This window comes from Rattus rattus, chromosome 5 (assembly GCF_011064425.1).
Source record: "Rattus rattus isolate New Zealand chromosome 5, Rrattus_CSIRO_v1, whole genome shotgun sequence".
NCBI classification, from domain to species: Eukaryota; Metazoa; Chordata; class Mammalia; order Rodentia; family Muridae; genus Rattus; species Rattus rattus.
The window spans coordinates 42,795,465-42,867,553 of record NC_046158.1 but is presented as its reverse complement, the minus strand read 5'-3'; the positions used below and the strand labels follow the sequence as shown (position 1 = coordinate 42,867,553).

Genomic DNA, 72,089 nt, shown 5'->3' with positions numbered 1-72,089 from the left:
TCTGTATTTTGGTTACCGTGTCTAAAAGACACCTTATAAGAGTAAACATAGGCTGTCCCTATCCTAACTCTCCAGCAAAATCAAAGATTAAACCGAACTTCCACATCACTGTATATTGTTTAGATTTTCTGATATTTTACATCTGTCAACAACAACTGATGCTAGAAAGACATAGAGTAGATAGGACCCTTTTTCTGATGCCAATGAGTTGGAAAAATGGTGTCGTGCTTTATAGAGTTAATCATGCATCAACCCTGTCACTCAGTAACACTCACTGTAGATGTTCACCAGGAGAAAACAATTGTCTGTGTAAGTGCTTGAACATAAATGTTTACAGAAGCTTTTACATAGTATTGAAAACTGGAAGTAACTCAAACATTTGAGTAAGTTAATAAGTAATTAAGACATATTAACTATGGTATATTATTCAACAACAAAAATAAATAATAAAAACTCTCAGTCACATGGGTTTATCATAAAATAATTAATGATTCAAACCATGGATAATCACTTACTGTGTGAGTTCATCTGTATGAAGATTTGTAACAGGGGAACCTGATCTACAATGACAGATGGTTGATAAGTCGCAACTTGTGTCAGAGGTGGAGACTGGCAAGTGGGAGCAGTAGAAAACTCTGTACTCTGGTGAGCAAGAGGATGACAAGCAGGTGTGTACCATTTCCAAAAGCAATAGAAGTACAGTTGACATGGGGGCTACCATATCTCCACGCTGTTCTAAGAGATTGACCAACCCTGGGAAAATGACTGAACTTTGGGTTTCATTCTAAGGGCCTTGTCTGTACTTCCTTCTGTAAATATGGTTGTGACAGAGGCAAAAAAATGTTAACATTTTAAGTAGTGTCAAGAGTGTAATGTGTCAGGAAAAGAGATGGATAAATTGGTGTCTTTTAACAATGTCAGAATTCATTTAATAACAACCAACCCATAAGTTATGTTTTATTTTTTTTTCTGACTGAGCTTCCCAAGTCATCCTGACATCTTTTGATCATCAAACACAAGCTCTTTCATTCAGCTCTTAACCACTAACAATTACTTTTGTATCGCACAGAAAAACTCTATGCTTAGGCTTATGTGGGCTACAAAATAGCTACAAAGGGCTAAAGAGGCTATAGCAGAGCTCAAGAAGTCCCAAAGAGACCTGACTAATAATGATGTAAAGGGGATATCGTGGGAGTTAGGTAGTGTACCCCATTAGGGTCTTCTTGAGACACAGTGCCAGAGTCCCATTGCAGATTCAGAATTAAGCCTAGCCTCAGAGTGTGTCATCTGCAGAAAACCAGTGTTCCCCTGTCATAAATCTTCACACAGATGAACTCTGGGACAAGGCTACAGAAGTGTAACATAAAGGCCATGGAGACAGAGGGCAGCACTGGGTCCAGCTGGGAAAATGGGCAAATAGATTGACATATAAATGGACAGATCCTAGGTCCAGATGGATGAACAGGTACAGATATAGCAGTCTGGGTAGGTCACACCAACAATAGGGACCAAGCTAAACTAAAGTTTCTAGGGCAACAGATATTTCTCTGCCTATGGGTACCTTCGTGCATACTCTCGGTGATCAGATATCAGGTTTTGGGGAACTACTGGCAACTCGGTGTTTGGTATCTGTGCCTCCTTATGGGGTCCAAATGAGATTACTACATGCTTTCTACTGTCAGGATTGGTCAATACATTCTTGGGCCTAGTTTTCTTGAATATGATTTTATATGGTTTTAATATGCCAATTTATTCATATGGTCTAGTTCCAATTTACTTGGGTAAATTTATAGGGTGGCACAAATTCTACTTTTAGGATTAAGTCGTCAGTCTGTGCATCCTGGGTTGTACTGGACAGATGGTGCTATTTGTGTGCCCAACAAGGTGCAGAGTCCTCCTGTCTCTGTGTGTGCACTCGAAATGGGGTCAAATGCAGCTTATGAAATAGCTCTTGGGTCAAGAACAACATGGAAAAATGTAACTGTTTTACATAATATTGTGTAGCTTAGAGCAGGGCGCAGCTTGAGCGAAGTCTTAAGAAGGACAGTTCGTGTGTGTGTGTGTGTGTGTGTGTGTGTGTGTGTGTGTGTGTGTGTGTGTGTGTAATGCCTTAAGGAGCAGTTAATATGTAAAATGGGCTGAATGTGGTGACACTCAGTAGGGAGAGGAAGGTGGTTCTCTATGGGTCCTAGGCCAGCCTGGTCAACATAGTTCTACAGGGCTACAAAGCAAAACCCTGTCTCACCCCAAAACAAACAAAAACAAACAAACAAAAAGTCAGTTTTTTCTTCATATAACAGTGAGAATTCTCCAGAGAAGAAAGGGATTAGCCACTATCCCACCCAAAGTGGACTTGAGGCCTCTGGGAAGAAAAAGGAATGGAGACTAGGTTAAGAAAATTAGTGGGGGGAGGGTATAAAGGGAGAATAAACCAAGAAATGGAGTCCCTAGGTTCCTGTTTAAGATAAACAGTATTTGGACTGGCTGAGAATAATTAAAAAAAAAAAAAAAAAAGAACAAAACAGACACCCAATTCACCACTGCCCAGGGATACTGTGTGGTCAATGGCCCAGGCATGTGGTCTAAAGCCACTGCAAGACTGGTCCCAGGGCCTTGAATGTCTTCCCATTGTTTGAATGACGAGGAGGACTACAGATAGCCCAAAATGTGTTGGGGACTTCACAGTTAATTAAGACCAGATTCCTGATTGGGTGCAATTGTACTACCATGAACTCGCTGAGGGAGAGATAAGCTGCTTTGCCTCAGTGTTGTCAGTGACGTGTTAGACAAAGAAGAGTCTGTCTTAATTCATAAGAGAAGTAAGCTCAGACAAAGGGAGAGATACGAGTGCCTGCCGTGAATGGATGCCGGGAAAAATAATCTCAGAACTTGTTGTGAAATAGAAAATCATTTCAAAAGAAATGTCTGAGAGGGAAAGATGGTTCCTCTAAAGAGGGTACATCAAAAAGGGTAAATGAGAAAAACATATAATTGTTTGTCCCTCGGACTGAATCAATGAGGAGTTAAATGCGGGAGAGCCACTGGCTACCCAAGTTAAAAGGGGAATAGAGACCTCATTTGTTTTCGCTGTCTACCAAAATAGAACACGCTCTGTGAGAGCAGAGGCATAACTAGGCATTGAATTTATCAGATAGCTCTTATGTTACTCCCAAAGCTATCTAAAGATAAAACACATAGACTCTTAGTATAACACCCTTGATGCCCCCGAATTGACAGAGTTTCATAATCAGACTTTAAAGCGCCTGTCCTCTTGGGTTATGTTTCATTTCTTCTCAGTATTCCATATGTCCAATCTTGAAGTTCATAACCTCTCTGAAAACTGACATTTTATTTCAATAGGCTTTACATATTTCACGATAAGAAGAATTAGCATTTTCTTCCCTTGTAGTGGGGACATGGAAAGCCAGGCCAGGATGTAGCATGAAGAGATTTTTCCACCCTGTCCTTCCCACCACATCTGGACAGGCCCCTGGGAAGAGAGGTCGTGGGAATGTGGCTGAAATCGGGGACATTCCTTCTCAAGCCTGTAGGGAGTCTTATAAAGGGGCAAGGGCTGCTTATGAAACAGGGTGGGAAATAAAGAAGGTAGCAGGGCTTACTACAAATCCAAGCAGGGTCCCACTCTGTTTAGGGTTCTAGTGTTGCTTCTTCAAGTCAGGCTTAGGTCCTGGCCGCCTACGTGGCAAGTGGTCCCTGCGATACTGTCTTAGAAACATCTTGGAATCTTTGGCCAGAAGGAAATAGTTTGTAGCAGCCGTGAGACAGAAACTCAGATAAGAAAAAAATTAAGATTAAAATAGAAAATCGAGGCCCCCTGAAAAACAGTATCACAGAAAAAAGAATGCTTAGCTTTACTTTTTTCTTCTTCCTTTATTTACATTTATGTGTGTGCGTGTGTGCGTGCGTGTGCACGTGCACAATGTTGCGTAATATGTGGGCAGAGGTCAGAGGACAACTTCCCGGAAAAAGGTTCTCTCCTTCCACCATGTGGGGATTGAACTCAGATCATTAATTAGGCTTAGCAGCAAACACCTTTACTCTCTGAACCATCTCACTGGCTCTTTTCCTATATGGTTTTCAGTGTGAAGAAATTAGTCACAAATAACAATGAAGACGCTTAATACAGCATATTAAGTTCGACTCACCAGTCAGTGTTTCACATTTTTCAAAGGTTCTATTTTTGTAAATTGGGAACCCATACTACTTTTGTGTCTTGTCACATGCCCGTTGGACCTTGTCAGTTAGTAAAAATATTAAGGCGAAAAGCGGTGCTACAAAGTGAGAATAATAACAATAATTAAAACTGACCAGGATTCACATTAAATGGTTGTAGCCGCCTCGTCCTGTTCATTGCTTTTCTTGCTGCAACAACCCATGGATCTGCCTTGTCCTCCGCATGTACTCCCTGAGCTTGCTCTTAGTCACTGCATGTCGATTCTAATCCTAGCCTAGAAATGAGGAGTTATGAGGTACGGAGGAAATTTAACACTGTCCAGAATATCAGTTTACTGCTCGTGCTATAGCACTGACAACAGCCACCTCTAGCTTAGCCAGTCCTCCACTTCCTCTGCCCCCTGATTAGAGAACAAGTTTGGTACCTTCATCAGCCCAATGGGTCAGCCATCCCTGATGGCTAATCTCAAGCAATGCTCACCCTTTGATGACTTTATTAACCACTCTTCTTTTCTTCTAGGTATCCAATGTTGCTGTAAAATTATTTAAAAAATGCTGTCTATTACCCTGCACTACTAGGACCAGCACCGTGATGCCCTAAGATACCTGGTAGATATCTTCAGTAGATATCTTCACCTCAGTCAGCAAAGCCTCTTACCTGCTTTGCTCTATCCCATATCACACTGCTGATGTCCTCTCTCTGAGCCTGGCAGCAATCTCCACCCATCTAGTCCCCAAGGCAGGTTGCCACCATGCCAGACATACACATCCCAATTCCATGCCGGTCCAGTGTCTCCAGCTGCCACACACTCTCTTGAACTTAAATCATCACATGAAAGAACACACAACACAATAACCTCTGATCCAATTGATAATATGTAATTGCCCACCTAGACAGACAAAGCCCTGTACACATCCATCCCTTAAGAATATTCATAACAACCTGTAAAGGTGAAGAAAGGAATCTGAACATCAGCTTCCATGTTCTCCCCTGGCCACTGCTTCTCCTTTGCTCCAGTATCCTCCTTTCTCTAAAACTTCTCTCCTGCCCATCCTTCCTTCCCAACCAATGACAGGCATCGTTCTATCTTGTACCTGCCTTCACCTGCATGACATCATCCTACAATCCAATATATCAAAAAGAATGAGGGGAAGGAGGGAGAGAGAAGGTCACTGCTGCCACTGAAATCCCAGTAGAGCAGGAGGCCAACAAGTTAGTAACTACCTTGCTTTAAAAAAAAGCCTAAAGGCTTTTGGTACTTCCGAGATTTCTGGTTCCTAAAGGACCATATCTGCTTTAGATTCCACTGCATCCAGTAATCCATGGGAAGGGTCTGGCTGCCACAGCACTGAACGTTCCTCCTGTAGCTGCCTAGTTCACCAGACCTTGAATCAGCAGCTACCAACTGACTGAAGATAGCCCACAGCTATGGGTCAAGGAGGATACCAGCAAAAGCAAGACTTGGCTACTGGGAACTGCCCAGGGGTGAATTCCCTGCAGCTGGCTGGTTTCTTTCCTTCCCCATGTCTTCTGGGGTCCCGACAGCATTATTAAAGAAAAGGTAGGCTCTGCCCCTAGAGGCATTGCAAGTGTGGCTGCTGTGTTACATGTGCGTCAGTAGGTGGCAGAGAGGAGAGAGGCTGAGTCTATTCTCAGTGTTCTGACCTGTTCATAACATAGCAGTATTCATAAACATCTGAATAATTAGTAGCCTAACATCCCCTTTTAAAAAAAAAAAAAAAGCAAAGCTGGGATGACCATCAACCAGTTTAGCACTGTACAGACGTGTGTGTGGGTGAGGGGGTGGCAAGCCATGTTGAAGATGACCCCTGCCTGGCACCATAATGTCTGAGCAGGACATAACATGCCTGAAACCTCTCCTGACATGATCCACTCTTGACATGATCCTGAACAATTAGAGACACCAGCTGCCACTAAAGGGGACAAATAAGTGGTGGAAAAATGGAAGAAAAAGAGAATGTGAAGGATGTGGGCACAATGAAGGGAGACAGAACTGTAACCTTCAGAGTAGCAAGAAGCAGCCTGATGTGAGTAGTGGGTGATGCCACCTGGGACCATAGTGGGGTCTTGGCATGGGCTGCCCTTGAGGGCCACAACTGGTCCCTTGGCCCTGAAGCAACATGGGTCTGTTACCATCAAAGGCCAGGTGGACATCCCTGGTCTGGGGTGCTTTCTGGTAACATGTTGATGTCTGAGGGCTGTAAAGAACTGGCCTCATCCCTCACCTGGACATTGAGGGTTGTGGGGAGAAAACTGACACAGAGGGTATAGAAACAGTAGAGCTGACCCTGGTCCACTCCAGCTGCCGTAACTCAGAGGAGCGCACTCTACCTTCCACCCTCCCCTCTACCCCCTGACCTCCACCCCTCCCTGCACACTATGGGAGTTGAGGGTCAGTGGCCCTGAGGATACAAATGTGGGCGTCATGGCTCTACCCTTGTCTCCTATGCATGGAGACACATGTGTACATGCAGGTTCTTAGAAAAGTCAGTTTACATCTTATACCTATGTATAGGAATCAAATGCTACATCCACCGTCAGGATATTATATTTGTTATCTTTTCTGAGCTAGAGGAATAGATAACCTCTTCCCCTTCACTCCTTACCACCAGCTCAGACAGGAGACCTGACCTTAGAGCAGGAGAGCTGTCCCTGCCCCTCACCCACTGCAGTCCTCCAGAGAGCAAGCCCTGTACCTCTCCTGCCCAGCAGAGAAGAGCTAGCTCTGGTTGTAGGACGGTGTGAGAGCAGGGGAGCAGGGGAGCAGGGGAGTAGGTGGGTCGACAAACAGATACCTCTCTCTCTCTCTCTCTCTCTCTCTCTCTCTCATATTTTAGACTTACATTTTTCAAAATATACTTTTAATTAGAGTTTGCAAATGCTTTGACCCCCCCCACCACCTTATAGCCCACTGTCCAAACGTAGGGGAGAAAAGACGGATAGGACAAGGGGATGTGGACCTGTTGTTCTTTGGGGTAATTCCCATCTCTGTCTGTCAGGATACCAGTTGTCCAGTTGAGTAATGCCAGGATACCAAACATAAAGCAGCAGCAGTGGCACAATCCAGCAGAAACAGCCAGGCCTCTGGAGAATCAGCGAGAGTTAGTGGGAGTGACCAAGACCAGCAGGGAATGACAGAAGAAGTTGTCTGCCATGCTTCTCTCAAAGAAGCCAAAAATCAGTGAAGATAAGCAACAATCAGCAAAGACTCGAGACCAAAAGAAGTGTGCCATCACTGTCTGTTGAGTCCTAGTCATACTTTCTCTAAACATCATATGTCCTCCCACAGGTCTTGCCTTTAAGCAAAATACCACATGAGTCTGCATTGCCTGACAGATCTAGAAACTTCCATTTCACCTCCCAGGCCCAGATCCAGGACTTTGCATTGTCTCACAACAACATCTGTCTCACCAATGAAGTACTGGAGCACACAAGAGAACTGGTACTACTGATCCAAATTACAGAACCTCCATGACACAGGGCAACGATAGGATTTCTGAGAGGAGTCCAGTAAGGTTCCAGTATTGATTGAGTAGAAGAAGCTAGGAGACTTGCACCAGATCTTGTACCATTACAAATGAACATCTGCAAGCAAAGAAATGTAGACAAAAAAGATATACTGTGGGACACCACACTATGACACAGCTCCACATTGAGATTTTTTTCTCTGTTGGGGAGGATGTTACAAGTGTGGAGGGTATGTTTGAGGGAGGGGGAGATGAGTGGGATTGGGGTGCATGATGTGAGATTCACAAAGAACCAATAAAAAGTAAACAAAAAAGATTCTAAGGGAAAACAGAGAGAGAGAGAGAAAGAGAGAGAGAGAGAGAAAGAGAGAGAGAGAGAGAGAGAGAGAGAGAGAGAGAGAGAGAGAGAGGTGATGTTTAGTTTAAAGGAAGACATGCATCGCCATTGTTCATATACACTTAATTCAGAGAAGAAGGAAGCTCCAGGACCAGCCGTAGTGACAGATGATGAGACTGCCATTGATGTACAGGCAACATCTCAGGGGTGAAAATCTGTGGCCTGCTGGAAAAGCTACAATGCCAAACTAGAAAAGAATCCATCACTAAACTGGGTTCCATGTACACTGAGTTCTTTTCTATAATGATTTATTTTTATGTATTTATGTCTCTTTTTGTGTGTATATGTGTGCACGAATGCGCACATAGGCCTGTTTCCATCTTATACCTCTGTATAAGAATTGGATTTTATATCCAATAGGATGTTATATTTGCCTATTAATTTTTATCATGGATGAGCTTGATCTTATACTTTCAGTCTTCAGTATCCCTGAGCACCTACCCCAGGCTCTTTTGATCACATGTTCCTCTAAAGTGCTCTATTTCAGTTACTTGTTATATTACTATCTGTACTTAATACTTGTTAGCCTACCATCTCTTTATGAAGGTTGAGTCCAAAGGATAGAATAGCATACCTCACATTTAGAGCCTATAGCATGCTGCATTAGACAATCTTACACTGGACATGGTAGCACATACCTGTAATACCAGTACATAGCTTAAGGCAGAAAAGTCATGAGTTTGAGGCCATCCTCAGCTACATAATGAGACCCTGTCTTGGAAAACACTTGTTATGGTCAAACTTGATTGTCAACTTAATAGGTTCTAAAATGAACTGGGAGTCTTGCACCTGGGTAGGTCTACAAGGGTATTTCTTAAAAGGATTAACTGAAAGGAGAGGATATTTCCCCATGTGGGCAACAGATTCCATGACTGCCCAAATATAAAAAGGTCTGAGTGAAAAGCAGAATTCGTTTGCCTGCCTGCCCTCCCCTTCCTCCTGATGAGTGCTTCTGCTCTGCTGCTGCTTTCCTTCACTGACATCAGAACTCGGGTTCTTCAGCCTTCCGGTGTGGACAGAAGATGACAATCAGGTCTTCAGAAATCTCCTGGTCCTTCAGCACCATATCAGAATTACTGAGATACCTAGCATGGTGAGTTGCAAGCAGCTCTTGCATTTCAGCCTTTGCAACATACAGACCGCCATTGTTCTTCTACCCAGTCCACATCTAACCCATTGCCTGGTAATATATATCCATTCTCTTCGTTATGTTCTGCTGAATTTCAACTAATGCAACTATTAACTAACAATTATTTTTAAGAACATAAGTTTTAAATGTATTCAGGGGATCTTATAGTGTTTTCTTGTCAACAGTTGATTTTTCTAGACCTATGAGTACAGTGGGTTGGTCAACAGGAACTACTATATTTTTCCAACTCCTTACACAGAAAACAAGTAGATAAGACCGTAGACTTGTGAGTGAGTATATGACTTATTATTTCAGGTCTAAATTATTGTGGACATCATTAGTTCTTTTTTTTTTTTTCGGAGCTGGGGATTGAACCCAGGGCCTTGTGCTTGCTAGGCAAGCGCTCTACCACTGAGCCAAATCCCTAACCCCCATTAGTTCTTTTAAAGTATGCTTCTACTAAGTAGAATTCTTAGATAGGTGGCCTGAACAGAAGTTTGAAAAGAGCCATTGACTTCAGCCCTCAATGCTTGAAGAGTTCGTATGAATAGCTACACAGGTTTAATTTAAAATATGTACTCATAGGCATGTCTAAATGCATGTCCCACTTTTACCTACTTCATTTTCATGCATTTTGAGTGCAGGAGACGTTTGACCACATTCTGTAGGGAACTGATGAAGTTCTGAGTGAATGTGTATTGTTTGACAGGGGTATGGCCTTATCAAAGAGCAATGCCTCAGCCCTGTGGGAGTAGCAAAGCCTTCCCCAAGTGAGGCTCAGAGGGATGGCAAAGACTTCCTTATTCCAACTGTGAATGTTGATGGTGTATGCAGAAATACTGTTCCTCCCAAGATTAGTTAACCCTGCCACTGTATACAGCTGTATATAGTAACCCCACATCCATGCTAGACTGTATATAACAAACACAGGGAGCTTCTGGCATGCTATAGCTTCTCCATCAGTCTACCCAGCGCAGCTTTTCTTTGTCTGTGTATTCAAATATGTTGTTCTTTCATCATTCCCTGGACATTCCAGTTAGGTCCATCTCCAGAGACATGGGAATGCAGAAATATCTTCTCATTTCTGCCACACTAACATGACATTCTATTATGTTTAAGTATATAACATTACTCAATATTAACCTCTTAATTGGACATATTTAAATTATGTAATGATTTCATATTATTCTGCCCCCCTTTTAAAATATTTTGAGACAAAGTCTCTTGTCATAGCTGTGGTGGTTTGAATAAGAATGCTTTCCCAGCCTCATTTATTTGAATGCTTAGTCACCAGGAATTGGAACTGTTTGAAAGGATTAGAAGGATTAGGAGGTATGGTTTTGTTGGAGAGGTGTGGCCTTTTTGGAAGAAATGTGTCACTAGGGGTCAGCTTTAAGGTTTCAAAGTCCAAGCCAGGCCCACCCAATCTCAGTCTCTCTCTCTCTCTCTCTCTCTCTCTCTCTCTCTCTCTCTCTCTCCCTCCTCTCCCCTCTCCTCCCTCCCTCCCCCTTTTGACCTCTGAACCCCACACACACACCTGAAGACTAGGGTGTAAAGCTCTCAAATTCATCTCCAATGCCATGTGTGCAACCATGTTCCCCACTGTGGTAATGGATTAACCACTGAATTATAAGCAGGTCCTTAATTGAATATTCTTCTTCTTGTTATTTTAATAAGAGCTGCCTTGGCTAAGGGTCTCTTCACAACAATAGAACAGTGATTAAGACAGTAGCCTAGGCTAGCCTCAAATTCGCAACAATCCTCCTACCTCAATCTTCCAAGTGCTGGGATTAAAGATGTGCTATACTGTATATGGCTCTGGTACCTTTTTAAAATGTATCTTTTTGCCAGCTATGGTGACACATATCTTTAATCGCAGTACTTGTGAGGCATAGACAAGAAGATCTCGTGAATTCTAGATAATTTCAAGCAAGACAGGGTTGTATGGTTAGTCCCTGCTCATCCCTTCCCTGAGAGAGAGAGAAAGAACACACAAACACAGAAATAACAGTTATCTTTTAATACTTTGTGTGCGTGTGTCAAAAAACATAAATAAAATAGGCACTTCTCAGCCTCTCAAGAGACCCTAGAGGCATGTGAGTTCACAAATCTACAGTTTAAGTGTTCTCCTGGTGCTCCTTATTACTGTCTAAACTAAACTTACTGCCACTTAATGTCCACAGTTTTTCCTAAATAGTTCCTTTGAGAACATTTCTTCTATCTGATATATTTTTTAAATTCGTTTGTTTGTTTATTTATTTTTATTTATTTACTTATTTATTATTTATAAAGGGGAATTCACAAACTCAACACAGACTCAGTAAGAAACAAACAAAGTTGCCTTACTTTTGGGTGGTTCATAGTGGCATATGCCCTTTTTAAAAATAATTTTTATTTTTTGAGATTATAATATAATTATGTCATTTCTCCCTTTCCTTTCTTACTGTGTTCCCTCCTTTTCTCTTTCAAATTCATGTCTCTTTTTAAAATTGTATATATATATATTATATATATATATATAAAATAAATTTAGGATATATAAGTTTATACACACATATCATATATCTGAATATGCCTAACTCAATTACAGATCTCTTGGTCATCACAAAGATGTATATGCCACTACCTCATTCTTAGGGATATATTATATCCCAGATAGTGCTCCCTGTATATATGTTTTCAGGGATGAGCATTTGGTATTGAATCACCAATTGTTGTCCTCTTCCTTGTAGATATTTTGCTGATGCCCAGCATTTCTTAATTTCATTTCTTGTACTTATTTCTGTAAGTGTGCGGCCTCATGGTCTTTTCCAGTTCACTTTGGCATGTCTACTTTTGTCCTTGTTTGGATTATGTTTAAGCAGTCATATTGATGAGACTTCAAGAGTATTCCTTCTCTGATTTCAAGGAAACACAATCTCACACTTTCTGTTCCTCTGACTCTTACAGTCTTTCTGCCCTCTCTTCTACAAAGATCTCTGCTCCTAGTATGCAGGGATTATGTTGTAGATGTGTCAGTCGAGACTGAGCTCCACAACTCTACATTGTAATCTGTTCTAGTTTTGTGTAATGCTCTCCATCTGTTGCAAAGAAAAGTTTTCTTAATTAGGGGTGAAAACTACACTTGTCTGTATCCTCAAGTGGTTTAATAAGGTAGTAGTTAAAGGTTCTCTGCCAGTCTGTGGCCATACCACCCTGAATGTACCCATTCTAGTCTGATCTTGGAAGCTAAGCAGGGTGGGGCCTAGTTAGTACTTGGATGGGAGACCGCCTGGGAATAATGGGTGCTGTCAGCTAAGAAACAAAAAGGTTCTCTTCCAAGATCCGTGGCCACATTAGCCCTGGGTTGGCTAGGTTTCTAGTACCAGGCATGGTTTTAATCTTTTTTTTTCCATCTTTATTAACTTGAGTATTTCTTATTTACATTTCGATTGTTATTCCCCCTCCCGGTTTCCAGACCAACATCCCCCTAACCCCTCCCCTCCCCTTCTATATGGGTGTTCCCCTACCCATCCTGCCCCCCATTACCACCCTCCCCCCAACAATCACGTTCACTGGGGGTTCAGTCTTAGCAGGACCCAGGGCTTCCCCTTCCACTGGTGCTCTTACTAGTCTATCCATTCCTACCTATGAGGTCAGAGTCCAGGGTCAGTCCATGTATAGTCTTTGGGTAGTGGCTTAGTCCCTGGAAGCTCTGGTTCGTTGGCAATGTTGTTCATATGGGGTCTCGAGCCCCTTCAAGCTCTTCCAGTTCTTTCTCTGATTCCTTCAACGGGGGTCCTATTCTCAGTTCAGTGGTTTGCTGCTGGCATTCGCCTCTGTATTTGCTGTGTTCTGGCTGTGTCTCTCAGGAGAGATCTACATCCGGCTCCTGTCAGCCTGCACTTCTTTGCTTCATCCATCTTATCTAGTTTGTTGGCTGTATATGTATGGGCCACATGTGGGGCAGGCTCTGAATGGGTGTTCCTTCAGCCTCTGTTCTAAACTTTGCCTCCCTATTCCCTGCCAAGGGTATTCTTCTTCCCCTTTTAAAGAAGGAGTGAAGCATTCACATTTTGGTCATCCTTCTTGAGTTTCATGTGTTCTAGGCATCTAGGGTAATTCAAGCATTTGGGCTAATAGCCACTTATCAATGAATGCATACCATGTGTGTTTTTCTGTGATTGGGTTACCTCACTCAGGATGATATTTTCCAGTTCCATCCATTTGTCTATGAATGGTTTTAATCTTATTGAATTTAATTCCAGTTGCACATCTCTTGTTTATCACCAAGGTATGCATCCCACTACTGCATTCTTAGGGTTACCACGCCGTGCTCCTGCTTGTGGTTCATAGGCATCATGGCTGGATAGGACTCCAGGTTGCTTCCCTCCTTTGGAAGCATAAATGGCACCTTTTGGTGCCAGGGAATCTAGTCCTCAGTGAGGAATGAAGTGGGAACTTCTGCTTTCATTGGGAAGTCAGTTATATCAAATGGTGATTTTGTTGGGGAACACAGGGGAAAGTATGTTTTGCTGAAGCAGACACGTGAAAGGATGTGTAATAGATAGAAATAATATAAATATGACCCTACAGACAGTGAGAGCTGGAGCATTGGTTGCCTTGCTCCACTTTGCTAGGCTTCACTGACGACAGGCATGTATTGGGTCACCTTACATTGCATTGCAGAGTTTCCCTTGTGGCGACGTCATAGAGAGAAACTCAGCAAAGAACTTCTTGTGAGGTTCCTGCAGCTTCTTGCTGCTTCCGAGGAGGACTCGGGCTGATTGGCTAGCCTCACAGTTTCTTCTGGATTGAACTACCCTTGTTGTGTGGTGTCTGCCAAGTGGACTGGACTACAGCGACTGATTTGTGTTCGGTGTTTGCTAGTGGACTGGACTGAGAACAACACATGTTGGAATTGTCCCAGAGAACTATTTCTAAGCAGGCTGTTTGTAAACAGGTACACTTCTCCCTGTATTCTAAAACAATTCTTTCCACTACTTCTGCTGGGTGGTGGGCTAGAGGGGAGGTTGAACCCTTATTAAAGTAGGTTGAGAAAGATAAATACCCACCGAGGAGGCTTTCAGTTCAGCTCCAACCTGAGTCTTCTGAGCCCTGTGTCTGAAGTATGTGACATCTTCAACAATAGGAGGCAACCTGACAACAGCAATTGTCCATGATGTTTCAGGAGCCTTTTGGGCATCCCTGATCAACACTTCAAAAGAGGTCTTCTCATCCCTGATGTTAGTTCTGTTAGATAGCCTATGGCTCTTGGGGTAGCACTGTCAGCCCAGATAGGAAATTTTCATCTAAATACTTCCCCCCTCTGTGTGTGTGTGTGTGTGTGTGTGTGTGTGTGTGTGTACATGTATATTCACTTACATATATTATGGGTATTTTTAGATAGATACGTAATAATATGCTTCCTTATGACTTTCCCAGATATCCTTACTATTAATCTCTCCTTGCTCCATTATTTTTAATTGCATTATTTTATTTACATTTTAAATGTTATCCCATTTCCTGGTTTTTTGTCCAGAAACCAACTATCTCACCCCCACCCCTGCATCTATGAGGGTGCTTCCTCACCCACCCACCCATTTGCTCCCACCTCCCTACCCTGACATTCCCCTACACTAGGACATTGAGCCTTGACAGGACCAAGGGTCTCTCCTCCCATTGATGCCTGACAAGGCCATCCTCTGACTAATAGAAGAGGAAGTGGGCAAGAGCCTCAATCACATGGGCACAGGAGAAAAATTTCCTGAACAAAACACCAATGGCTTATGCTCTCAGATCAGGAATTCACAAATGGGACCTCATAAAATTGCAAAGCTTCTGTAAGGCAGAGGACACTGTCAATAGGACAAAATGGCAACCAACAGATTGGGAAAAGATCTTTACCAATCCCACATCCCATAGATGGCTAATATCCAGTATATACAAAAAACTCAAGAAGTTAGACTCCAGATAAACCTTTTAAAAAATAAACCTTTTAAAAAATGGGCTCCATAGCTAAACAAAGAATTCTCAACTGAGGAATATCAAATGGCCAACAAGCACTAAAGAAATGTTCAACATCCTTAGTCATCAGGGAAATGCAAATCAAAACAACTCTGAGATTCCACCTCACACCAGTTCCAATGGCTAAGATCAAAAACTCAGGTGACAGCAGATGCTGGTGAGGATATGGAGAAAGAGAAACACTCCTCCATTGTTGGTGAGATTGCAAGCTGGTACAACACTCTGGAAATCAATTTGGAGGTTCCTCAGAAAATTGGATATAGTACTACCTGAGGACCCAGCTATATAACTCCTGGGCATATACCCAAAACTTGCTCCAACATATAACAAGGATACATGTTCCACTATGTTCATAGCAGCCTTATTTATAATAGCCAGAAGCTGGAAAGAACCCAGATGTCCTTCAACAGAGGAATGGATACAGAAAGTGTGGTACCTCTACACAATGGAATACTACTCAGCTATTAAAAACAATGACTTCATGAAATTCTTAGGATGGAACTTGAAAATATCATCCTGAATAAGGTAAGCCAATCACAAAAGAACACACATGGTATGCACTCACTGATAAGCAAATATTAGCCAAAAAGCTTGAATACCCAAGATATAATTCACAAACCACATGAAGCTCAAGAAGAAGAAAGACCAAAATGTCGATGCTTCAGACCTTCTTAAAAGGGGAAACAAAAACACTCACTGGAGGAAATATGGAGACAAAGTATGGAGCAGAGACTGAAATACCATCCCGAAACTGCTCCTTGCTCCATTATTAATCTTCCTCTCCCCTCCGTAATTAGAGCCCTTTTGTTTCACCCAGTCTCTACTTCAGATCATTAGCACACTGCTGTTTTCTCTCTTTGCTCTCTCCAACACATCATCCTGCAGTGGACATTAGTCGTTTTTATTTTCCTGTTTCTTCTTCTTCAGTTACTCTACATTATATATTTATATCTGAAGATTTGGAGCTAAGAACCTCAGATGAGAGCACAAAACATTTGTCATTCTGGGTCTAGGTTGCCTCACTTAATATTATCTCCTCTGGTTATATTCCATTTACCTTAAAATCTCATTATTTCATTTTTCATCACAGCTGAAAAGTATTCCATAGTGTAATGTACATTTGGTGCATTTTTAATGAGCAACAGAAATGATATGAATCACCACTACATGGATTGATGAAAACAATTATCTACACTATAAATCCTTCCCTCAATAGAATTGCTATTCCCACAGACATGACCACACATACCTTTAGCATGAAGTAAAAAAATGAATTGATACAATTCACAAGTAAACAAAATTACTCAAATTCAGAAAGAAGGAATTTGTTTTAATTCGATTTTTGTTCCTCTGATAAAACACTGGCCAAAAGCAACTCAAGGAGTAAAGGATTTATTTCATCTTATATTTCCACATAACAGTCCATTGCTGAGGGAAATTTAGGTAGGAACTCATTAGGAACTTGGAGGTAAAACTGAAGCAGAAGGCATGAGGGAATGGTGCTTACTGGTTTGCTCTGTTACCTTCCTTATACAAGCCAGAGCTACCTGTCCCAGTATCCACAGTGATCTGGGCCCACCCACGTCAGTCATTAGTCAAGAAACTGCTCCGCACACATGAGCACAGGCCAGTCTGATGGAGGCAATAACTTAGTTGAGGCTCCCTCCTCAACTTTCAGTGTCCGTCAAGTTGATTAAAGCCAGCAAGCACAGAGATGTACGTAAGATTTCGAGCTATGGAGAATGCTTGCCTCATCTGCCTGTCACTGGGAAGATCTGGGATTAAGGTCACAAGGTTCTTTGGCCTCTTTATTCACACCCCAGATTTAGCTCCACTTGACATTCTTTATCACAGATGTGTCCCGGCAAACACCATGTATGAGAAAACAATGCTGCACTCAGAAGACGCAGCCACAACCTTCTACTGCCAGAGCTCCATGCCACTCTCTACTCCACTTCCGTTACTTTAGCTGAAGTCATCACAACTACTCTCTTGTGAGTTCTTCACCAGTCCACCCTAACGGGTAATAATATCCTTCTGTCTAGTCCCATACTACTAAGATAAGACTAAAATGTGGCAAATTAAATTTTATGAAATCAGAAGGAGACATAGGGGTGATAAGTACATGAGCTCTTAATTATTCCAGTTTAACACCCATAGATTCATTTGACTAAGATATATTCAAAAGCACAGAGCATCATTCCTTCCATCCTGACATTCTGTGTGTGTGTGATAAAATAATGAAGAATGAAACAATATTTTCTCATTTTTATTGGATATTTCCTTTCTATATTTCAAATATTATCCCCCTTCCCAGTTTCCCCTCCAGAAACTCCCTATCCCATACCCCCACCCCTGGCCTCCATGAGGGTGCTCCCCCACCCACCCATGCACTACTTCTTGCCTCCCCACCCTGACATTCCCCTACCCTGGGGAAATGAGCCTTCACGGGACCAAGGGCCTCTCCTCCCATTGATGCCATCCTCTGCTTCATATGCTGCTGGAGCCATGGGTTCCCCCATGTGTAGTCTTTGGTTGGTGGTTTAGTCCCTGGGAGTTCTGGGGTGTCTGGTTGGTTGATATTGTTGTTCTTCCTATGGTGTTGCAAACCCACTCTGCTACCTCAGTCCTTTCTCTAACTCCTCAAATTGGGACCCCGTTCTCAGCTCAATGATTGTCTGTGAGCAGCCACCTCTGTATTTGTCAGGTTCCGGCAGAGCCTCTCAGGAGACAGCTACATCAGGCTCCTGTCAGCATGCACTTCTTGGCATCCCCAAGAGTGGTTTGGTGACTGCATGGGGGATGGCAGTCTCTGGAGACCTTATCTTCAGTCTCTGCTCCACACTTTGTCTCCTTTCTAAGTATTTTGTTCTCCCTTCTAAGAAGTTCTGAAGCATCCACATTTTGAACTTTCTTCTTATTGAACTTCCTGTGATCTGTAAATTGTTATCTTGGGTGTTCCGAGCTTTTGGACTAATATTCGCTTATCAGCGAGTGCACACCATGTGTGTTCTTTTGTGATTGGGTTATCTCACTCAAGATATTTTGTGTGTGTGTGTGTGTGTGTGTGTGTGTGTGTGTGTCCTCACACTTTTAATGATCATTGCCCTTATAAAACAATATTATTAATAGCAATACAAATGTATAGTTATCTCATTTACTATATTTACTAAACTCTGTTTAGGATATTTGCCTCTTAAACCTAAAATTTATTTTTCTACTCACCTAAATGGTCCATATGTAGGATCCTAAAAGAGTGCTAACAATCTATTAGAAGAGACTGCACAATAGGGATTCTGGGAAAACTTCAGGGGAAAACACAAAAAACAGATTTTTCTATGCTGGCTCCAAATCTCCAGAGTTTCAGCTGCTGGCATGAGACGTGACTAAGGTATCATAATACCAAGATGATGCATTATAACCAGTGAGTTGATAAGTTACTCAATTCCATATAATATAATAAGGAATATTTATATACCATATAATATAAATAATGCAATTTCGATTTTAAAAGCCTACTAATTTAGTCCACTATAAAACTTAAGACAATGGTTCAATTTAATGGTTATGTAATAGTAGGACATTGGGAATAATCGGTTGTGTTAATTACTATAAACATTTTTATAACCCTTGTTCTTCCTTTTTATTTTAACTTTCATACACGTGAATCAAGAGGAAAATCATACAGTGTTACTCATTCTGTGACTGGTTTCACTCACTTAGAAAAGTATCCTTAAGTTTTATGCATATACCACATATAATAAAGCAAAATCTATTTCATGTTAAGGAAGAATATTTCACTGTATGTAAAGACCACATTTTCTTTTTTTTTAATTGGACATTTCTTTATTTACATTTCAAATGTTATTCCCTTTCCTTGTTTCCTGTCAATAAGCCCCCTATCCCCCTCTCCTTGCCCCTCCTCTTCTTCTATAAGGTGTTCCCCTCCCCATCCACCCTCTTTCCCCCGCATACATTCCCTTACACTGGGGGTCCACCCAACAAGGCCATCCTTTGCTACATATGCAGTTGGAGTCATGGGTCAGTCCATGTATAGTCTTTGGGTAGTGGTTTAGTCTCTGGGAGCTCTGGTTGGTTGGCATTGTTGTTCTTATGGGGTTGCAAGCCCCTTCAGCTCTTTCAGTCCTTTTTTTCTAATTGCTCTAATGGAGATCCCGTTCTCAGTTCAATGCTTTGCTGCTAGCGATTGCCTCTGTATTTGACATGCTCTGGCTGTGTCTCTCAGGAGAAATCTATATCCAGTTCCTGTCAGCATGCACTTCTTAGCATCATCCATCTTCCTTGGTGGATATATATATATGCTCTGAATGGCTGTTCCTTCAGTCTCTGCTCCAAACTTTGCCTCCATATCCCCTCCTATGAATATTTTCCCCCTTTTAAGAAGGAGTGAAGCATCCACACTTTGGTCATCTTTCTTCTTGCGCTTCATGTGATCTCTGGATTGTATCTTGGGTAATTCGAGCCTTTGGCGTAATATCCACTTATCAGTGAGTGCATACCATGTGTGTTTTTCTGTGATTGGGTTACCTCACTTAGGATGATATTTTCTAGTTCAATCCATTTGCCTATGAATTTCATGAAGTCATTGTTTTTGAGTAGTACTCCATTGTGTAGATGTACCACATTTTCTGTATCCTTTCCTCTGTTGAAGGGTATCTGGGTTCTTTCCAGCTTCTGGCTATTATAAATAAGGCTGCTATGAACATAGTGGAACATGTATCTTTGTTGTATGTTGGAGCATCTTTTGGGTGTATGCCCAGGAGTGGTATAGCTGGGTCCTCAGGTAGCATAATGTCCAATTTTATGAGGAACCTCCAGACTGATTTTCAGAATGGTTGATGGAATCTCAGGGTTGTTTTGATTTGCATTTCCCTGATGACTAAGAATGTTGAACATTTCTTTAGGTGCTTGTTGGCCATTTGATATTCCTCAGTTGAGAATTCTTTGTTTAGCTCTGTCCCCCATTTTTAATAGGGTTATTTGATTCTCTGGAGTCTAACTTCTTGAGTTCTTTTCTATATATTGGATATTAGCCCTCTATGGAATGTAGGATTGGTAAAGATCTTTTTCCAATCTGTTGGTTGCTGTTTTGTCCTATTGACAGTGTTCTCTGCCTTACAGAAACTTTGCAAATTCATGAGGTCCCATTTGTGGATTCTTGATCTTAGAGCATAAACCATTGGTGTCCTGTTCAGGAAATTTTCCCCTGTGCCCATGTGCTCGAGGCCCTTCCCCACTTTCTCTTCACGTTGGTTTGCATCATGTTAGTCACCTGAGAATGAGCATCAAAGACCAGGTAGACATCTCAACTCTTAGAGGCTAAGAATGTTCTATCACCTTTCAGAGAAAAACTTTAAAACTATAACAGGAAAGATTAAATGGGTTCAGATTACCTGTAAAAACATCCCCACACACAGAGATGTAATCTGCATCTCTACAAGGTAATCATGGCAACAGAGCAGCTGACACTAAGGACCCCACTTGACAAGTCAGAGTACAGTTTCTCCAAGTCAGACTCGCATCCATAATGTGTAAGATTTCTCAGTACAGCCCTATCCAAGACCTGGCCAGTCACACTGATCACAGACCCAAGTTCCTCAGATAAGAACCCATGTGACCTGCAGACAGGGATCCCGGTGGAACCTGCAGAGAGTATTCTACCAGCTAAGCAGGCCAGGGGGCAAAGCTACACACCTCAGAAGTCCATGGCTCATAGTTTGTTACTGAAGGGCTGTTTGTTTCAACTAATGTACACTTTAAGAAAACAAAGTGAACTTTTCTGTAAGAATTCTATTAAAGAACCTTTCTTTCCAGGTACTACACATGTAGAAGTGCCTAAAGTGAGCACAGTGACTGTTAGGATTATAATATTAATATCCCGTGAAGGTATATTAAGAAATGAAGGTATATTAAGGTATATCCAGCAAATGATGGAAGGCCCCAGGTTACCTCTGGTTAAGACAATGTTAAACTTATTTCTTTGAAACCTCGCCTATCTATTGAACATCCAGATAGTTCTCTTGGTAGTTTGTCATCCTTGGTATTGAGTTTCCAGGAGATGGCTACTTCAGAACAACACTCCCACTCTGGACATCATCCTGTCTCTGAACTTCACTTACAAAAAGCAGAGAGGAAAAGGTGTGAGTACCCTCCCCTTTTAGAACTCCCCTTCCTCCTGCATCTCCACATGCCCGTAGACAAGTGCAGGTGAAGACAAATGTTCAAACTCTCCTGAACAATTCTTAGAACATCTCAGAGGCACCCTTGGTGGAAGAAAAGGAATCTGATTATGCTGATAGCTTTTAGTTAACTTGATACAAACCTAGACATATCTGAGAAGGACTCGTAACTGAGAAAATGCCTCAATAAGATTTGCCTATAGCTCCTTTGTCAAAGATCAAGTGACCATAGGTGTGTCAGTCAGAATAGCTAAGATAAAAAACATGCTGGCGAGGATGTGGAGAAAGAAGAACACTCCTCCATTGCTGGTGAGTTTGCAAGTTGGTACAACTACTCTGGAAATCAGTCTGGAGGTTCTTCAGAAAATTGGATACAGTACTACCTGAGGATCCAGCATATATCTAAAAGATGCTCCAACATGCAACAAGGACACATGCCCCACCACGTTCACAGCAGCCTTATTTATTATAGCTAGAAGCTGGAAAGAACACAGATGTCCTTCAACAGAGGAATGGATAGAGAAAATGTGGTACATTTACACAATGGAATACTACTCAGCTATTAAAAACAATGACTTCATGAAATTCTTAGGCAAACGGATAGAACTAGAAAATAGCATTCTGAGTGAGGTAACCCAATTACAAAAAGAACACAAATGGTATGCACTCACTGATAAGTGGATATTATCCCAAAAGCTCAGAATACCCAAGATACAATTCACAAACCACATGAAGCTCAAGAAGAAGGAAGACCAAAGTGTGAATGCTTCAGATCTTTTTAGAAGGGGGAAGAAAAATACTCACAGGGGGAAATATGGAGACAAAGTGCGGAGCAGAGACTGAAAGGCCATCCAGAGACTGCCCCACGTGGGGATGCATCCCATATACAGCCACCAAACCCAGACAGTATTGAGGATGCTAAGAAGTGCATCCTGGCAGGAGCCTGATATAGCCGTCTCCTGAGAGGTTCTGCCAGAGCATGACAAATACAGAGGCAGATGCTTGCAGCCAACCATTGAACTAAGAATGGGGTCCCCAATGGAGGAGTTAGAAAAAAGACTGAGGTAACTGAAGAGGTTTGCCACCCCAAAAATATCAACCAACTAGACCCCCTAGAGCTCCCATGGATGAAACCACCATCCCAAGAGAACACAGAAATGGACCTTTGGCTCTATCTGCATATGTAGCAGAGGATGGCTTTGTCAGGCATCAATGGGAGCAGAGGCCCTTGGTCCTGTCAACTCTTAATATCCCAGTGTAGGGGAATGTCAGTGCAGGGCGGTAGGAGGGAGTGGATGGGTGGGTAGGGGTCATAGAAGCAGGGGTTGGGGTGGGATTGCAAGTTTCTGGAGGGGAAACCGGGAAACGGGATAATATTTAAAATGTAAATAAAATGCAATTTAAAAAAATAAATAAAAAGTAAACTACTTGATAAAATAAAGTCAGCTAGCACTCTTATTTAAAAAAAAAAAAAAAAAAAATTGGCCTGTAGAAAAGTCTGTGGGGTATGTTCTTATAGCTTTGCTGTGAACTGTGTAAAGGTTATCCTTGTATCATTCAAACGCTGATTTCTCTGCTCCCCTATCTGATTGCAATCAAGACAGGGCATTGTAAACCTTATTCTATGAATCTCAATGTTGTGTAAACATTGCCGCGCATTTATTCTCTGATTTGTCAATAAAAGCTGATCAGGGCTAGACTTCCGAACCCAGCCAGGAGAGGGGTAGGAGAGAGGAGAGAGACTGATTGTCCATGAAGAAAGGGTCCAGGAGCCACCATGGGAACACACCTGAAGCAGAGAGAGCCAGATCAATACCAAAATCCAAGTATCTCAGGGCCTTAGGCTGGGAGGTAGCCAGATTAGCTTAGAGGAATAGAATAGGTTAATAACTGCTCAGCTATTGTGCTGTAAAGCTTAATTAAATAAATCTTAAAGTCTCTATCTCATTTATGTGGGAGCTAGCTGGTCCAGATAAAGAAAAGATTATAACTTTTAAAATTTTACGAACATTCTCTTGATCAATGATTGATGTGATAAGACCCCGCCCACTATGGCAGTACATTGTCTGGGCAGGTGGTCCTAAATGGCACCAGAAAGCAGTCTGAGGAAGTCATGAGAGAAAACCAACCAGCAACTCTCCTCCTTGGCTTCCACTTCAGTTCTTGTGTCCAGTTCTCGGCTTGAATTCCTGCCCTGCCCCCCTTCAGTGACAGACTGAAGCATAAAGGAGATCCTTTCCTCACCAAGTTGCTATCACAGAGGGCATTTTATCGCAGCATTAGAAAACCCAACTTATGGGGTTGGGGATTTAGCTCAGTGGTAGAGCGCTTGCCTAGCAAGCGCAAGGCCGTGGGTTTGGTCCCTAGCTCCGAAAAAAAGAAAAGGAAAAAAAAAAAAAAGAAAGAAAAGAAAAAGAAATCCCAACTTAAGACATAAATGCTTTGAGCTAGATAACAGTTGGACAGTTTTAGCCCAACAAAGTTTTTTTCTGTTTAGGGACAGCAAACATTTATAAAGGCTTTATTGTAGACCAATTAACAATCCTTTCCTTACTCATACCTTAACACTTGTCAGAAAAGGGTCAGATTAACCTTTGGGAAGAGCTTTCTAAACCCAGACTTCTGCCTGGATGAGCCTTTGTCCATGAGTTGTAAGGAAGCTGGGGGCTCTCAGAAGTTAGCTAGCGTGGATTATAATGAAAGAAACTAGAAAAACAATGTCCTATGTGAGCAAAGTATACGTTTCGTTTAATTGCATGATTCTATAAAAAGCTCAAATTAAGGCTTTCTTTATTCCTGAAACTCTGGTTTTCTGGCCTCAGTCTGGTGCTATAGCGGACAGATTCAGTAATATCAGTGGTTGTTTTTCCTTTTGCCTGTGAAGATGCACTTCTAAGGAGAAAGCACTATGTAATCTGTCTAAACCAAAGGCTTCCGCAGCATTTCTTAGGTTTGCCTCTGAGGGGGAGGACTGTCAGTGACTCTATGCTGACTGTTCATCTTCAGATTTCCTCATCGAGAATCTAGTACTTTTGAAATTATACTAAATGACAATAATTTTGGAACCATGAAAAGGTCCTTTCAAAGATACCATTAAAACATGTATAGAAAGATTATCCAACAATTATTTATGCATTTATAAACCAATATACATATATACATACATACTACACACATACATGCATACACCTTACTTTAGCTAATCTGTTTCTTTGTAACAAACAGTTATAAAATTAGTGGCCTACCTAAAAAGATCAATACACCTGTTATCTGACATTTTCTGTGCATCAGGAATTCAGGAACAACTTGTTTGGACAGCCTGGCTCAGGGTCTTTCATGGACTTACAGTTAGGTTGCTGTGAGAGGCTGCAACCGGGAGACTGAGGTTGAAGAATCTTCATGTGTCAGCCACATGACGTTGTAGCATTCCTGACCACATGAGCCTCTCCATACACAATTAGAATTCCTAACATAACCAAAGAAGTAGCAACTTAGTGGCCACCAACACCTCTATGAGTTGGCATCGGAAATGGTGCACATCTCTCTTATCAAAAGTTGGTGATTAGAAGGGGATCATTGAGTCCAGTCACAAGAATGAATGAATGAATGAATGAATAAAATGGCTTTTTTGACGGAAATATCAGAGAGAGACTTTGTGAATATATTTAAAACTCTATGTTCTCCAGTAGAAAAATAAATAAATACACAGACAGGGACACACGGTTTTCTTTATCTTAAGGTTATCTTTGGAGGAGAGATAAGACAACTTACCTGTATTTTATTTTTTGTTTTCTGTTCCTTTAAATTTTTGGTTATTGGGGTAGGAGGCAAACTACCATGCACATCAGGGTGTTCTTGGGGAGGCCAGAGAACATCTTGAGTCATTTCTCTCTTTCAACCGCAGATTGCAGTAATGGAATGCAGACCACCAGACCCCTGTGGCAAGCCCTTTTACTGACAGCAGCCATCCTGCAATCTTTATTTTCCATGAGTTTTTAAGTTAGCACATAAAGTAACAGTGTCGAGATGCCATGTTCTTAGGTCAGTTTACTTCATTTTCTTCATCCTGTTCTCTACTGCCCTTCTCCCTCCTTCTCCCTCTAGCTGTCCGTTTGCTTTTCCCCTTTACCTTATGTTTCTTAAAATTTTTCTTTTTGATTGAAGAGTTAAGTTTTACCAAGCGTTTCAGTTTATGCTTGTGGTGCATATGGTAAAGTTAATTATAAGCAGTTTCAGGGAGAGAGAGAGCGCTGTGCGGTGCGCCCTGAGTGAGGGAAGTCTGGGCAACGGGGTTGGAAACGTCCTACAGCATCCTCACCGGCAGCAGCCAGCAGGGTGTACCCGCCCTGTGAAGGCGGAGACCTCTGAGCTGCAGCCTAGCGCCCAGAGTACCGGAGAGCCGCTGAGCGGCTCTCACCACCTCTCTGGCAAACTTGACTGCAGGCAAAACAGCAGGGGAGCTTGGCCAGGTGGGAGCCTGCTTCCCAGCCCCAGAACCTTCTTCCCTTGAGCAGACATGAGCTACCAGCAGCCACAGCTGAGGGGTCCTCTGCAGGTAAAACTGGCAACGGGAGGGGGGGTGGGGCAGAAGCTGAACAACTTCCATAAGTTTCAGGCTGGGGTCTTGGTTTGGCAAAAAGGGGTAGATCTGACTTCATCTAACCTACGCCGATTTGGCAAACACTTTTCAATAACATTAGTGACGTTTTTAATTTCATGAGGTTGACTCTTGACAAACTCGAGTTGGGTCAAAGTCGTTGGGCAGCTAACATGGAGACTTGTGGAGACCTAAGGGTAGACTTAAAGTTCTTTTGGATTACCGGCCATTCTTGTTTTCACGACTTATTGACATATTATTAACACTATAGGCATAATTTGGTGGCATTACTATGTTTGAATCCTGAATTGCTTATTCGTCTGACGTTTTTCATTTTCAAACTAGTGAATATTTAATCACTTTATCTATTAAAACAGAGAGAGACAGACCCGAGTGACAGAGAGAGCCTGGTCTCCGGACATGAACACGGAGGGAAATCGAGTCAGTCTGCAGCTGTTTTCAATGTAGTCAATTCTGTTATAGGATCTGGGATAATAGGTAAGCCACCTGTGTCTGCTTGGTTCTGTTTATGAAGTAAAAAGACCAGTTTTTCAAAGTGTTACTATTATTCTAGGATTTGCTAAGACTTCAATGGGGAAATTGGTAGTTTTCTTCCATAAAAGCCATTCTATTTATTTTTCCATAGTAATGTTCCATCCTCTTTATGTGAAGCTGCACTGTTTCCCTCCATGGCAGACAATAGCGTTCTCCAATTGGAGGGAGGAGGTGCACAGGAGCTGGGGAAACTGGCTTTCATAGGTTACCTGATCAGTTGATCCTTTCAACTAGAGCATTTGTTTCTTCCTTCTGAAGTAGAATCTGTTACAAAAATCATCTTAATATCAGTGTGAAACTTGAAGATTCTTGCATATACTATGTGTACAAAAGTTTAATGTGAGACTTTTAAGAATCCTATGAAAATTAAACTAGATAATATCTCCTTGTGCACCTATGTGACCTTAAATTTAAAATGTGAACTTATGAAATCCTTTTTTCAATCTAGTCATTAATATAGTCACAACAGTGTTTACAATTGGTAAGAATAGTCTATGTTATTCCACTAAATTAGAAGCGAGGAAAAGCTTCTAAAAAAGTAAAAACATTTAAAGGTATTCCATTCCATTAATAGAAGCAGTATTTTCCAGTGTTTATTATTCTTTTTGTAGTTGGAAACATTCCATTTCCCAAAAGGCAGGGAAGACAAAAACCTATCTACTGCAATGCCCACCAAATATGTAACTTTGATTATAAAATTTCCAGATTTTAATTTACTTAAAAGTGTAAGTTTATCAAATGGATCGTTTTTATTTATTATTTCATTCTATGTGCATGTATAGGTGTTTTGCCTGAATGCATATATACCACATGTGTGCCTGGTGCCCACAGAGGTCAGCAGAGGGTGTCTGGTAACCTGGAATAGGAGTTCCAGGATGGCTGTGAGTCGCCATGTGGGTGAGGGAGATGGGTGTTTGGTAAGAGCAGCAAGGGCTCTAATGGCTGAGCCTTCTCTCTAGTCCCTGAGATAAGTTCCGACTTTTTTTTTTTTTTTCACAAGGTGCTGTGATTTCTGGCTTTGCCTTAATCCATATACATGTTTTTTAAATGAACAATAATTTGGAGGTTCCCGGAGTGAAACAGAAACAAGCAGGGCACACGCCTGTTTGGAAGCCTGTCTCCATGTATCACAGGAGTATGGACAGTTCAACCTGACAGAATTCTAGAATTTATTCCTCATGTGAATACTTTTCCAGGTTAATCTTAGTCAGCGATGCCGAAATGTTCCCCTTCAGTTCCCTCAGCAGAATTATTTAAAAGAGAAATCTTTTTTTTTTCTGAAAAAAGAAATGCTTAAATTATTTTATTTTGGATATTTTATAGTCTATAATCTAAAATGACGCCTAGGTACAAAGCAGTAAAATATCATGTTATAGATCCCACTTGGCTCGAGAAAAAGTAATTGCTTGCCTGTTCCTCTGCATTCTCTCTATTTTTTACATCGTGCCCCCATTTTGACTCTGGAACCAGTTTTCCCTAAGATCCTACAACTGTTCCCTGGTGCTTTCCATAGCAGCATAGAAGGAAGGGGGCTTCATCCTCCATGGAGTCCAGGGCGCTAACCGTCACCCTGAGAGAAGCATTGTTTATGTGACCTGGAATCAGTTTTTCATTTGCTGCTTTTTAATTCTTCCATCGTCTCATGTGCTTGCTTTCTTGAGAGGTCCTTAACTTAATGACATTCCATTCTGAAATACGAGCTAATATGCTTATATTTGATTTCTGACTACCCATCCCACCTTGCAACTTTTTAATCACTTACATAGTTTATTTTACCATGTATGAATTGCAAGAGATATTTTTTGCATTTTCTATATGTTTTTTTAACGTGAGATTGGGGCATTTTATGTTTTTCCAGGATTGCCCTATTCAATGAAGCAAGCCGGATTTCCCTTGGGAATACTGCTTTTATTCTGGGTGTCATACATCACAGGTAAATAGCCTACAACTACACATCCCTCCAATTTAAATTGTGCAATGACTTCTTTACTGGCACAGCTATACCCTGCAATTGGATTTCCTACTTAATTAAAAAGTGCATCAAAGCGTCCTGAGGAATTTAAGCAGCACATCTGAGATTTGCTTTATTCCCTAATCCTTTAAACAGATTAGTAGAAGTAGCATGTTATATCAGCAAGCCTAAAGCTGGTCATGTGCCTTTTTTACTTCAAGCAGAACATGGTGGATGAGAAAGTCATTTCCAAGACTGTGTAGCTGAGAGGACACTGTTCCACAGTGCACAGGGCAGTGCTGGGTGGCAGGTGCAGGTAGATGGGCAGCCATTGTTTGCTGTGTTTGTGTAGGTGATACTGGGGTTTGGGTGTTCACGTGGCAAGGCTGGTCCCTTCTCTCCAGTGCTGCCTGTGTGTGCTCTGTCTGCCAGTGCCTTCCTACACACCAGAAAGCTGCTTCTAAATAATTCTCTTTTGCTCCCCACTCATGCCACATCCACACACCCACATATTGTCACTCCTCATGTAAATGCAGGTTCAGCACTCAGACTACCTCTCCTTGCTGTAACCCTCAATTCAGCCAGTCCTGTCATCCCACGGGCTTATTTTGTGAAACTTTCCCCTGACTTAGGATCCCTGTGAAAGAGCCAGCAATCATTAACAGATGCAGGTGGCTTTGTTTACAGTTTTTGTTATTGTTTTTTTTTCGTCCTTGTTTTGCTGTGGTGACAGTTATCAGGAGTAACCTAGATGGATGTCTTGTACCAACTAGTGCAAAACCCCTCAGCTGTCCTTTCTCTGAACCTGTGGCCTGGGCCTCAAGAAACCCTCTTCCTGTAAGTTTATATACTTGCCCTAATCCCTATTTTCACAAGGGATTCCAAGCAATTCCTATTAACAATCCGAAAACTAGTCAACCTTTGTCGCCATTGTGGGGAAGGGCTAGGGCTATGGGAGGTACACTTGGGGCTCCAGAGATAAACCATCAGTCCTGGGGTGTTGCTAGTCTCTACCCAAGACATCCTCCTTGTCACCTGTTTCCTCTGCCCCATCCATTCCTTCCATGAAGAGTGTGTGTGTGTGTGTGTGTGTGTGTGTGTGTGTGTGTGTTCCACTGAGTCTAACTACAGTGGCTTGCACGAGCAGAGGCAGAGACAGGGGTTATTAATAGAATATGGGCAACTTACCATTGGCTATACCACTTAAGAAAATGAGAACCTCTCTTGCTGCCTAGCCACCATTAACTGTTCATAGCTCCACAAGGAAGGGTGGAGTCTCATGAGGCTCTCCCCATTGGGCATGATGGAGTGTTAAAGGACCCTTATCTTGTGTAGGTGGTACAGAGTTCATGAGTACATGTGTTGTGTCATGAGTACACTGTTTCATGGGACCTCCCTTTCCGCTGGTTTTTCTTTGGTTCCGTGTTTTACAATGTTCCTGAAGTGTAGAAGGAACAAGAAATATGTCTCCCCTAGGGTCAAGCACTCAATTGTGATTCTATGCGTCGGTTGTCTCCCACTGCGAAATGCAGCTGCTCTGACCAGGCCTGAGAGAAGCATTCATCTATGCATATGAGTACAATTATCTTTAAGAGCCTGGTCATTTTTTAATTTCCTGCTTCCCGGTTAGTGCTGACAAATATTTAATTTCCACCCAGGTGTATTACCATAGCGTTAGTGCATTGTAAAGACATAATTATAAATCAGCAGGCAGAGAAAATTAAGCCTCTCACCTGTGAGTCAGGATTGGAAGAAAATGAATCGCTTAGTAAACCCACATCGTAGTACACGTAAATAAATCGTAATGGATGCAGCACGTTCAGTTGCTGATGTACCCACAGTGTGCAGTCTCAGCAAAGTCATGCATTGTAAGCTTACTGTCGGCAGTATTGATTGAACAACTCACTTATTAATAGCATCCAAATCCTTAAATAATTTTGAAAGAGGAAAGATTCCCTTTACAGAAGCCAAACAATTATGTCTCATATTCATTTTCTTTCTTACATTTTAAGAGCAAAATCTACAAGTACAGTATTTTAATTTTTTTTAATTAACACTAAAATTGTTTTTTAGTGGAATCAGTCTTTGTTTAAAAAGATATGACTCTATTGGACAACATGGTAATTAAAAATCTTAAGTTTTCAAGTCAGGCTGTAATTTAAATCCTACCTCCTTAACCCTGTAGCCCTTATTAGCCATTTAACCCAATGGAAATTACTTAGGAACACTACAATTAAATGGTGATTTATCTCTAGATTTCTTTGAGACAAAATCTCTTTTCCAGGCTGGCCTCACTCCAACTCGCTGTGGGGTAGAAGATGGCCTTGAACCTCCTATTCCACCTCCTGAGTCCTGAGATTATAGGCACAGGGGCCTCAGGCCTAGTCTACATGTTGCTGGGGATTATACACGTAGACCAGCACTCTACAACTGAACTACATCGCCACACATCTGTGGTTTTTCTCTTACCTATGTATATGTCACTAGATCTCACGGTTGTTCTGGCTGGCCTGGAACTTGCTATGTAGACCAGGCTGGCCTCGAACTCAGAGATCTGCCTGCCTCTGTCTCGCAAGTGCTAGTGTTAAAGGTGTTCACCGTCACATACAGCCTCATTCAGATCAACTGGGAGTCGATGTTAGTTGTTCTTCTACGGCAAGCATGTTGGAGACTCCTAATCTCACTCCTCTTTGCTGCACCGTGCAGGGGCACTAAAGCATATTCCAAGAACAGTTCTGTATTTTTGAGGAAGCTGAGTTCTCAAGACCCTTGTCTTATTTTCTTGGCATTTTCTCACAGGCACTCTCCCAATTCCATTCTTGGACCATGTTCCAATGTCCCAGCATGGTGGCACTTGCCTATAATCTCAGCGCTCAGGGGCTTGAGGCAGCGAGATCAGGAGTTCAAAGTCATCCTTGGATGCATAGCAAATTTGAGGTCAATCTGGGATACATGGACCATTCTCTTGTTTTCTAAGACAATTCAGTTGAGTCACGCAAATGCTTTGCATCAAATTTTTATACCAAATGATTTGTGTTTGTTTTGTTTCACTACAGACTTTTCCCTAGTTTTATTGATAAAAGGCGGAGCCCTCTCCGGAACAGACTCCTACCAGTCTTTGGTTAACAAGACCTTTGGCTTTCCAGGGTACCTGCTGCTCTCTACCCTACAGTTTATGTACCCTTTTATAGGTAAGATGGCTGTAAAGACAGATGCGACAATAGTTGGTACCTGCATGGTTTTTTTTTTGAATGAATAACAGAAGCTTTAATAGACATTTGAGAGTCAGCAAAGATAATTAGTAGTTGTAGTGTTGTCCAAATTAAGTGTTTGCACATTAACTATTTTCTTTCTGATTTTCTGATACTTTCAATCTATTCTGTGAACATTTTTTTCTAAAATTAATGAGGATTTGGTTAATATTTTTGTTTTCCCTAACTGTCCTATTCTCTCTCTCTCTCTCTCTCTCTCTCTCTCTCTCTCTCTCTCTCATCAGAATATATATAAGTATATAACATATACACATACAAGTATATAACATACACACACACATATATATATATATATATATATATAGACATGTGTACGTACAGATAGATTCATGCATACCCATGCATGCACACAAACACATAGGTATACACACAATGAGTTGGGTTTTAAAGTGAGTGACAATAAGTCTCTCTTAAGGCTTAATAGTTATTTTTATTTTATTTTTTTGAAAACGTAAGGATTTGGGGGAGCTGTGTGCCTATGTTTATACTACAGTTGTGAAAATGTTGCTCACTCCTCCTTAACTAGATAAAATACCCATATAAATGAATGACCAAGTTTACTTCATTTATAAAACATCTAATTAATTCTTTGAGAATTTCGATGTTGACTTTATATTTTATATTAAAATCAAAGATACTTGGAGTAAGTCCACATATTCCCACAGAAATATAAAAATATACTACTCCCTTCAAAAGCCTTGCTTTTCAATTGAGGGTCCTCTGAGGGAGGGTATGCCTTTAAATTTTACTATGGTTATTTGACTTCAATTTAAGCAGCACACGTGTTCCCGAAAAGGTGTTTGGAAGCTAACCTTCAACATCAAAATAAACCACAGTTTAAATGAGTGTCAAACGCAATATTTGACAGCACTCTAGGATAAACCAACTGTAAAGTGAAAACCTACCTGAAGCTCAAGTTGATAGTCTGATGTAAATCTATCACATGTAGTAGAACCAATTTAAGCTTATCTCCAGCTAGCTTACAAATAAATGCAACTGAGACGATGGTTATTTTATTGGGCTTTGATAATTACTGGGTGGTCACCCGTAATTTACTCTTCTAACTGCAGGCCTGGCTACCTCTCCAGTGGTGTACCCCAGGTACTTGCTCTTTCTCCTGGCCATGTGCTCATGGTCCACCTCCCCTCATGGTAGCTTCCTCTCTCTCCTTCCTCCTCCTCTTCTCATCTTCCTTCCCCTACCAGGTCACTCCAAACCCATCTATCTCTAATCCCTCCAGTAATTGGCTGTAGCCAATTTTATTTAACCAATAGTTTTAAGTGAAGGAACAAGGTTTGCACAACAAATGCTTGTAAACATGAGAAGTCACGCATGGTCCTAGACCTTCGGGTATGAATTGAGGGTTACAATACATAGCAACAGGACAAACCTCAACAATCAAGTTATCCTTAATCTGCATATACCAGAAAGTATATGTAATATGTGTTAAAAGTGTAAATATTTAGAAACTAATAACTTCTGGTATTCAGAATATGCAAGATAAAATGTGTATTAACGTTATTAATGACCATTCTTGTCACTGTGTTTTCAGCTATGATAAGTTACAACATAATAACTGGAGATACTTTGAGCAAAGTTTTTCAAAGGCTCCCGGGAGGTAGGTAAAAATGAGGAAGGTGTTTGGTTTGCGTAGCTATCATGTAATTCATAAACATTTATAAAATATTGGAGGAAGGGTTACAGTACCTCACAGACTTCACAATTCCCATGATCCACATCCATCCCAGGCCACAGATCTATATTAGCTATTAAGTAATTTTTTTAAGTTGCTATTTTTCTCAGGATATGGAGGTGCATGGTTTTATTAATTTCAACACTCCAGAAGCAGAGGTAGATGAATCTCTCCAAGTTCTAAGTCCAGGACAGCCAGGGCTACTCAGCGAAACCCTATCTCGAAAATAATTAATTTGTTAATAACTAGTTTTCATAAACTTTCTTTTTTTCCCCATGTAAGATGTAGTGGCATAAACTTTCATCTTATTTCTTTGTAGTTTTGATTTTTTTTTCAGATTACTAAGTAAATGGCACCAAAGAACATGAAGTTTTCTGAGTCTTGCTTCTTGCACTTAGCAGGTTGTATGTAGCTGAGATGTATCACTTTCTGAGGCTCTATCATGAGTCCGTTAATATTTTTGTTGTTAGGAGTATTCAATACTATGGAAATACAAAATAACTAGTGTGTCACTCAGCTAAGGAACATTTGTACCATTTCCATTGTGGGGCAATTGCGCGTGTATCACAAACCCACTTCCTGTTCATCTTGTCATCATATCCTCATTATGGGAGTTATTCAGAAGGCATTGTGCATGGTTGCTTGTATAGGAGCAGATAAACTAACTTCGAGGCTATTGGGGCTGGAGAGATGGCTCCCTGGTTAAAAGCACTGTTCTTGCAGAAGACCAGGGTCCAATTCCTAACACCTACATGGACTCTCAACCATTTGTAACTCCAGTTCTAAGGGATCCAACGCCCTCTCCTGGCCTTCCTGAGCACTAGTCATGCACATGATGCAGAGACATACGCACACCAAAACAGCACATTAAATAAATAAGTACATTCTTAAAGAGGCTATTCATGGGAATGTAAAGTTCTATGATGTCATGTGAAGCATAGGCTCACTTGGGGGTTATTTTGTGTTTATAGTTCATGGCATGTTTCTATTTTAACATGATTTTTTTTTGTTTATTAACTCAAAATCATCTTTATATATGATTGATGTTTTTTAATTCATTGTTGATGATGAAAATGTTTAGGTAGTTACTACGTCACCAGTGTGTGATTTATAGCTGCAAACTAAATAATATTTACTACATTTTAGTTGATCCTGGAAGTTGGTTTATTAGTCGACATTTCATTATTGTGGTTTCAACGGTTACATGTACTCTGCCATTGTCGCTGTACCGTGATATAGCAAAGCTTGGAAAGGTAACTGTTATATTTTAACATTAATTTATTTTTGTTTTTTTTTTTATGTATACAAATGTTCTGATTGCATGTATGTATGTGCACCATGTGCTTGCAGGAGCCAGAAGAAGGCAACAGATCTCCTGGAACTAGAGTGTTTACAAAGGGTTGTGAGCTGACATGTGGGTGCTGGGAATCTACCCCAGGTCCTCTATAGGAACAACCAGTATGCTTAGCCACTGAGCCATCTCTCCAGCTCCGTTTTTACATTTTAAATAATGCTTAGCTTTATGAATCTACAGCCTATTCAAGATATAAGCATGCTTGTACACAAGTATACTAGTATTCTTTTTTTTTTTTTTTTTTTTTGGGAGCTGGGGACCTAACCCAGGGCCTTAAGCGCTGCTTAGGCAAGCGCCTACCGCTGAGCTAAATCCCCAACCCCATACTAGTATTCTTGAGCAAACTGTGCATAGCTCATTTGAGAAACTGGTGGTTAATGTGAATAAAATATGTTCTTCCTTTTTCTTCACTAAAGTAGATAACATGATGTCAGACAATAGTTTTAAATTTAGAAAATACAGAGAACTATATTTAGAGCAAGTCTACTTTATTAGAAAGTGTCCCATCCTTCTTGACATAATTTAAACAGTTAAGCTAAGCATGCCAAAGAGATGATGAGTGTTTGAAGACATAAGTGCCTAATCTTAGTCAAGTATTGTACAATCTATACATGTAACATTGTACAATTTATACATGTAACATTGTACAATCCATGCATGTAACATTGAACAATCTGTGCATGTAACATTGTACAATCCGTGCATGAAACATTGTATAATCCGTGCATGTAACATTGTATAATCCATACCATGTAACATTGTACAGTTTATGCATGTGACAAACTTGGAGTGGTAACCCTAATCTATGTGGTTATATTTTGTGTATCAGTCAAAATTAACGGTAAATCAAAATATCCTTAAATGATGTAAAGTTTTTTATTTGTAAATTACAATGCTTTTATGCACATTTTCCACTCAGTGAATTTAAGTACCAATTTGTTAAGTGATCAATTATTGAGAATTTGACCTATGACATTAAATTTTTTAAAGAAAATCAACTAAATAATTATTTGGCATACCCATAGAAACTTATTTATATCAACTATCCATTATCTGTCTGCCTATTTTTTTAAGTATATACACTGTTGCTGTCTTCAGACACACCAGAAGAGGGCATTTGATACTATTACAGATGGTTGAAGCCACCACAAAGTTGCTGGGAATTGAACTCAGGACCTCTAGGAGGAGGAACTAGTGCTCTTAACCACTGAGCTACTTCTCCAGCCCCCGTCTCTCTGTATTTTATTCTCTTATTGCCAAGGAATGCTTCTATTTTATCCAAAACATAATTGTTACTATGTCTACATGGTCAAATATTCTGATAATAATTAATTATGAGATACTGTTACAATCTGCAACTATCAAACATATCATATGCCTTGCTCTCATGTTTGACAGTATATCCAGTGAGGAAGTCCCTTCTTCCATGCAGATTTGCAGAGTCACCATTCCAGAATATTCTTACCACCAGGCTTTCTATTCCCAACATGTATCCAGAGACTAGCAAGGATGTTTTAAAAGGCAGGCCAGACATGGCAGCACATACTTTTAATCCCAGAATTAGGAGCTAGAGGGAGAGGCAGGAAAATCTCTGTGATTCCAAAGCCAACCTGATCTACCTGTAATTCTAGGCCAGCCAGGGCTATAGAATGAGATCTTGTCTCAAAATAACAACAACAACAACAACAACAACAATAATAATAATAATAATAATAATAATAATAATAATAATAAAAAAATAGTGTATCCAAAGGAAAAGTTTTATGTGCCAGTTATATATATATATGAATGAATAAACAACTTTTCCCTTCACAAGTTCAATATGATGCATAATGTTATCTTCTGAGAGTAAAAAGGAAAACAGTCTTGGGAAAATGGTAATTCTGAACATATTGATTACTATATGTCCCCTGAAGGTGTCATACTGAAATCCCAATGAACAGAGCACAGTGCTGGCCCTCTCTCTGGAATATGCCGCTGGCATTGAATACTACCCCTATTACTGTCTAACTGTGTGAACTTCAACTTGCTAATTTTTCTCCCTGTTCTTCCGAAGACCAGTAATTCATGATAGACGTTTATTTCAAATTAAACATTAAAAACTTAGATCACAATGTTAATAATAATCACATGAAATAAAAGCATTCTGAGATTTTGTTTTCCCTTTGTCATAGAAATTGTCTCAAATGTGCTTTCTCGTTTTAAATGAAAACTCAAAGCACAAACCTAATGGAATAGGTGTATGTATGGAGCGGAGCACAAGCACACACGTGCCAGCTCGCGTTTTAACCAGATGAAATGGGCATTGCCCTGAGAGGAAGACAAAGAACAGACCCAGAGACAGAGCAAAGGGCAAACTGCACCAGGCAAATAGACTGACTGAGCTAGAGAGCAAAGAGGAAATGGTGGACACTAAAAATCAATGGAGATGAGTGTGTGCACGTTATGTTGAAAGAAAGGGGGATTGTGTGGTAAAAATGGAAGAATCAATACGTCAATACTAAAATGAGGCATGAAAAACAAGATAATTTCACTTTTACTTTCCCAAGAGTCCACTTCAGCTGGGCAGTGCTGGTTCACACCTTTAATCCCAGCACTTGGGAGGCAGAGGCTGGCAGATCTCTGTGAGTTCGAGGCCAGCCTGGTCTACAAAGCGAGTTCCAAGACAAATCCTCACTTTGTATCCTGTGCTGGAAGTAAATAAAAACCCTTAGAGCTTTGTCGCAAGATCACAGCGCACACTTGATCCTCTGTTTGTGGCTCAGGGACAAAAATCATGATATGATAAGTAGTTACAAACCCATGAGTGTCGAGACCGATCTATACTTTATAAACCCCTTGGGAACGGGAAAAAGAAAATATATGAATAGGTTCATATCTGTGTTTAATGGTGCGCTATTTTGCATAAATTATCTGCATGCCACACTGACGATGTCTTCGCATTTTCTTTTGCAGATTTCCTTCATCTCTACGATTTTAACAACTGTGATTCTTGGAGTGGTAGTGACAAGGACCATTTCCTTGGGGCCAAACATGTAAGTGTTGTTGTATCTTTGATTTTACATCAAGATTTGCTTAAATATAGCATATTCAGGAACATAAGTAAAATACGGAAGTGAAAAGATATGTCATGATGTGGTGTCTCATGCCTATTAACCCAGGCCAGGGAGAGAAGGAAGCCAGGTCAAGTTTCAAAGTCATTTTCGGCTACGTAGCAAGGTCAAGGCCAGGCTGAGACACAGGAGACTTGGTCTCAAAATAGGAAATCAGTAAGGAAAGGAGGAAAAAGGGAAGAAAAAGAGATCATATATACACAGCAGTAAGAAACACCATATAGGTGGTATTTGGAAGAATCAGAGAAAGACTTATAGTTAGGAAATGAACTAAGAGACCTGCATTGTACTGAGCAATAGAGAAGCTAATTTACACTATGTCTTAAGCAGTACAAGGTACACTGTCTTCTATGAATGGTCTCTAAGAAAGGAAGGGGGAGGGAAACCCACTGAATAGATCTGATTGGTAGTGCCGTGCACAGGGACTCTGTTTCCCTCTTGGTTAATTGTTGCTCTATAAAGTTGCTTCTTCATGCTTATGAAAAACGCCTTCCTTAGCTGGCCAGAAAAGAATGTCAAAAACAAAACAAAATAAAACAAAACAAAACAAAAAACAAACCTATCCACTACCCCACCACCCCCCAAAAAATACCTAGACTCAAGGAGGAAATCTGAAACGGAGTAACAGCGTGCTTTGATTTAGTAGAGTCTCTTGACCCTTGCTACAGGTCCTCACATGGCAACCAGCTATGTTGTTCCTCTCCTGATCTCATCTGAGCCTCAGTACCTCCTAAAGGCCTTCTTGTCAGACACTGCCACATTGAAATATCAGGGCTTTGCCATAAGAATTGCTACAAATAACTGGGGAGGGAGAGCTCCTTGGATGGGTACCTAACTAGAATGCAAAGGGGCCCTAAATTCATTTCCCAAGAGCAACAAAAGAAGAGAGGGGGGAGGGGAGGAGGGGTCATTAATCCAGCCCTACACCCCTGTAACAGCTTTGAAACGTATATGATTTGGTTCAGGTCAGCAGGGCCGTTTATCTCTCCTTTCAGGAGGCTGTCATTGCATACCTATTATTTCTGGTGATTGTGCTATGTCCTGGGAGAAAAGAGCAATGTACTATCTAAATCAGTGTCTACTGCAAGCCGTTCATCAGTTGGATGTTCTAAACCCAGAAGGAAAACAAATCCATACACGTCATATGTGTGAAGCAGAATCATGAAAGGGGGGGGGGCTGGGGTTAGAGGCAATGGCCAAACTAGGGAGGGTGTCACGACCTGCTTGGATCTAGGAGAGCTCTCCTGAGGAGGGAACAATGTATGATCTCGGTATCTTCACAGATAGATTGGAATTTTTTAGAGAGTTGAGTGGATGAAAGGCATCGTAGGCTCCATAAATGTGCACACAGAAACACATGGGTGTATGGCCAGTCCTATTGCTGCTCGTTTGGTATTTACTGCGCTGATACTATATGCCAACCTGGTTTTCAAAAACTGAGGCACACAAACCGGAAGATAATCAATGCATTAAATCATACAACAAGTAACCTTTTAGGCAAGATGGTGACAATATGAGACTTAAGTACAGTGATTGAAACTTTTATACAGAGGCGTCAACGTGAGTAGCTGTACACAATAAAAGGTTTTATTCACTGGGTATATATAACATTATGAGATGGTGTCAAAAGGGGGAAGGGGAGAGACAGAATTAGGAAACTTGAGAAGTCGATGGATCAGAGCTCAGTTATGCTCAGCGGGGGGGTGGCAAACAATGCTCCCCATCTACACTACAGGTTCCACTCACCTGACTAGCTTAAATGATTGACGTGCCAGCGCCCCACCCACAGACCCCCTGAGAGCATTTGCTTAGGGGCCAGGCAACTTGTGGAACAATTAAAAGTCCATGAGCCAGGACCCAGAAAGAGACTCTGACCCATTAACTGGCCACACGTATACGTCAGCTGCCCCCCATCCCCCACATGAAACCAGGGCTTTTGGTTTCTTCTGGATGGCCCATGGTTGATGGTTCGCTCTGCATCTGTGTTTCTCTGTATGTAATTTTATGCGGAAAGTGTCACGTGACAGACTATTTTGAATACAAGGAGAAATAAAATGTCTTTGCTCTCAAGGGTTTCCCCGCTTAGTGGGGAAATAACCCCTGTAGATAACTATCAGGGAACCCATCAGGAAAGGTTGTTCACTTCCTGTCAGGTTAAACGAGCTCGTTTTGTGGCTGAAGAGCTTAAAGAGCTATTTGTTTGTTTGTTTGGGTTCTAAACAAAATGTAGCCTTAATTTCCTCTACTCGTGATCTAATATTTTATCCAAGAGTGATTTTTTTTTTTACAGTGACAGGAATGATTTATTTAACTCTTCCAATATTTAGATGTCTAAGAAGCATGTCTTTTCCTACAGTGCCACCTTTTATTTCTGTTTGAATAGCTCTGCAAACAATTTCTGCTCGCCCTGCTTGCAACCAGGCTAATGAAATCTCCGTAGAGGTTGGCACAGTAGCCAGTCGAGCAGGCTTCTTTCTGGAAGTAAGACAGGCAAAGATGCTTATCATCCATAAAACATGAGAAATCCAATACACCGTGTGTGCGTTTCTTCATTTTCAGTTCAGATGAACAATCAGAAAGGCTGTAGATTCCTCTCCCTAGGTCTTCTAAAATGGTATTTGAAAAAAAAGTATCTTTAAACCCACTATCAGAAGAGAGGCAGGTCTGTAACAGCTGCTGGTATTGACCTTGTTACCATGGAAACACCTTTTTAGTGGTTGTGTTTTAAAAATAAAACACAATTCAATTTCCTTTTCCATAACTCATAGGGCTATAAATTCTGCTTTCTGGTATGATTTCAAATAGCCACGGCCCAACAACTTTCAGTTCCTCTTGGAAATTATGACAGTTTTATTGTATTTTCTAGGTCTTTGCTTTATAAAAATTGGGCTAGCAAGGCAATTTAATTGTTTTCTAGAAAGGGCACAAGTATAAAAATGCAATAACATGCTTGGTTTTTTTTTCTATTTTTTTCTAACTTCAATAAGAGGCATCTTAAAAAATTCATTATTTGGGATATGATTAATTCATATCTCAAAATCACTGTGGAAATAACATGTAATTAAATTTAAAACTTTTTCTTCATGTGACATCTCTGTCCTAGCATATTAATCAATAAGTTAGCATTCTAAACATAGATGGAGTACTGTGTCTACACTTTTTATAGACGTTCAGATACACACAATGTACCCTAGAACTCAGCAGGCATTAATTTCCTTACTCTGTCCAATCTAAGCCTAAAACTCTACAATTTAACAAACTAGACAGGATTCAGGACAGGAATGGGAAAAATGGGTAAGGAATATGTAAACATGCATAGTTGAGGAAGCGTTCTGATTAGTTATGACAAATGTCAATCACTTAACTGTTATGACATATGAATTGTGGCTGCTTTAGGAAAATCACCAAACTGTACTCTGACTGAAGTAGAAGACAATTTATTAACCCAACTGTAAGGTTCAAGGTTGGTTGCTGGGTATGGTCACCAGTATGTTGTATGCAGAACCTCAGTTAGTGACGTCAGACATGGCTCTTTTTAATATCCGTCTCTTTGTCCTACTCTTGTTTGAAATGCCTGCTCATCGTCTTAAGGTAACAGCAGGCAGTCTTAACTTAGACCCAGGTCTAAGTCCACAGAAAGAGAAAGTTTTCTCTTTCAGGTGCTTCCAGTCCACTGCAAAGACTATTTCCATCTGGCTCTGTGGAGGATCTATAAGGATTCCTACCCCAGGATCTGTGTTGCTTGTGATCTGGTCCTAGCTGCCCACCCTTGGAGCTAAGAATGGGTTCCCACCAAGTATGCATCCAGACTGAATAGAAAAATGAGTGTCCCCAAAAGACAGCCAAGCAGTAACGATTAGAAATGTGGAAGGGCCAGTGTGCCCTGCAAATTACAGTACCCATTTAGATAATAGGGGTTTCCTTACATGGTATGGGAAGAACACACAGAAGAATTTATGATATAAGTGAAAATAATCCTCATGGGGGGAAAAAAACCTCCTATTGGAACCTGGAGAAATGGTTTAATGAAATTTTTAAAAAGAAAAAAAAATCCCACAACGTTTCTAGCAAAATATTTCGTGTCACTTATCTACTTAAAAACCACATCGTATGACTATGTCCAATAAGTTATTTCAGTAGAAAACAATGGATCAAGACAAAGCTCCTGATTTGATAAAGGGTGGAAATGAGGTAAAGACGTCGGAGAAACTGGCCCAAGGTGACAAAAGAGCTGAAATGCCTTACTTTGTTTTAAACATAGGAACTCTTGAGCAAATGATAGATAGGTCAAGTCAAAAGATGAATCTAAATATGTTATCTCGAGTCATCTTGGGAGGAGGGGTGAGACAAGATCTCCCTATGTAGCTCTGGCTGTCCTGGAACTCAGTGTGTAGACTAAGCTGGCCTCGAACTCACAGAAACCATCTACCTCTATCTCCCACGTGCTGGGATTAAAGGCGTGAGCCACCACATCCTACTTCTAGGAACTCTTGAAGGCCTCTGGGGCATTGGGCTATTCATCCTTGAAAGGATGACCTAGGGATACAGAGAGGAGCGTGTGTACTTGTTCTGAGGATATGAGTTTCACATCAGGAGCTTCTGTTGCTGTCCTGGAATGGTGGTCAAGAGTGGATTCAGAACTGAGTCTTTTGGCTATGTAAATCCGGAGCTTTTACCAGAAGGAATTGAGAAGGGTTCTCTACTTAGACATGAAATGATCATGTTTCTTGTTGAATTGTCTCTGTGCATCTCTTAGGCATCTTCTTGTAGGGTACTTCATGTCTTTTCATCTTGCTTACAAGCACCCGGAGAACAGAGGTCGCATCTACTCTTTCACTCTATGCTCAGCTCTTCCGAGTGTTCGACGCAGAGCAGAGAGTTCCCAGATCATCAGTTGACAGCTATCATAAGCCTCCTTGCTTTAGTCAAAGCTGAACATGGTTTTGATATAATTAAAAAGTAGGACTCAATCCAAGACAATGAAATTTTCATGTAAAAGTACTTTTCTAAGTTTACTTTCAAACCCAGATCATAATGACCACTGACCCCCACTTTCCTATCACCTGCTTTCCCCTTGAACACTTAGATACTGTGCTTATGACATAACTAGAGTTTTGCTGATTCTGGCTAAAGTCTGCTTGAAGTATACAAAGAAATGGTTTGCTAAACCAAGATGAAGGGAAGGCTGCAGTATAAAAATGTTGTCTTGTTTAGCTGGTGGACAGTAACAGAAGAGTGGCCAAATAAAGCTTCCATTTTAATTGGGCTATTCCTGTAGCCCTAGGTAAGGGCAAAGGTAAGGGCAAACAGAAGCTGGAAGAAGGCTGTCTGTGGCAAGAGCCCAGGCACAGGATAACTGGTTATATATATATACCTCTGTGTGTGTGTGTGTGTGTGTGTGTGTGTGTGTGTGTGTGTGTGTGTGTGTGTGTGTGTATAGTAGATGAAGAAGGAGGAATCTTTAAGCTGATAAAATTAATTAGGCTTAGTCACTAAGTGAAGGGGCTAAGGGAACAAGAGTCACATACAGTGATGGTTGACACCAAGGTTTTTAACTTAGACAACTAGATTCATAGATGTTCCAGAACTCACCACCAAAGGCTGAAATAGAAGAGTCTAGTGTCAATTAATTAGAGGTACTAAATGCCTGTTGAGTCAGTTGTTCAAGGTTGTGGGACTACAAAGGTAGCTGTAACCCAGTCCCCCTTTGTGGCTCTATTAAAGTTTATTGAGAGTAGAGTTGGGCACATAACTATCAGAAATAAAAAAAAAAAAAAAAAAACCGCTCATATTTCTAACAAATATTCATAATATTAAAAAAAATTCAGGAGGCTGGGGAGAGATAGTAATAATGTGCCGGTAGTGTGGGGACCTGAATTCAAATCTCCAGCACCCCTTTTGTAAAGCTAAATCATGGGTTCATGATCCCAGCGCTAGGAAAGCGGAGGCAGGAAGATTTCTGGGCTTGCTGGTCATCCAGTCTGAACCAATCCACGTTCACTGAAAGAGCTACCCCCACCCCACTCCAATAGATAGTAACATCCTAAGCAGGAAGCCCTTGAAGAGACCTCTTAAAAACTGAAAGGATGATGAAATGTTGCCCTAGACAATAGATGGCTTCCAGCAGGGCTGCGGGTGAGGAAAAGCTCAGCTCTATTGAAAGGGTCAGCCCCTGAGAGTTTGAGCAAAGGCCAGTCAGTATAAGATAACACAAATTGGACTTTTCCTTTTTGCTAGGAGGGGGTCACGAGGGAGGGGGCCTGGACAGGGAAGAACTTGGAACTGAATGTGATAGGGGTGTGTGTTGTGAAATCTTCAAGGAATAAATAAATATTGTGTTGGGGGAAGAAGGATATGGTGGAAAAGTGACTGAGGAAGACACTGGTATTGACCTCTGACCTTTACAGGCCCACGTCCTTATACACACCCATAACAGTGTTCTGCAAATGAATACACAAAACACACACCCATAACAATAAGATGACAATAATGGTAATAATAAATATTTTTTGAGGTAAGTTTCTGTTTGTGTAAAATCAACCCAGCAACAACACTTCATGAAGAATCTGCAGGGGAATCAAAGAATAGATGACAATCAGAATCAAAGGAAGTTGATATCTCAAGGGCAAAACATATTCACGATTATGTGACTTGTTCCGTGTAGATCATTTTTGTAAGAGCAACACTAAATTCTGCCCCCAACCCCCAAAAACTCATCATTAAGTTCTCTGAAATTTTAAATCAAATTTTAAAAATCGTATTTAAAGAAAGTGAATCCATTTTGACATTGAGAGTCATGGCAAGGGAGGATTTCTTTTTTCCTGGCAGCTCAAGGCAAACACAGATCTGTATCAGGGAGTCAGACACAATTGAGCTGGGAGGGAGCCGTGGCTAAGGAGCCTGCTGATGCTGAGCTTGGGGAAGTGGTCAGATCTGCCTGTCACTTAGAGCCTGTGCTGTGACAGAAAACAGGAAATCTGTGCTGTGCCTAGGGGTATCCAGGGCATTTAACGCTAAGCTGTGTCTGATTGAAGCAGTTAATTTAGAACAGGTTCGGCCAACACTGCATTATTCGGAAGCTTCCTGTGCTCTGCTGAAGACTTTGAGCGTGTACTACCAGAAGGTACACGTTGTTCTGAGCCTCCTGCCCCCAGAGATGCAGTGTCCTAAGACCCAGTAGCAATACCTTGAAGCTTAGTTGTTGTTTGGTTGTTATTTATTAGAAACAGGGACTCAACATATAGCCCAGGCTAGCCTGAAATTTGCTTTGTAGACCAGGCTAGCCCCCAAGCTTAAAGACATCCACTTGCCTCTGCCTCCTGAGCGCTGAGATTTCAGGTGAGACACCCCATGCCCAGCCTGAAACTTGTTTTTATCACGTTGTGAAGACAGGCTTACTTGGTAGGACAACATCCGATCGATCCCTCAGCCATTGTGAAGATAACAAATTTGAGTTTCCAATCACTATAAGAGGCCTGAATCCAAGAATCAAAACCATCACCCACATCTGGCAGCTCACAGCCAGCTGCAGCCCCAGCCCTAGAGTATCTAACGTCTTCTCCTGGCCTCGTCAGGAATGCCCACACATGGCATGTACGCTCCCAGACATACACATGAATAAAAATGATGAAAAATCCTTTCTTTAAAAGCATAGAAGACTGTGTATAGCTTTGTGGTTAGCATACAGGAATTTGGTCCTCAGCAGCCCCCACCAAAAAGGCTAAACAAATATTATATAATTAACATCTGTTGATTTTTTTTATGTAAAGGAAGCAGTCATTTCTTTTTGAAACGCTGGTCTCATTCTAAGGCTGCAAACAGCTCTATGCCAGACCCTAAATGATCTTTTTTCTCTTCATACCATGTAGTTCATAGACATTACTTTTCAAAATTAAGTCCCTTCCCTTCTCTTATACTTACTTCCTACCCCCTTCTCCCTTTTCCCAGCTTAATTCCTGCTTTGTGTTTTGTGTTTGCCGGTTTGCCACGTTTGACTTGATCCCTTTTGTTAACCTTCTTGCAAATACTCACACAGGTAAGATAATGGATCACCCTGACTGGCCTCCTGTCCTGCTGAGCCTTCAAAAGAGATCCTCAGTTTGTGCCTGCAAACCCCCATACCTTAGGCCCTCCTTACCCATCGCCACACCCCCATATACCCTGCCACTTCCCCTTTCCAGACACTCTCTCCAGGATACCAGGCTCACCCATGGTAGCTCACTGGGGTCTGAGCCCCGCCCACTGCCACCTGGCGTGACTCAAGCTACTCTTTCTCATGGTGTGTGTCTTCCATATGGTTCTCCACAGTTAGGACTTAAACATACAATTTCCTTTCACAAAATATTTTCTCCTCGGATGTCTCTTCTGCCACCATCCTCTCCCTCAGGAACCATTTAAATTCTTTTAGTAAAATTTTAGTGGGATCCTAGGACAGAGGGGAAATCCGTGTGTCCTCTCTACACTTGCTTAGTTAGATAGACAAGTATATGTGTGTGTGTGTGTGTGTGTGCGTGCACGCGCGCAGGTGTGTTTTTTTGTACCTATGGAGGCCAAAAGAAATCCAATATGGATACTGGGAAAGGAACTGGAATCCTACTGGAATAGCAGGAAGTGTTTTCAACTACCAAACCATCTCTCTAGGCCCAAGTTAAAATTTTTAATTATTGATTTGCATGGAAATGTAAGTGCAAATTTAATCATTTATTTCAGTATTTTATGTCTTAGAGAAGTTATTTCTTTTTATGTGGAGTTTATATTCTGCTGTGATCTAATGAAGGGGGATGGTGTATTAGTCGGGGTTCTCTAAAGCAGCAAAATATATGTAATTTATTAGAATAACTTACAGGCTGTGGTCCAGTTAATTGAACAATGGTTGCCTATAAATAGAAGTTCTGAGAATCCAATAGTTGCTCATTTATCCATGAGAATAAATGTCTCAGTTGGTATTCAATATATGTTGGAATCCCAAAGAAATAGGCTCTCGTGCCAATTATAAGGGAATGGACATGGTATCAATGTGAAAGCACGAAGGTAAAAAGCAAAATCTTCCTTTTTCCATGCCCTTAGATAGAAGGAGTAGACCAGATTACAAGCAGGTCTTTCCTCCTCAAAAGATCTAGATTAAAGGTGTGTCTTCCCACATCAAATATCCAGACTAGAAGTAGATCTTCGCACTTCAAATCAAGAAGAAAAAAAAAATCCCTCACAGATGTGCTCCATTTGGGGGTTTTAGTTAATCCCTGATGTAGTCAAGTTGACAACCAAGTATAGCCATCACAGATAGAAAAGTAATTCTCAAAAATTACCCAGTTAATTATTGCAACTTTATTTCTAATAATGAAGAAAAAGAGACAATGTGTCTACCCACTGATAAATAAGGAAAACAGGCCAAACACATACAGCGCAATGCTATTCCACCATTAAAAAAAATCAAATCAAATCACATCATGTGCCACAACAGGGATATATACCATCATGTAAAATAAAGCCACACACAGAGAGACAAGCACTATGCGATGTCACTCACTTGTGTAATATTTTAAAAGTTGGTCTCAGGAAGGGCTTGGTGGCACATCCTTTACTTCCAGCACTTGGGAGGTGGAAATAAGCGAACCTGTAAGGATCCCAGGCCAGCCGAGGTGTAGAATGAGACCTGAGACCTGTCTCCAAAAAGCAAACAAAAAAGTTACTCTCCTACAAATCGAATGGTTTCCACAAGAGGCTGAGGAGTAGGTACACAAAGTCACAATCAACAAAAGTAAGTCCTAGGTCCTATATTCAGTAGAATGGTTATTGATAATGATAATGTAGTACTTATGGTTAAAAAGCTAGAAGAAAGTATTTTAAATATTTTTATGATAAAGAATAAATGATTGAGTGTATGTTTGTGTGTGTAAGAGATACATGTATATTAATTTTAAAATCAGGACAAACTTACACACACACACACACACACACAGCACACACACAACACACGGTGCTCCATACATATGCAGATTTTTATTCAGATGAAAAACATAATAAATTTTCTACCAGCTTTATTCTGAGTCCCTTCTTTACCATTTGCCATTTCCTAGTCTCTGTTAATCTACATGTGATCCAAAGTTTAAAAAGAGAAAAAGTAAGAAACATCAGGTGTTAGTGTTCACAGGAAATCTTTGGGAAGAAATCTATGAGAGTCAACCCTTAAAAATATGCCTTCACATAAAACCACAAATGGGGGATTAAGCACATGTGCCTGTTAATGCATCCAATAAGAGTTCGATTTGGTAAAATCGATTTGGTGAGACTAACAGCTTGCTTGGTGTGTCTATGAAAATAAATACTGAATCATATGCTTTTGTGTATGTGCTAAGATTCACATGCTTTCCCACACTAATCTGTTAATAAGGCAAATGCACTAGCAGATGTTTCTATGAGACTAGGCTGGCATTGATTATGAAGACCATTTTCAGTGATGTATTAATCATACGGATTGCTTGGGTGTATTGCTAACACTTCTGTATTTAACATTTGCTGTCTAAAGGCAGAAAGACCGTAACTTCATTTGTTTTCAGCTAGGTTGGGTATCAAATTTATGTCATGGCATAAATTATACCAAGAGGAGAGAGCCATTCCTTCTCTCTCTTTACCTCTCTCCCCTATGTCTCCTTCCCCTGCCCCCTTTCCTATCCCTTTGTTCCTCCTTTCCTCCTTCCCCTTCCTCCCTGTTTCTGAACTCAGACCTGTTACAAACCATTGAAAACCCACTTCCTGTCACCTCTATTGTTTTCCTAGATTTGAAACACGTTGCTGGCTCAGAGCATATCAGAAAGTTAGAGTCTTGTAATACCGCCCAACAGGGATCATTTTATAAGTATTTTGAATAAGAGTGCACGTTTCAGTCGCTCCCTAAGGCTGGAATTTGCCAGGCTGACTGGAGAGAGGGAGCAGTGGAAGCAGCAGGTGGCAGTAGCTCCCATTCAAAGAGCAGCGATTCCCAGCAGGTCCAGAGGAAACAGTGGGAGGCCTTCCTCCCGTCCTAGCTTTTCTGAAAGACGGGTTTTTTTTTTCCCCCTGAGAGCTGCTCCGTTCGTTTATAGAAAGATGATCTACTGCACAAACTCCACAGACTTCGACAAAACAAATGGGATTCGTTTGTGTCCTCTCCACACAGACATGAAAGTTGAGTTTTCATCTGGAGAATTCCCCTTTTTTATTTAACCCCTGAGTGACTGCGTGCTCTCCAGTGGGCTCCTTGTCTACCTCCATGCACTCCTTTGAGGCTCATTCAGCCTGTGTCCTGCTTGTGGATGCTTATCTGCCTTTGACCACTTAAGAAAGGATGCTAATCAAATATTAATAAATAGTACTGATAGAACTGACTATATGTTGAATATACACTGCCTTACCGTCCCTCCTTCAGAAGATTTACATGCCTTATCTCACTGAATCCATACAATAGCTCAGGGAATTAGATAATATGGTTTGCCCATTTCACGAATGCAGAAATTGAAACAGGAATGCTGTAGCCAATAAATAGAAGAGGCCAGAGGAACAGACTGGGGGCCTGTAATGTTCATTATTACTAGAGGTGGAGAAGAACTTATGTATTAGGTAGGCCAATCTGTGATGATTCTGGATGTTTTAACTCCACTGGGATTTATGCTGCTTGAGAATTTAAAGTGTGTAAACCAGCATGAGGAAGCCACACTTTTAATTCCAGAGCTATAAAGGCTGAGGCAGGGGGATCACAAGTTTGAGGCCAGCCTGGAAATCTGTCTCAGAACAAATAACTGAGTAAAATATAATTTTAAAAAGTGTTTACGATCAAAGCTCCTCTCGAGGATCATCTACCCACAGGTAGGGACCTGAGGCCAACGCATGAAAAGATTTTTGTACGGAGCACACCAGGAAGCAAAGCAAAGTAGACGATGAGGCAGAGACTCCCCTGTGTTAAACAAAAATACTTGTTTTGTTTTTGGTTTGGGGTCGAGATAGAGTCTCAGCGTGTGGCCCTGGCTGACCTGGAACTCAATTTGTACATCAAGCTAGCCTTGAATTCAGAGTGATCCACCTGCCTCTGCCCACTAGGGGCTAAGGTTAAAGGTGTGCATCACTATGTCTGGCGTAAACGATGATAATTCTTGAATGGCCCTGCAAGGAACAAATGAAATAACACAATACGTTTCCCCAGCAACAGACAGGGCACCCTCAGTCAGTATGAACTCGTGCGTTCTCTCCTCAATGAACTTCAGCTCCCACTCCACCTCTCTCAGGGGGTAGAACCTGAAAAGCTGAAGAGGTAAATGGAGAGCGGTTATAGGATGCGGGCAATTCTGTATCTCCCTTAGGATCTCGGGGGATGACTCCATACTGACTTTTGTTGTTATATTGATTGAGCAAATTGATTCCCCAAATCACACAGTGAGTATTTTACATGTATAATTAAACACAGAATCTGTCCAAGTGTTCAGCAGGCATTTTAGAGCCCTGGGGTTGAAGAAACTGATGCCCCTGGGAAAGGTACGTCAGTGAGATGAATGGAAGCCACTTACTCATTTTTTCTTTTTCTTTTCAGTTATTTTATATGTATGGGTATTCTTGTCTACAAAAATTGTTCTCTCTCTGTCTCTCTCTTTCTCTTTCTCTGTCTCTGTCTCTGTCTCTGTCTCTCTCTCTCTCTCTCTCTCTGTGTGTGTGTGTGTGTGTGTGTGTATCACATGTATCTGGTGCCCAAGGAGTACATAAGAGACCATTCAACCCCCAAATTGGAGTTACAAACGGCCATGAGTCATCATGGTGGCACTAGGCACTATACCTGCGGCCTCTGCAAGGAAAACAAGTACTTATAAATTCTGAGTTGTCTCTCCGGCCTGTTTATTAAGTTCTTATTGAAAGAAACTCAGTCTTTATGTATGACGCTATTTCTTACTCTCCAACAAACTTATTTCATTACACTTGTTTAATAATGTATCTAATTAACTGATTTTCTTTTAGACCAAAGACAGACAATGCTTGGGTGTTTGCAAGGCCCAATGCCATCCAGGCTATTGGGGTGATGTCTTTTGGTGAGTACCTGGTTTTCAAACCCTTTCTCAATATGACACATCTGCTCTGTGAAGAAGTTCTGGTCCATACATCCATGTATGTCCATAGAGGGTAGTTTATGTTTAGATTTCCCATTAGCCGCATAGGGTCTACCTAGTTCGTGTTGATATAAAATGAGGTTCAAGCCTTTCTTGTGTCCATTACTAAACCTTCTCATTCATTCCTAAATTTTGCTTCTAATCAGAGAATGGTGCTTCTGTGCTGGACATTATTACAGTAGTTAGCAATCAGGCACATCCCTGGCCAGCCCAAAGGGATGCCCATGACTATGTTTAGCAATCAGGCACCTTCCTTGCCAGCCCCATGGGACTTGGCAACAAGTCATATCATCACTAGCTGCCCAGGGGCAAAACAATTCCCATTGCTGCCCCTGTCTCATGTCCTCCTGCATGTGTCATGGCCCCAATAAAAAGCCATTTTTTTCCAACCCCCAAACCTCTTCTTCTTCCTTTCCTCCTCCCAGAGGCAGCCTCTGTGTCCCTGTCACCCCTCCCTTTAACAAACCTCCCCCATGAGACCTGTTGCATAATGTGATTTTTGTCAAACCCACCTCTTAGTTCCACCAATGGTTTGTGTGTTTCCAAATCTGAAAGTCCAGCAAATGTCATGAACTTCTTTAAGGAAGGATTTAAGAGTTGGCTAGATATCTGTAACTCCTCTATGTCCCAGCTACCAAAGAAAATGAAGTACAGATTTTCTTGAAGATAGGAAGGGGAAGCGGAAAAGACGGGAGAGCTGTTGGACAGGTCTGGTTTATGTTGAGAGTTACATGAAGTCGCTAGGCAAGCCTTCTGTGAAGTCCCCTGTTATGTCGGCCTTATGTTCTGGCTTACTTAGCGCTGTAAATTAATATATTTTCATTTTAGATATTTGATATTCTAAGGCAGTATATGTCTCTCTCACCTTTTCAAAGTAGAAAACTCAGCCCCGCTGTTTCCCTAGTAATGAGGTTTTCTTTGATGTTGCAGCGTTCATCTGCCACCATAACTGCTTCCTAGTGTATGGGTCTCTAGAAGAGCCCACAGTGGCCAAGTGGCGGCGGGTCATCCACACGTCCATCTTGGTTTCTGTGTTCATCTGCGTGCTCTTTGCTACGTGTGGGTACTTCACTTTTACTGGCTTCACTCAAGGTAAAATGAGAGACTAAGCCACAGCCCATCTTGGTGCACTGTGTACTGGTATCGGCGTTCTGCTTATTTCTGAAAGTTTTCCCCAGGGGGCAATCCCACACCATCCCTCTTTTACCCACTCTCCGTTCTCTCCTCCTGCCTGCCTAACGTCTGCTCCCCAATTTCTCTCTTCTTAACCTCTCAGATTCAGTTCTGTGGTCCATACTCTCTGAGTCGAGGCACATTTGTTTGTTTGTTTCCGGACATGGCTCCCCTCTCGACTGCCTCTCTGTGCTTTTCCTTTCCTGGGCACTAATAGCCTCCCAAAGTTGAAGCTGACGGCCTTTCTGCTTCTGGTCTCTGAGCCGCTCTGAGTCAGTTAGCTGTACTGAACTGCCTCCCACTTGAGGAAAGGATGACTGTACAGTTACAGCGTTTCTTGTTTCTGTGCTAATTCTTTCATGGTTGCTGTTTCCTTCCTCAGGCCTTTCGAATCCCCTATCCCACATGAAGATTGGGGTCCTACTTTTTGTTGACAAATGTTCTGGGTGATCTTTTCATTCTCCTTTAAGCCCAGGCCTGAAGGACAATTCTGCTTAAATGTCTCCTTCTGGACTAAACTGCAAACATCTTTCCTATAAAGCCAGCCCTTTCCCTCCCTGCCTTCAAAATGACTTCTCTTTTCCTTTATCTCTTGGACCCAGTAACTAAGTGGTCCCCTTTTTAATGCTTTTGACGCTTTCATCCAATCATTCAGAGTTTAGTACTCAGGGTAGCCCGACAGCAGCCGAATGCCAGGATCCATTCATTCTGTAGCTGTTACTGGTCTAGTATCTCACTTGACCTTCCCACAACCCTTCCGATGTAAGTGGAATAACTAGTTCTACTTCCTGCTCGCACAGAAATAGAAGTAACTTGGCCCAGCTGGCTGGTAGCAGCCAGTGTACATGTCTACTGATGCTCAAGTTCAGATTCTCTCCCTGCCCCTTCTCTGTCTGCCTCCCACGTTTTGATCGGCACAGAGCCTCTAACAGCCTCTTACTGTCCAGCTCCTCTTGGCTTAGCTCTGTGACACTGTGTTCCTCTTGGGATGCCTTGATCTGAATAGATGTCATAGGTCACTGTGATTATATACACTTGTCAGAAAATAAAGATTTTTAAAAAATAATTAATGTGATATCAATAGAGTAATATATGTGCTATAAATGTACATATATACACATATATATATAAACACACACACACACACACACACACACACACATATGAACTGTGTTCAAACATTGCCCTGTACCAGTAGAGATTACTACATAGTATGCCAAGTTGAATGGACTAAGGGCTCCTGCATGCATGATAACCTTGACTCGTAAATGTCTTTGCTTTTGCTAGAGACATCTCCATAGTGTTTTTAGCACTTGTTGCTGCCATGCTATAGTATTTATGACAGTTGTAGGTGGTCCCTAATATCTGTAATCCCAACGCAACACACGGGAAACTAAGGCAGAGGATGTGCGGACAGTGCTGTATAGCAATACTCTGTCCCATAAAGAGAAGTGTGACAGGGGATCTTTAAGCTGAGTGTGGTCACATGTGCATGTCCCTGTCCTCGGGCACGAGGAAGAGACAGTAGGATCATGTGAGATTCCTGGCTGCCATCATAGCTTCAGTGGGAAATTCTATCTCAAAAATAATAGGATAGTGCACGATTTGCAGGATACCTGGTGTTCTCTGGTCTCCACAGCCCATGAACATACCACATACATATATGCATATACTGCACACATTCATACACATACACACACAACACACAGCTGTCACAAGGACAGGAAAGAGAAGCTACTTAAGACAGACTTGTGCAGAAGAGGGGAGGAGGTAATTTTACTGGGACAGTTGTACAGAGACAGGTTGCAGAGAAAGAACAAGCTAGACGCAAGTGGAAACAGAACCAGCCAGAGAATGAGAGTGAGGCAAAAGATTAGACTATATTAGAAAAGTGAGTATGAGGCCAAGCAGAGCAATTCAAGAGAAGCCATGAGAACCCAGATCGAATCAGTCAACTTGGAGAGGAGTTTAGAGCCAGACAGCTGAGTAGAACCAGCCAACCAGAGAGCAGAAAGAACTAGGAAGGGGGTGAGCTTATTTGTCAGCAAGTCTCAGAGGCTGAAAACATTCTAGGCCTAGATAAGACTGTACAGAGGCCAGAAGCTTCCAGGGCCAGGCCCGGGTTAGCAGACTGAGGCAGTAAGCCCTGGAGATAATTACATCTGCCAAACAAAATATACTTTTACTGTCGATCTGGTCTTGTTTGTGTAAACTACACACTCCACTCTTCATCAGGTAAATGCAAGCCAGTAAGGCCGTGGGAAGCCTAGAGTTCTGTTGCTATTCCCTGGGACTTCAGAGAAGAGACAAGGCCTAGTTATTAGTGGTTAGTGATGGGAATCTCCGTTCTTAGGTTTCTCACAGTGTTGACCCCTCAATCAACATTCAAGATTGTTTTCTGCCACAACTACTTTGCGCCGTCATCTTTTTCTGCCCAGAAGGGGTGGCAGAGAGGGAGCACCCATCTGGTGTCCTTGGTGGAGGGAAAGGACATGGCCACTGAAGGTGTGTCTCAAAACGAGGATGTACAAGTAGATTCCCTCCTCACTCTTTAATAAAAGCAAGCCCTTCTGAAACAGTGTCGTAAAATACGTGGCTTCCTGTCTGATCTTCTAATTGGTTTTAATTCAAAAAAGGCAACTGCTGTCTGCACACTTAACCATGTTATGTTCAGGGAGTAAAGAGGCCCAAAGGCTGTGTTCAGCAAGTTAGGTGCTGGCATATGATCCGGGAACAGAGCCCTGTATTTTTTCATAGACTTCTGAAAACAAACGGAATCTCAATAAGAGCTAGCATAAAATATATATATTTATTCCTTGGTTTGAAAATAAAGTTAATGTCTGTTCCTGGAATTCCCCTTTTTTTCAATTTTGAACTAGTGAAATATGCATCTACATATGGGCGTATCAAATGCCATGAAAGACGGTGTATCTTTGGAATTCCTTGGTGTGGTCCTGGGTTTGTGATCTGGACCTGCATACTTCAAGCGCAGGAAACCCAGCTCCCCACATGTCCTGCTTCTCCCCTTCCTTATGGGGCTGTCCTCAAGCTAAAGATAGCATTTCAAAGAGAAATTTGTTTATTTTAATTGACATTTGTTAAAAATAATACAGTCACCAGAAACAAAGACCAGAAGCCATTTATAAAGGCTAACGCATAAGAATTCAGGGAGTTGATTCTGCTATTAAAAGAAAGAGAGAAAGAAAAAAAATAAAACAATGGACAAAGTATTTTTTTTTTCAAAAGTTGGCACAACTTTAAGGCAAGTGTACCAAAAACAAATAAGAACTCTACCAGTGACAAGTTTACCTTCAAGTGGAACATTCCCTAGTTCTAATAGCAGTGAATAAACCTGGGGCTACTAAAGGCAGTATGTTATACTTAAACCTGGTAATTGGTAATCTAGGTTTTTAGTGATACACACACACACACACACACACACACACACACACACACACACACACTACCACTTTTATACAAAGGAATATCTCATTTGTTAGTTATCCCCAATACCTTGCAAATAAATATATTTTCTCTTGTTCTCCAGGAGACTTGTTTGAAAATTACTGCAGAAGTGATGACCTGGTGACCTTTGGGAGGTTTTGTTACAGCATCACTGTCATTTTGACTTACCCAATTGAATGCTTTGTGACCAGAGAGGTAAGCATAGGTTCTACTGCACTTAGGAAAACCCAGATAATTCAATATGCAGATTCCCAAACACAGGATGACAGGGGATAGATTCATAAAGTCTTCTCTATAAGTTAGAAAGTACCAGAATCTACAGATGAATATGGTTAGGTCCCAAAGAAACGGGGACAAATGGCTAACTGAGGCGCCTATTAACATATCAATGCAGACACGGGCTGCCAGACTATCTCAGTCTTTTTCACAAAATCCTGGCTCCTCTGTGCACTTCTCCCACCCTTCTCACCCTAACCCCCTAACCTAAACCTCTCTAGACCTTGAGCTTCACTCCCTCCCCCACCTCACTCCACCCCAACTCCTTATGATTCTTACACAATCCAGCCATGTACTCTCTTGGTCTCTTGTTCTTGGCTCCTCTCTTGGTCAGCTTGCCCTCTCTCCTCCTCTCTCTCTCTCCTTCCTCTCTTGCTTTCTCACCTCTCTCTCTCTCTCTCTCTCTCTCTCTCTCTCTCTCTCTCTCTCTCTCTCTCTCTCTCTCTCATTCTCCTTTCATGGCCCCATCCAGTCTACCGGCCATGATTAATGTGATTCTTTCTCTTCCTGCTCTGGAAGATGCTTCTGGCTGTTTTCTCTCCCTTACATCTACAATACAAGTGTTCTCCTCAACCCTACCTAGGAGTGGTCATGCCCTCATTTTCCCTCAAATATGTATTCAAATATTCAGAAAGTAAAATGTTTCACATGTTGTAACTATACATTATGCTCCAGGGTCGAGTCTACGTTATTGTAAACACAAATATACCACTTATTTCCCAAGTAAGCAGTAGCCTTTAGGACACCTAAATCAAGTAGCTGCTTTTATTTTTAAAGGAATGTCAAAAAATAAATTAAGGATGAAAGTTTAAAGATAATTGTTTCCAAAATTATATTTTGCCAAGATGTTGCATAAGTCATTGTTTATTGGGCTGGAGAGATGGCTCAGCAGTTAAGAGTTAAGACTGTTCTTCCAGAGGTCCTGAGTTCAATTCCTAGCAACCACATGGTGGCTCACAACCATCTGTAATGGGATCTGATGCCCACTTCTGATGTGTCTGAAGATGGCTATAGTGTATTTGTATAAAAATAAATAAATAAATCTTTTAAAAGGTTATTGTTTATTTACCATAAATTAGATTGTTTTTATTTTATATTTAATATATAATTTATATAATATAGAAATAGATATAGTAATATATTCCCATATTTAAAATATTATAGTCCATGGGGAATCAAACTTCAACTTAAAACTACAGGTCTACAGCTAAACTTTGATATCTACAGTTACATAAATGTTTCATGTAAATTTTACATAGTTATAAATACAGGTAGCTATGTAGATGGAAGAGACTCTATTCTTGTGTAAAACTGTGTAACACGATTCATCAGGAATCTCTTATGCTGTTGGCCAGAGATCCAGTGTTCTGAGTAGCAGAACCCACCATCCTGGCTCACAGAGCTTCTTTCAGAGTCAGTGTGAAAAGGTCTCAGTCAGGTTCTATCCCTACAGGCTGTTTACACAGTGCGCTGTGTGAATGGGTCCAATGTATGAAGGAACCACCAACGAAGCCTTAAACTCCCTGCCTAATCCTCGGGCTTCTCAAGGCTGATGGTTTCTCCCTGTAGGCCAGTTCTGGCAATGAGAGGCAGTTCCGGGACATGGCAGGGGATGTTCAGAACTGTGCATTCTGTCCAGGCACACCCAGGTTCGTGGATGGCATAACCCAAGGCTAGTGTTCTTCCTTCACAGAAGGGAGGAGTGAACTGTGGCTTACTCTAGGGGGGATTTTAAACTTCGAGATTCTTCCGAAGCTTTGCTAGCTATTGTCAGCATCTGCCCAGTACTTCAGGTTCAGGTCGGATCTCCAGATTAATAGCAGCAGATGGTGCAGGCTCAGGTGGCTTCTACTCAAGGGTAGGCGGATGGTGTGAGGCACTTCACCTGCAGCTTCTTTCTGTCTTTCCTTTGGGGAAAGGAGTTTCTATTCTGGCTGCCATGACAGGCAAGCAGAATGAAACCAAGATCTTTGCCTTGGTGGCATATACCATGCAGGATGCTGTATGAATCTCACTAGTTGTTGGTGCTCTCTGCACGTGAGTGCACATACACACACACACACACACACACACACACACAGAGAGAGAGAGAGAGAGAGAGAGAGAGAGAGAGAGAGAGAGAGAGAGAGAGAGAGAGAGAGACAGAGAGAGAGAGAGAGAGAGAGAGAACATAGCATAAACAGAACTATTTATCTTCATAGGCAAAACAGCCAGGCACACCTAAGGAGGATAAAAAGACTATATGGCTTGGTGTATATCCTTCACTGCCCTGCCTAAGTGGTTATTTCAGCCTCATAATCTCATTTTATAGATGTATGGAAGAGTTGTGTTTAAAGAAGATAAATTTGGAGAAGCATCAAACTCACATCATCTACAGTTATTAATATCACCATTAGGTCTCTACCAGCAGGGCTGGAGCAGCTGATCTGTGGTGATACCATCTTATCTGGGTGATTCTTCAACACATGTCATCTTCATGGTACCCAGCACCCAGCCTCCCCTCTACCCCCATTGACAATTCTTGTTTCTCTGAGATATTGCACATGGTCACCACTTTGTTCAGATTCTTCTTCCTGTCCTCCATAGATAATGTCCTTACCACCACCACCACCCCCATTGCTTTTCTGTACAGTGTGGCTTTAGCTTGTAATTCAACTCTAAATTTTATCCCCACTCAAGCTCAGACAGGTGACTCACATTTCAGCAATGGCAAAAAAGAGGAGTACTTTAAGGTTGACTGTCCTGTTTGTATGCCATGGTTCTAAAAACCTGCCTGGGGTAACATGGGAATGGAGAACACAGTCTCGCATGTAGAAAAACTGGGGTTGGGTGGGATCTGCTTGCTCTGATGGAAGGAGCTTACTATGATTAGCCTAGAAAATAATATGTTTATTATATACGGGGTAAGGAGATGGGGCTAGGTAGCCCTGGGTCTCAGACTGTAAACATCTGGGAAGAGGGACATGAGGCAGAGTACACCTTCTGTCAAAAACTGCACATAGACCCTGAGAAGGGCTGGCCAATCCCATTGGTCTGTGACATTGGTGTCCTTGACATGGCTGTGCTCAAGTCAGTAATAAACATTCACTGGGGTCTTCATCTGCTCTGTACATGAATTTCTCTACTCCACACACTGGACATTCTAGATAACTAGAGAGCCTTCTAAACTATATTTGGTCTTTTCATTCTGCCACAAACTGTTCTGTTTCTTTATACAAGTTATAGGTCTTCTTTTAGAATGTCAGTTCTTGAGAACAGGAATCATCCCTTAGACATCTTCTTATTGTAAATTTATCAGAGTGGGTTGCATCCAATAGGGGCCCAGAGATTAGCTTCCTGGTCTGTATATTCATGGAATATGGTGATGAACTCATCTTAGTTTGCCTTTCCTCTTTGTAGGTTTTATTTGTGTAGCGTGGATTTCCTATTAATAAATGATAGCACTCAAGGGTAAATCCTAATACCTCCCTTAGAAGTCATTAAATAATCAATTAGCATTTGTAGCTTGTTTTAGTGGTAACCCTACAAGCTCAAGAAGGATAAAGCAATAATCTAAGAGCTTTCTTAGCCTAAAAATATATAACCCTGGTGAGCCATGCTCTGGATCTACAGCCTAAGACACCGACTGACAAAGAACATAGTGAAGAATGCTTATTATTGCTATGTATGGGAATAGGTAAATACAGTGGAAAGATAGAAACGTTCCTAGTGACCTAAGGTTTGACGAATCGCCTCTCTGGGGATGTTTGACACAGTCATAGTGCTACTATGTGAAAGGGTCACAGTGATTCCAGTAAGCCTCGAGAGCATCTCTCAGTCTGATCTGTTTTTTTGCCAGGTTACTACCAATGTGTTTTTTGGTGGGACCCTTTCATCGGTGTTCCACGTCATCTTAACAGCGGCTATTGTTACTGCAGCCACACTGATATCGTTGCTGATTGATTGCCTTGGGATAGTTTTGGAACTCAATGTAAGTACATTGAATGATTTGCTCCCTCCTTTTTTAAAAATTTGTCTCTTTAATACAAATTGTGGTTTTCTTTTTTTTTTTAAGTGTTGCTTTCTGAACTATAATGAAAATCTGTTCACAATACAATGATAAATGTTGGTAATGATGATATTCTGTGGTTTATGGACACATAGAGTTTCTGGCAGAGCTTCCATGGTTGCAAGTCCTGTCCCTGTACTGTAAAGGTATTTCTCAGTTGGCTAAACCCTTCATTGTATGTGGAATCTAAATATCTACTGGACTTGTTGGCGTTATAGATGGAAGAAAATTTTATCCCAATCACATAATGGCTTTGGATGACCCAAATTTCTTTTTCTTTAAATATTTTTCTCTCCCCAGACTTTTGTCCTCTCTCATACCACTCAGATCTATTTCTCTATTGTGCCCTGTCTGAATTGATCCATTTCTTTCAAAGCAATTGGAAATGCTGTTGTCCTATAACCTAGCCCTTGCCTTTATGAAAACGTATTTCCAATGTCCCTCTCCAAAGGCTCCCTTAGATGCTAGATTTATTTTTAGCCTGTAACTATGCCATATCGATCTAAGTCTGTCTAAATCCTATAAAGACTATTGCCAAGTGCAACTTCTATCTCATTCATTCACTGACCATATAGTCATTAAGCAATGTTCTGTATTACACAGCAGAAATACAGTGATGGAGGAAATTAGAAAAAAAAATCTAAAGTTTCTCACCAACATGAAAGTTTAGCTGTTGTGTAGATGATGAAGACCACACACACACACACACACACACACACACACACACACACACACAAAATTAACACAGATTAATTTGACAAATTCCATTGGGAACATAGAGGGACAGAGAAGCACATCAAGAATGATTCCTTTCTTTTTCGTCCAGCTAGGATAATGGTGTCCTTTGATGAGACAGCAATGAATGAAAGCCACCACTGCAAGGTCCTTATTCTTCCCTTACACTAACTAGCCTTACAGGATTTCTAATCAGAAGGAAACCAGTTAGCATTTGCCACAGGGATGACAGAGTTACACAGGACAGACTGCAGTTCATCATATACTTCTGGCTATGAGAATTGTGGGATAACTGAAGGCCTTTCCTTCATATTCACATCACTGTGCTCTCCCAGTGCCAGTGTGACTACAGGTTTCAGTGAAAGGAAGAAAATAGTCCATTGAGGACTATTTGAACTTTTCTTATATCAGGTAACATGGAAAGGGAGACTCTCCATCTTCCCCAAGCCCCAGACACTAGGAACACTAGGAGATCATCCATTATATCAACAACAGGAAAAAGCCTTCTTTTGGTATGTTGATGCAACCCTGTAGTCCCAGCTAGTTAGCTTCTCAGAACACTAAGCAAGAGGACCACTTGAGCAGCCTGAGCAGTATAGTAAGAACTCATCTCTAAAACAAATGGCAGAAATCAAATCATATATTAAGTCTTAACTCCTGTGAATGGTTTTCATTTAGCTTTACAAAGTAACTTTTATATAAGATCTTAGAACACGTAACATTTGAATCATCCATGAATTATCTTTACTTACCAAACTGTAAGCTCTTTGAATACAAGCACATTCAATTACTTTTGTCATAGTCCACCACACTGGGTACTGTGTTGAGAACATTGGGCTCAAATTATTACCTAAGTGATTATGTCTTATGACCACAGTTTAGGACCCAGTCATATAAATATTCATAGACACAAGAGCATCCACTAGAATAGAAGCAGGAAATTAAGGAAAATATGTGTATCTATCACATATCATATACATATATGTACCACACATACATATACATATATATTGTTATAGTCAGGGTTTCTATTCCTGCACAAGCATCATGACCAAGAAGCAAGTTGGGGAGGAAAGGGTTTATTCAGCTTACACTTCCACATTGCTGTTTCATCACCAAAGGAAGTAAGGGCTGGAACTCAAGCAGGGCAGGAAGCAGGAGCTGATGCAAAGGCCATGGAGGGATATTACTTTCTGGTTTGCTTCCCCTGACTTGCTAAACTTGCTTTCTTATAGAACCCAAGACTACCACCACAGGAATGACATTAGCCACAATGGGCCCTCCCAACCTTGATCACTAAATGAGAAAATACCTTACAGCTGGATCTCATGGAGGCATTTCCTCAAGGGAGGCTCCTTTCTCTGTGATAACTCCAGCTTGTGTCAAGTTGACACATAAAACAAGCCTGTACAACACACACACACACACACACACACACACACACACACACACACATCACATCACAGTGTTGTCAGTAGTATTAACATTTCAACTACAGTGTAGAAATGTCCAAAATAACGAACTCTTATAGAGTTACTTTTCTGCAGCTATGATAAAATACTCAAAGCAACTTGAGAAAGAAAAGGTTCCTTTTGTCTCACAGGTCATTATGACTAGAGGCCAAGCAGCAGGAGAATGAGGCCAGCCTGGCCTTCAGGAAGCAGACTGATCACATTTCATCCACTCACAGGAGAGAGAGAAGGGGCGGGGGAAGGGGATGACACACGACAGGAAATGGGTTTAGGGCTATAAAACTCCAAATCCTGCTCCCAATCACGTATTTTCTCCAGCAAGGACATATCTCATAAAGAACTCATGACTTCTCCAAACAGCAGCACTCACTGGGGACGGGTGTTCAAATCCACGGACCTAGTTCTCATTCGAGCCACAGTACCACCATCCTGGTTTCTGTTGTTGTTTGATCTTCCTCAGTTTATGACTTATCTGATGTGAGGTCCCAACGTTTTTTGTTTTTGTTTTTTATTTAAACTTTTTTTTTCAATTTATTTACTCACTATGCATGCATGGTGTGTGTGTGTGTGTGTGTGTGTGTGTGTGTGTGTGTGAGAGAGAGAGAGAGAGAGAGAGAGAGAGAGAGAGAGAGAGAGAGAGAGAGAGAGACAACAGACAGACAGAAACAATGAGCAAGAAGAGAGCAAGCAGACACATGTCTGGCACTATATACATACATGGGGGAGTCATTGGACAGTGTTTTGGAAGTTAGTTATCTCCTGCCACCATGGATTTTGAGGATTGAACTCAAGCTGTCAGATTTGTGCTTGTAAACACTTTTACCCACTGAGTCCTATTGCCAGGTGATCATTATTCTTTGTTTGTAAATTGTATTTATTTTATTTGTATAAATGGTTCGCCTGTATTTATGTAAGTGGATGTATGTCTGGTACCTTAAGAGGCAAGATGGAGGGCTGATGGGCAGGCACCAAATCTTCTGAAACTAGAGATCGAAACTGCTGGAAGCTACCATGTTGGTGCTTAGAATTGAACCTGGGTCCTCTGCAAGAGCAGCAAGTGCTCTTAACTACACTATCTCTTGGGCCCCAGCTGATTCTGAAACATCAAGTTTCAGGTTCAACTTAGAGAGTCCCTGTAACAAGGGAATACGGTAGAGATTGACAGAACAGGAAACCCAAAGTCTTCTGATCTCCACAGGCATGAATATATCCACATGCCTATGAATACATAACATTCATTGCACGTACAACATCTGGGAATAAAGCTCAGGGAGTCATTGCTTCTCTAACTTATTCAAGGATCTGGGTCCTATCCACAGCACTGAAAAAAATGATGGGTGGGGAAAGGAAGAGAGGGAGAGATTAAATTTATTTTTAAATAAGTTTCAGAATAATATGTGCTACATATGAAACGATCTTTAATGGATTAAAGTAACTATCAGGCTGTAAGTAAATTGGAAGTAAAGTTTTTTGTATTCTTTTTTTTTTTGTTCATAGTGTTCATAGTAATTAATACAATTTCTGTGATTGGGTATGAACGGCCAAAACCTTGTCGGGTCACTAGCTCTAGTGTTCTAGAAACCTTTCTCTATTGTGGCTTTTTAGATCTCATAATCACCCACAGAGGTGAGGTAAGCGTTAGAATCAGAACGTGCATAATTAGAAAAATACTGTTATTGGTAAACATGAATAAATAAATACAATGTAACATATTTGTGTTACCTGGTAAAATTCAAAGCCCATTTAGAATGGCACCTTTGTTTCACTGTTTTCATAGCAGAGAACAGCAATGAAATATCCTCAAAGCAGAGACAGTCTCAATTTTAAAGAGGGAAAGAAAAAGTCCTTGACCTGTTCTGTTGCGAGACTCCATCCAGCATCTTGGCTGGATGTTGCTGTTAGGGGAAAGAATGCATTTGCAGTAATTGGGCCCTATGGGTTTCTACTTGCAGTACAAAGAGGGGGAAAAAAAGAAAAGAAACAGCTGGTGCTGTGGCCACAGGAACCAGCCCCAAAAGCACTGTGTGCTGCTTGCTTGGCAGAAGAAAGCAGCCGGTGAGAACCCAGACACAGAAACATAATCATCGGGTGAGAAAACCAGAGTCCGTGTTGGCCTGCTTCCTAGGACAAAGCCTTTTATTTTTTTTTCCTAAGATAAGACATAAATTTCTTGAGTATCAGTTGATTATAAAGAAGAGATTTAAAAGACAGATAATATTTTGGTTTTTTTTTTCCATTTCTGCTTTTAAATATTCGTAGCAATGGAGGAGGAGGAGGAGGAGGAGGAGGAGGAGGAGGAGGAGGAGGAGGAAGAGGAAGAAGACAGAGGAAGGGATAAGAGAAGCTCTAGGGACGCAGGAAGATCCAGAAGGACTCCTTGGAAGAGTCAAAGGAAACAGAAACAAGGCAAATAGGGGCTCTGCAGGACGGGGGCAGAGCCTGCAGGGCATTGTAGCCGCCATTAGGTATACTCTGGAGGCTGAAGGGGGAGGCTTGCTAGGAAGGCAAGGACCAAGAAGAGCAAAGAGAAAGGGGCTTCAGAGAAAGCCTCACTTTTAGCTCCTTAACTATCATTTCATATACCTCCAACCTGATCTCTCTAAGGAGCAAGGATTCTGTCCTTCTGGCTGCTAAAGAGGAGCAGGTGGCAGGCTGGACCCTGCAGGGCCTGTGACGATCTCAGACATGGTGTCTCCATACCCAAAGAAACCTCATACCTCACTGCCTTGAGGGGTAAAAGCAGGGACAGAGGGAAGGACTATCAGAAGTGAGTCACGCTTGTCACTCCCAAGGGTCTGAGCGCCCCTCCTCAGTGCAAGTCACCTAGATAGGACTGATGCATAGGACTGGAGGGACCATGTCTACAAATCCTAGCACCTGAGGCCTATGCCAGTGGAGTCAGCCTGAAAGGCTGATTCTACTACTTGGGCAGCGGCAGCAGCAAGGGGCCAAGTGAGATCCCACCCTCATCCCCATCATTTCCATAATATTTCCCATAACTTAACTCAAAGTATTTGTGGACAGTTCACAGTTCATTTAGTTTCAGCCATTTGATAATTTGTTGTTGTTTTTTTTTTATTTTCTATGTGGCTTTCATAAATACGTCTATTCACATGATAGATGGCAAAACAACCTGTCTATAGATTTCTTTTTTCTTTTCTTTTTTTTTTTTTTATTTTCTTTTTGTACTGGGATTGGTTCAACATCGAACAGTCCTGGGCCGGGGGGAGGGGAGTGAGGATGACTACAGGAGAGATAGAAAAAATGATGCAAGATACAGATATGGGAGGGCTGCAGGTCATTACCACGCCAGCCCCGAGTGCATTTCTCACAGCCTTCTTATGTTACAGTACCATGGGAAGCAAACCCACAAGCCAACAGAAACAGTTTTGCTGAAATAGACGCAAGACATTTGTTCTCACCCCCAAATCCCCCTATTCCATCCACCGAGGTCAATAGACTCTTCGGGCCCTCTCCTTGAGCCTCAGGCACACCTCCTCTTATCGCTCCATGCCTCAGCAGCCCGGGAAACCTGCCAACAGACCCTGACCTGCCTTGACTCTGCCTGGCAGGCACTCTTTCTCTCTCACTTTCTTCCTCTGCTTCAGAGAAGAGGAGGCAAGTGACTCCTGACACCTTTTCTTTTAAAGATGTACTTATTTACTTTTAATTATGTGTATGTATCTGACAGCTGATGGGAGTATATGCACATCAGTGCAGGTGTTTAAGGAGGCCAGAGGCGTCAGATTCCCTGTAGCTGGAGTTACAGGTGGTTGTGAGCCACATGACATGGGTGTAGGTCCTCTGGAAGAGTAGTGCATGCTCTTTAACCACTGAGGGATCTCTCCAGTGCCCACGGTTGTTCTTGTTTTCTACCTCTGTGTGGGTGTGTGTAATTTGTGTGTGTATATATATGCATGCTTGCATATATGTGGGCACATGTGTGTTCTAGTGTGCATGCACATTCATGTGGAAACCCAAAGTTAATGTAGGCAAACATCCCCAACCGCTCTGCTACCTTACTCGTGGAGGCTGGGTCTCCCAATCAAACACAGAGCTTGCCAATATAGTAAGGCTCTAACTGGCTTTCTCTGGAGTCCTGTCTTCATCAAGTTAGGAGTAGTTACAAGTGGACCACCACGCCTACTTGGTATTTATATGGGTTTTGGGGATCAGAACTCTGATCCTCACATTTGTATGACATGAAATTTAGTGACTGAGCCATCTCCTCAGCCCTATGTATTTTAGCTTAGGATGCATTTTAGGTGCCTCATAGTATTGTCCCATTCTTGAATCTTTTACTATGGAAATACTTACTAGGCAGTGTGATCTATACCATTTTTCCTCAGTTTTCTACCTTGGATAATCTGACTCCACAAAGCCATCTATCTGTCACTATTTCTTTTTGTAAAAACTAAAAAAAAAAAAAGAAGTATATAATTGAAAGTTTCAAGTACGGAGATAGAATTTAGTATAAAACATATAATTTTGTTGGACAGTGCTGAAAAACTTGTTCTTTTAAAGACATTTATGGTATAGTCTATACTTTTATATCACCTAGTTTCAAACTCAATTTGCATTGTTTGGTCCTGGAGAATACTTTTAAAAGTATTGTACAGCTAATGAGATCCTATTTCAGAAGTAAGGAAATTAATAAACAAACAAACAAACAAATAAGTAAATACATAAACAAATGAATAAGTAAAAGTCAGCCATGGTGGCACATGCCTTTAATCCAAGTACTCATTCAGGAAGAAGAGGCAGGCAGATCTCTGTGAGTTAGAGGACAGACCGATCTACATAGTGACTATAAGCCAGCCAGGGCTGAGAACCTGGCTTTGAACGAATGAATGAATGAATAAATGAATGGAAAATAACCCGAACAACCTCCAAGAAAACATGAAAATGGATGGCAGGTATAGCGTTCTCAGAAAACTGCAGGTTAAAACCACCACTGATAAACCATTACACACTTAAGATGCTAATGTCATGAAACAAATGTTAGCGAAGAACATCCTTGGAAGGGATGGAGGTTGACATCTATTATGGGGAAAGTTCCATAGATTCTTAAAGCAATTCACAAACGACTACCATGTTGCCAGCAATCTCTATTCAAGGTTTACTGACTCACTGAGCATCTCACACGCATATCTGCATGGCGTGTTCACTGCAGCGTTACCTGCATGTGTTAAGGTATGGAGACAACCTATGGTTCTATCAACAATGAATGAGTGAAGAAAACAGCTTGTGTACACCATGGTATATGATCCGGCTTTACAAAGAAGGAAAGCCTGTCTTTGCAGCCATCTGCATGAGCAGCATGCTAAGTGAAACAAGGTAGATGCGGAACGGAAAAAAAAAAAAAAGAATCCTGCAATATTCTTGCTGATTATGTGGAATTTAACTTTCTAAAGAGAAATGCAAGTACAGTCAGAGACTAGAAGTGTGTTACTGTGGGAAAGAGTGGAGGTGCAGGGCAGAAGATGCTGAGTAATGGACGGTCATAACAAGTCTAGAGGCTGAGTATTCAACAACAAAGACAATAGCACTGTGCTGTGTTTGAGAATTATGATACATAATAGATACTCAGTTACTCTTTTCATATATATTCTAAAATTGTGCCATCAGAGTAACATGTTATCCACATGGGTCCCATGGCACCATGTTGCAAGCCTCTCATATACACAATGAGATTTACTACTTACAAAGAAAGTTCTTCTAAAGCATGAGAAATGTTTGTCAGAAATCTTTAATGTTTGAGGTAGCATATAATATTACCATGATGGTAAAAATGTACTGCCTAAAATACAGGGACTTTGAACATTTACAACATTTGCAGAGTTTCCTGTGAGAATGAGTTCTATTGAAAGGGAAAAGCCTCTTTCCCTTGGAAGCCAATGTGTGTCTGTGTTTTTACAATAAACAATTCTACTACCCATAATTTTCAATCTGAGTTTCCCCTTGGGTTGGATTGATGGGCAACCAGTTGGGAAGAGTAGCAAGTTACTGTCATTTAGTTCTCTTGTCTAGGGTCATTAATGCATTTAACTTTACTTGAAAGGAGACTTAGAAATGGGATTTCACGCTAGAGCCTGGAGGGTACATTTTTCCTCTGACAGAAATGGGCACTAGTTTCAAAGACTCAGATGAAGAGGAAAGAGAAATGCCCACCCAATTTACCCATGCCTTCTCTGTACACAGTAGCAAAGAAACCTCCCAATGTCCCTCTTTCTACACGAATGGCATAGAACCCACTCAGATTTGAAAGGCGCTGTAGATATACAGGGATTTCTACTTAGTATTGGAAAGATGATGTGACTAAAAGAGAGGGCTTCCAGTTCGCCAGAAGTCCACCTTGTCATCTGCCCTTAGGCTTGCTGCAATTACGTCGAGGGTTGGTTAGTTTGTTTGATTTTTATTTGCAACTATTCCATTGGAAAGAAAAAATTTAGATGGTCTTTCTTAAATAGTTTGTTTCTTTTCTTTGTCTCAATTGAAACTTTTAATATGTATGACAAAGAGTACTTTTAAAACTGGACTATTATAAAATGTTTACTTATTATGTACGTGTGTGTGTGTGTGTGTGTGTGTGTGTGTGTGTCTACGCATGTATGTGTGCATGTGATATAAAGGTGGGAGGTGGTGACAGACCACACGTGCCATGGCCTTATGTGTAGGAAACGGGACAACTTTGTAGGCTCGGTTCTCACCTTCCATCTTTGTGCTGGTTCTTGGGGTAGAACTTAGGCCACCAGATTTGCATTTCATTTCAGGGTGGCAAGTACCTTTACCTACTGAGCCATTCCCCCCCTCCAAAAATAAATGCTTCTATAGTGGTTTTTAAAAACTATAGGAACGGGCTGGAGAGATGGCTCAGAGGTTAAGAGCACTGTCTGCTCTTCCAGAGGTCCTGAGTTCAATTCCCAGCAACCACATGGTGGCTCACAACCATCTATAATCAGGTCTGGTGCCCTCTTCTGGCTGCAAGCATACATGCAGGCAGAAAGCTGTATGATGTATACATAATAAATAAATGTTTAAAAAAAACTATAGGAACATGTCTGTAATCCTAGTACTTGGGAGGCTGTCTTAGGGTTTTATGAACAGACGCCATGACCAAGGCAAGTCTTAGAAATGAAAAAATTTAGTTGCAGCTAGCTTATAGGTTCAGAAGTTCAGTCCATTATCATCACAGTGGGATCATGGCAGCATCCAGGCAGGCGTGGTGCAGGAGGAGCTAAGAGTTCTACATCTTTATCTGAAGGCTGCTAGAAGAATACTGATTTCTAGGCAGCTAGGACAAGGGTATTAAAGCCCACACCCGCAGTGACACGCCTACTCCAACAAGGTCACACCTATTCCAACAGGGCCACGCCTTCTAATAGTACTACTTCCTGGGCCGAGCATATACAAATCACCACAGAGGCAGAGGCTGAGAATCACTGCCAATTTGATGTCAGTCTTTAATACCTAGTGAAACCCTGTCTCAGAAAAATGGAACAACATAAAGACCACCCAAAGGAAGCATCTCTCCAACATTAACTCGTGTCTTGTCTTCAACACACAGGGTGTGCTCTGCGCGGCTCCTTTGATTTTTATCATCCCCTCAGCGTGCTATCTGAAATTATCAGAAGAACCAAGAACGCACTCAGATAAGATAATGGCCTGTGTCATGTTTCCCGTCGGTGCTGTGGTGATGGTGGCAGGGTTCGTCATGGCTATCATAAATCCTCAGGACTGCACTCACGGGCAGGAAATGTTCTACTGTTTTCCTGACAACATCTCCCTCACAAACATCTCCCATTCTCCTGTCAACTGACAGCACAGCTTTCCCTTCGGAACCTCAGCATCCTTCAGTGAGCTGGCTGCTTTAAACAGCATGCTCCTATGTTTGTCTCTTTGTCACAAAATGACCACTGATGCGTGTCAAGACTTGCTTGTCCTTACTCTTTATGGTAGTATAAAAAAATATAAAAAATTGAATATATATTTTATCTTAAACTAGGACAGACATCTTTTTAATTAAGATTGATTAATTAAGAAGGACCAGTGAAGGCATAAGTACCTGCTTTCAGCCCCACAATTATTAATATTATCTTGTATGGGAGCCACTGTTTTGTGCTCCCAAATAAGTGAGCAAGTATGGGTTAGAACTGGGGTGAGGGCTTCTTCAGGAAAAACAAAAGGTAGTGTGTATAGAATTGAAGGGAGAGGAGAACGCAAGCCTTCTATAGGATAGCTACCCCAGGAGCAAAGAGAAGGTCTCTATTTTAACTTAGGGAGCATCCCTTGTGGAGGGGGAAGTGGATGTCTGGATGAAAAAGCAACACCATCCCCGATTAGGAAGCACACATAGAAAGCTGGATGGACAGAGAAAGCTCTGTGTGGGATAACAAAATTGTCTCTAGGCTTTTGCAGTTGTGGGAATTTGACGAATGAGCTATTTTAAAACAGAAACACACACCCTTTTTCTGAGGCATTAGCCTAACACAGCAGTTACATTTCTGATCCGGCCTGGCTGAGACCATACAGCACGGCAGGAGCTGAACCTAGAGACTAAAAGCTTACCCTGAATCTGGCATTCCCAATGGAACAGACATTCTCCCTGTCCCGGGGCCCTCTGGGAACAGTTGGGAGGCTTGTAGACGAGGGCGGCTTGCTTGCTTGCTTTGTTTAGGGAATGTTTGCTTGGATTGGTTTGGTTTTTCAGACAGTTTCTTACTATGCAACCTGACTGGTCTGGGGCTTTGTAGACCAGGCTAGCTTTGAACTCATAGTGATCTGCCTGTTGATTCCTCCTGAGAGTGCTGGGGTTAAAGGCATGAGAACATTATGGGGGAGTGACTAGGTAGCCGGCGATAACCTGGAGGTGTCGTACAGGGTATTGACTGGGAATTCTAAGTAGCAGCAGAGAGGGAAGGAATCAGAACTGAAGGTGAGAAGCAGAACTCTTAGTATGGAGGGTGGCCCTGCTAAGCCACAGAGCTGGCCCCATTCTGAGTACTTAGTGAATGTTCCAGCTGCTGCCTCCCTCTTGAGTGCCTGACAGCTGTTTGCAGTCAAACAAACAGTAAAGAGGTAAGAGTCAGAGGCTGGGCATCTATAACATTTACTCTTAGACATACCTGGGAGGAACAGCTATGCCTACTACAGGCAACCTCTGATTTGAGTAAGGATTTCATGTCTTCAAATCTTTTAAAATCTGTAACAGGATCAACTCAATAGTTTCCTTATATCAAGTACTCCCAAGATGGTAATTTTTACCTTTTTATCTGTGCTTCAGTCAGTTTGGGCCATCCTGATGCTAATTATGAGACAGTATCAAAAGCAGAGTGAATGCAGGCATATTTTTTAAAAGATAACACACAAGCCAGGTATCCCCCAGGATCGATATGAAACGGTTTCGCAGTAATTTTAATCAAGTGGTGAGCATTAAGTCATCCAACAGCACAGTAGGCCTAGCAATGGTTCTCAACCCTTTTAGTGCTCTGACTCCTTAACACAGCTCCTCATGTCATGGTAACCCTTAACCATAAAATTATCTTCATTGCTTCTTCATAATTGTACTTTTGCTACTGTTACTAATTGTAATGTAATATCCTGATATGCAGGGTATCAGATATACGACTTTTATGGAAAACCCTTTCACAAGGGTATTTACCCCACAAAAGGATCGAGACCCATAGGCTCAGATTCCCAACACCTAGATCAGGCTTCTAATACCTTTCTGTAACTACAGTTCTAGGAGATCTAAAACCTCTGGCCTCCTTGAATATCTATGCTGATATGCACATACCAATACATATACATAAGAATCCAAATACATCTTAAGTAAAGAAAGAT

General features: G+C 41.4%; 1 protein-coding gene and 2 pseudogenes across 1 annotated transcript; all 3 read left to right on the top strand.

The window, feature by feature from the left end:
• The first annotated feature begins 5,762 nt into the window (after positions 1-5,762).
• On the top strand, positions 5,763-5,915 carry LOC116902571 (annotated as a pseudogene).
• Positions 5,916-12,386: 6,471 nt separating this feature from the next.
• On the top strand, positions 12,387-12,505 carry LOC116902572 (annotated as a pseudogene).
• Positions 12,506-25,851: 13,346 nt separating this feature from the next.
• Positions 25,852-70,257, top strand: Slc38a11 (solute carrier family 38 member 11). Its single transcript, XM_032903403.1, is given in 13 exon segments — positions 25,852-25,970; positions 26,390-26,510; positions 28,426-28,500; positions 31,575-31,709; positions 33,343-33,408; positions 34,630-34,736; positions 37,793-37,872; positions 50,929-50,999; positions 52,008-52,169; positions 55,798-55,910; positions 59,830-59,961; positions 69,814-70,051; positions 70,054-70,257. Coding segments are annotated over 13 exon segments (1,392 nt in total). The 5' UTR covers positions 25,852-25,931; the 3' UTR covers positions 70,107-70,257.
• Positions 70,258-72,089: the final 1,832 nt, after the last annotated feature.